General features: G+C 42.4%; 1 protein-coding gene across 3 annotated transcripts; it reads right to left on the bottom strand.

Moving 5' to 3' along the window:
• Positions 1–22,860: 22,860 nt before the first annotated feature.
• On the bottom strand, positions 22,861–70,901 carry LOC148021465 (putative pentatricopeptide repeat-containing protein At3g01580). Of its 3 annotated transcripts, none has more exons than XM_087699358.1 (6): positions 68,254–70,901; positions 68,004–68,148; positions 67,616–67,706; positions 24,061–24,437; positions 23,854–23,973; positions 22,861–23,770 (listed from the first exon to the last, which is right to left on the bottom strand). In XM_087699358.1, exon 1 carries the CDS (start codon positions 70,547–70,549, stop codon positions 68,360–68,362), a length of 2,190 nt encoding a protein of 729 aa, XP_087555484.1. In that variant the 5' UTR covers positions 70,550–70,901; the 3' UTR covers positions 22,861–23,770; positions 23,854–23,973; positions 24,061–24,437; positions 67,616–67,706; positions 68,004–68,148; positions 68,254–68,359. The 3 variants fall into 3 exon arrangements, with proteins under 3 accessions (XP_087555484.1, XP_087555483.1, XP_087555481.1); XM_087699357.1 differs by having other exon boundaries at positions 22,862–23,770; positions 23,877–23,973; positions 24,061–24,434; XM_087699355.1 differs by having other exon boundaries at positions 22,863–23,770; positions 23,877–23,973.
• Positions 70,902–72,089: the final 1,188 nt, after the last annotated feature.

Below are 72,089 nucleotides of genomic sequence, written 5' to 3'. Positions count from 1 at the left end.
AATAAACCTTATGTTTGCTTCTGGGAAAACACCTCAAAAATTACATATTTGAAATCTATAACCTGTGCACCCACTTTCAGTCAATATAGTCAAAATCACAGTATACCCTGAAACTGTTGTACACAATCTTGCTGCTCTAAAATAAGGCTGAAATAGCCTCAGATACCCAAAAAAAACCGCCAAAAAGCCCTAACGAGAAAATCTTTAGAATATACATTACTCTGCTCGCACACCAAATCTCACAATAATCTTAGATTTTCCCTCTATCCTGCTCCTGGTGCCTCCACAAGCACTATCCAAGAGAAAGAGTGGAAGAATGGGAAAGCTTCTTACCCATTGCTTGCTTGCTCAAACCTTACTTCTTTTCCTTCACTTCGGCCTTTAAAATTAGCTTCTCTCAGTGGTGCCACTCTAATACCATGTCAAGAATCGCATGGTGGGGGGACTTGCTTGAGCTATTGCACCAAATACACATTGTATACACAAAAGTAAGCTCACTCAAGAATACAAGAAAAGAGATGGAGGCCAATACGATTTCTTGTTGATATCTATTTCTTCTTCCACACACTATAAAATGTACACAAAGTATAGATAAGATATAACATAAAGAAAAGTGACCTACTAAGTCAAACAGTGCATAACAAACTACATTAATCGACTGATGCCATATCTTTGCCAACTGTAGATAGGTGTCACAAACTAAATATAATAAGTGATAATTCTATGGCCATGTGAGTATCATAATGACCACCAACATGCTAAGTGTAGACATGTAGACCCATCTAGCCATGCAGTCCATCATCAATGTCTGCACGTGTCGAGCTTGCCATCTCAACAAACTCGAAGGTCCCCCTTGGTGCATTTGGTCCTAGGTTGTTGAGGTACTTTGGGATCACTATAAGAGCTCACCTTTGACTCAGAGTTGTGCATGCCATCCTCACTGGAAGAGGCTATCTCCCCTAGTAGTCGCAACTCTAAGGCCAACTCCATTCCAAATAATGGTGTGATGCAAGGTTGCACTAATCCTGATTGTTCATAATCTACCACCTCTAGGCATTCTAGCCAAGCTCAATCACAATCTACCTTAGCAACTCCTTTGTCTACTCTAACCATGTTGACCTATTAGGGTTTAGTTTCTACTCTAATTTACTCAGTCACTCTTCCATCCATGTCATATTCCATGGTCTCTACTTCCTCTTCGCTTTCCTTACTAATGGAACATTAGTCTTTGTACTTATCCTCTTGCAATCCTCATACATGGGCTGTGCATCATCTTTATAAAAGTCAAGAAATGAATGAAGAAGCTCATTCTTGTGTGTGACCAAACATGCTCTCTTCTTGCTTCTTGCTCTTGCTTCCTTCTTGTGCATGGGAGAGTGTGAGAGAGGGAGAGACTGAGGGACCGTGGAGAAGCTCTTCTCCTCCTCTTTTCAACATTGTCTTCTTCTCTTCCCCTTCTTGTGCACATGGCTATGGAGGTCAAAACTCAAATCTTGGAGATGGAGCTTGCTTGAGGGGGCGCATCTTGAATCGTGGAGCTATTAGAGGATTCGGGGAAGGAAGTACTCAATCATATTCAAATGTAAGCTCACTAAATTGATATGTGGAAGAGTGTGCATGGCTATGTGAGGAGTAGCCATAGCTCTTAACTTAAAACACTTGAACTAATAAGCACTCAGTGGGTCTTAATGGTTTGCTCACAAGAGTGACAATATTTTTTTTTATGTTTTGCCAAGACCAATGGATTCAAGCTTTTAGTGCTTGTGTGCTCCAAATTGAGTGACAAAGTAAGAGTTCATCACCAAAATGGCACTTGGTTTTAGCTAAGAAGCAAGGGAGTTGGAGGCCATTTGATCTCTCTTGTGGATTAGTTTAGGTTTAGAAAGCTTTCTGTGCATTGGTTAGAGTTGGAGAAGTGTGTTTTGGTCAGATTTGAGACATTAAGGTTTGGAAAATAAGGAAAAAGGAGAAGATAACTCTATGTATAACCAAGAAACAAGGGAGTAGGGGAAGAAAGGAAAAAGATTTTTTATGTCCACGAAGGAAAAAAGTGTGAGGGGAGAAAGAGAGAATACAAAAAGTGAAAAAGGGGAAGAGAGAGCTCATTTGCACATTGTGAAATTGAGAGAGAGCTATTGAGAGAGACAAGTCCACATGCAAGTCCATAGGTAGCAACACATGCAATCTTTGGCATTGACACATTCAGGCCTTCCAAGTATACTCCAAGTCCTTATTGCCAATTGTTGCATTGCTTTAGAACCTTGGGTGCATTAGAGGTTTCTCACTAAGTCATTAAAGTGAATATGTGTGCCACTCAGTATGTTTTCTTGCGTTGCTTGAATGGCAACCACAAGCCTCAGACAACCAAATCCTAATCAGTGGGCTCAAACATTCGGGCCACTTAAGTCCACTTAAACGTCCAACTCAACTATCCACTCAAAATATTAGACCAAAATTGGGCCTCAAATGACTGAATCTCAAGTGCTTCGGATGGCTCGAATGGGCACCCCTCATCCGAGTCTAAGTCTTGACCACTTGGACAACCACTTACCTCTAGGAGCCCACTCGAACATTTGAATCTAGGACTCAGAAGACTGAGTCTGGGACTCAAATGACCAAGTTTGGGACTCAAACAAGTTGTCCAAAACCTTTTTTTTGACTATTTTTTTGTCTCTTTGAGACTTGTTAGGGCCTACCGCTAGCTATCCACCAACCAGGTTGAAATCTAGACTAGCAGATGAGACCATAGAGCTATTTGCACTCAAAAACCTTGACCTAGAAATCCAGGTTTGATTGAAATAACTAACATCAGTTGTTGCCTTGGATAGAGACCTAAGTTGACCCACTTGACTAAGAACCCCTTAGACCGTTTGTAATAAATCATGAAGGACCCAAAGTCAATTGCTAGGAGTAACCAAAAACCACACGAGAAATCCACAATGGCATGAAACCAATTGGATACATTTGACTTCATCAAAGGTTATACTTTGCATTGTAGACATTTAAGTGCACTTTCAAAATCTAGAAATCTTGATTTTTCACAGCTCACATTGAGTCCTACTACTAACATATACATTTGCAACTTGTTGGATTAACAAGGAACACACCAAGGGGGATTAAGCTAAAAATGAACCCATCAATAGGAATACAACCCCAAGAATCAGATGAGTCAGTTAGACACCAAAAACAAAGACCTAGACAAGACAGAACCAAGATCGTTGAGGGAAGGAAATACTAGTGATACATCTTTAGCTAGCATAGTTGACCTCATAGAAGCACTTGTGGGTCAGGAGACAACCACCATGGTAGGCATCAACTAGAATGAGAATGACCTTGACCTTAACGTGGAAAACTCCCAAGATGACATTCGATGACTTGTCACATAGTACGACTAGCAGACAAGGATAGTATATCATGGAAGACCAGTAGTCCATATCATAGCCGACCTTGAGGAGGAGAGGAGATTGGCAAGGATAGCATCACAACACATTGCGAGTTATAGCTAGGAGCAAAGAGCTCAATGGTTGTGCTAGGAGAGAGAGCTCCATGAAGTTCATAGGATCCTAGACATCTTAGGTAGGAACAGAATGGGAAGCAATGCTGATAGGGAGGGAGCCTTAGAGGCCAACCTTACAGTGAGTGAGCTATTCATAAAAGGATTTCTTGAAAATACTAGCAATGAACAAAGTGGGATAGCCTTAGTCACCCCAAATACCACGAGCCAAAAAAAAAAACTCATAGTTGCAAAGCAACTTGATAAATACCAAGCAAGCAATGGCCCCTACAGCTTCGTCAAGCAATTTGAGCAGGTGTGCAAGGCTAACAACCTCATGGACCTTGTTTAATGAGCATAAGAATTTTTTTCTTTGCTTGGGAGGAAAGGGACAAATTTGGTTTATGAGTCTAAACAATGCCGAATGCAATAACTTCACCCAATTGAAGGATCTCTTCATCAAGAGATTCTCAGAGGTAGGATACTCTAATAACATCATTGTTAAGCTGATGAATGTCAACCAAAAAGACGAGGACATAGGGATTATGTCACACATGTGAGAAGTCTCTACAAGAGGATAATTGCAACAGAGAAACCCAATGAGAGAGAGGTCTCTACTATATTCATTAACGGGATCTGCAACAATGAACTCTATAAGGCCCTAGCAAGAAACTCAAACTTGCAAGGAAATGTGCTTGCAAGAGTTTTTGAGGAGGCCATATGGGTGGATGACTTACTCGGGGAAAGAAGCTCTTAGGCTATGCAACAACAAGGGAGCAACACATCTAGAAATGCCAAGAGGACTGTAGTAATTAGCAAACAAGCAGTCCCTAGTAAACAAGAAAAAGAAAAGAGTATCACATATAAACCCAAGCTGTAGTTGATCTAAAACTAGAGTTGACTAGGCTACAAGAGTCAATACAAAGGCCAATATGACCTCACATGCAGTGTATGCATTGTGGAGGAAACCACATGGCATCTAAATATTTTGATCCTAGATCATAGCCTTGTGCCAACTGTGGAAGATTTAGGCATGACACCATGCACTGCCAATCGCCAAGATGGTTGCCTTACTAGCAACCTTACACTTAGCCATACTATCCAGGAATTAGGCAGCCCTACATCAGAAGGGGAGCCCCTTTGGCTCTACTTGCACGTAACAATTCAAATCCAATGACTTTGAGGATAGACATTGACCCAAGGGAATCCCTAGATTGCCAAGACCTATCACGACCCATCCACCAAGCGAGGCTCCAATGCACTTTGTGGAGGAATCACAGACTCATATGTGAACCCTTACGTGTCTTATGGTGAAGAGGGTAATCCCATATTGATGAACTATAGGCTTGTGTCCATCATGGCCTTAGGCAGAAGGAGAGGTGGAGGCCCAGGAGGATTTTAGAACCATGAGCCCATAGCATATTGGATGTGTGGCCATTGAGGGTATATTGGACGTCAAAAGATGCGGAATCTAGAGCATGGCAAGAGCTATGGTGGATGGAAGATAAAGATTAAGCTCATGATGACATAGACAAAGACTTGACCTATTACACAAGTGAATTAGGTTCCAAGATGGAAGCTTGGACTCATAGACACAATCTTGTGTATAAGATTGACAATGACCAAGACACTAACTAAAATGGGAAAGCATCATGATATTTTATTCATCATATATGAAAGAGTGGTAGTCAAGTACAATGCTTTATAGTTACCGGATGGGTAGCCGTCTCCCTCTCTATGCCTATGGGATAAAGTAGCTTGCATATCCTTAGCCCAGGACTGCCTCATACAAAGAGGCTACAATAGGTGTGATTGAAAATATCTCAACACCCCTCCTCAATCACAAATAGAAGTACAAAGCGTGTAGAGGCTTTAGTGAAAGCAACACCTGCAAAGTGTGGGCACACCATAAACATGGCAAAACACCATAGGCTCTCACAGAAAAGGCTAAGTGTGGGTACCACAAATATGGTGGACATCCAGAGGCTGAAACAAGGGCCTCACAAAGTGTACAGAGGCTGTAGTACAAGGCTACATGAGGAGTTTACAAGCTTATGACAGGAGCATTTTGGGCTAGGCAATACAAGGCTAAAAAAGGTCAATAAAAATTGGGTCAAGGACTAGCAGGCCCTTGCAGTTTTCAGCATTTCTTTTGACATAGATCTTCAATTCATTGCAAGTCTTCTTGTTGATATAATCCAGATTGCTCTTTTTGATCTTGTACTTGTTCTTCACTTTTCTCTTTTGGTCCTCTTCTTCTAGGTCCTCCTGGTCTACTTCTTCATTGACTTTGCTTGCAACACTTGCATCAATCTTCATGTTAATGTCCCCCTCAAGCAAAGGTATCATCTTTGAGGCAATGGAAATGACTTTAATCTCTTGCACTATCTCCAAGGTAGCATGCATGTCTTCAAGCTCTTCAAATGAATACATTGCTTGCTCCTTGGTGTAGGTAGCTTCATGTCCTTCTACAAGTGGATCACAAAAATCTTCTATGTATTGTAGATAAGCAACACAAGTCATGTTACTCTTCATGAAGTGTATCCACATAGAGATCTTCTTGTTTGTCATTGACATCAACATCAAGTAAGTGAGATTAGACTAGCAATGAGTTTATTCTTGAATATGTCAAAGGACACAAGACAGTATTGTGAAGGCACACTGTAGTATCAAGAGATACTAGAGTTGAAGATGATGATTCTTGATGTTGATCTTTTGCTTTACGAAGGTCTTTAAATCTTTGAATCTTCCAAGGTCTCCCCTCCTCACTCACTAATTTGATGGGCAATAAGATATTTGAGTGGCAATAGCCTGGTCTAAGTGGCAGGAATGAGAGAATGAAGTAAACTTGAAGCTTTGGTGCTTGTGGCTATGGAAGTGAGCTATGGATGCTTGATCTTCAAGTCTTCCAAAAAAACACTTCCCCTCCTTGATGATTTGAGTGGTGAATCTTTCTTGAAAACTTCAGAAAATCAATGGATTAGAGTGGCCTTAGCTAGGTAGGAGGAGAGAGAGAATAAAGATGAGGTAAACTAGAGGCTTGAAGTTGAAAAGCTATGGCTTCCCATCTTAGGGTTTACAGCAGGCGATTGGTTTTTAGCTCTATGTGAGCTGTAGGTTGAATCATTTTCAAAAAAAATTATATGGGAATGAAGCTTGGCTAATGGGCTTCCAAAGCCCTATGATCTTGGACAAGATCATGACCTGCACGCAGCGCGCCAATAATACGAACAACAACGGGCGCAATTTTGAATAACGCAACAAATTTTGTCAATGTTGAAGCATACAATGGCCAATGTTGCACTCTGAGATGCCAAGGAGGAGTGACCTGAGTAGATAAGCACGTACACATAAGAAATTGTGAGTTGATATGGTCTGTAGAGTAAGATATAGAAGCTCCAAGTGCTCTAGGTCTTGTCTGGCTATGGCTGCCAAATAATGACTATGGGGTTCAAGTGAGGAATTGGAGTCATACACTCACACTGAGCTAGACTGAGATGAAGAGAAGCTAAGAGGAGTGAAAGGAGAGGTGGGCCATGCTCAACTGAGCTCTGATACCATGTCAAAAGATGTGGGATCTAGAGCATGGCAAGAGCTATGGTGGATGGAAGATAAAGATTAAGCTGATGATGACATAGACAAAGACTTGACCTGTTACACAAGTGAATTAGGTCTCAAGATGGAATCTTGGACTCATAAACACAATATTGTGTATAAGACTAACAATGACCAAGACACTCATTGAAATGGGAAAGCATCATGATATTGCATTCATCGTATATGAAAAAGTGGTAGTCAAGTACAATGCTTTATAGTTGCTGGATGGGTAGCAGTCTCCCTCTCTGTGCCTATGGGATAAAATAGCTTGCATATCCTTAGCCCAAGATTGTCTCATAAAAAGAGACTACAGTAGATGTGATTGCAAATATCTCAACATCCATTGAGGGCATATCTCATCTCGCTACCTTGAAAAGGAGCAAGCAAATAGAGAGAAGACCGACTTGAGGTGTCTTGAATGCGGAGTCACACACCTATTTGCCAATTTTCCTAGGTGGAAATCCTCCACTAGTTTGACAATCATACCATCCATTCCACTTGGACTCTTTTGTGTCGAGTCACCTGACAATGATGCCATACCTATCTCCATAAATGTCATTATACAAGCTCAAACAAAGTAGGCCGGTATCTCATTACTACGACCTAGCAACGTGGATGCATCTTCTATATGGAAGAAGAGTCAAAAAAGGAGGAAAAAGAGGATTGAGGCAAAAATAATGCTCAAGATAGAGAGTGAGACCACATTAACAAAAGGAAAATAGGTCACTAATGCAGAGGAAGAAACATATGCTCCCAATATAAGGAAGAAGGGAAGCTATAAGGTTGGAGAGTACCCTGACCCCAATCAATGGCTAATGGTTGTGTGTGGATAAGGTCAAGGAATTGATGAAAGAAGCACACACTCACTTGTGAGATATTGAACCTATCATTGAGGATAGGATCAATTAACTCTCAACCACAAGCCCACCAACCTCTCCCACATACTTGAGAACAAGAGAGGCAACAATACCACATGAACGACTGCATAGGAGGCAGAATGAGGATGCCACAAATAGGCAAATGGCTCAAGATCATTGGTAGGGAGCCCATGAGGCTAAGGATAAAAAGATGGATGGAAAATTGCTATCCACACTAATATCAACTTCGATGACATTGTCACTGGGAGAATGGCTTAGGCAAAACCCCAGACTATGGCAAGAATTGAAGCGATGGGTAGAACAAAGTAACGAACATAAACTGCAAGACTTCCTAGATCATGATGCCATGGCATACATACCGTAATATTGAATTCAATGTCTAGGTCCTCACCAATGAATGCCTTTTGGAAAGGCACTGAGATGCATGAAGTCTTACATGTCATTACCTTGGGAGATATTGCGTGAAAGGAGATTAGTAAACATAGGAACATGGGTTAGTGTACTTAGCCACATAGTCCTACAAGCCTACCCACCTATAGAAACCACACAATTCAAAGTCACTTTAGTGAATGGAATGAAGGTTAGACCTATTAGTTGTTGTTAAAGAATAAGAAGAACATGGAGCAAAATAAGAAGAAGAAGAAGAAGAAGACCACCAAGACAAGGACAAGCCTCATCAGTCCTTCTATTTTGATAGACTTTTTGGGCCTTATATTGCCTAGCCCTAATGCTTCAGACATAAACTTATAAACTCCTCATATAGCCTTGTACTACAGCCCCTGTGCACTTTGTGAGGCCCCTATTGTTACAGCCTCTAGTGTTTTGCCATGTGTATGGTGTGCCCACACTTTGCAAGTGTTGCTTTCACTAAAGCCTCTATACGCTTTGTACTTCTGGTTGTGATTGAGGAGGGGTGTTGAGATTTTTGCAATCACACCTAATTCAATCCCTTTGTAAGGAGCAGTGAGGGCTCATGACCAAAATCGCATATGCACAGTAAGGAGAAGTGCTACCATTCAATTCCTATAAACCATTGTACTTGCACTCTTTTCAAATGCAATGATAGTACTCTTTTCTTTCTAGTAAAGTGTCCTTGCCACTGTCAACACACAAGATTGTGTTTATGAGTCCAAGTCTCAATCTTGGAACCTAATTCACTTGTGTGACAATTTGACTTGTCATTGTCAATGTCTTCATGAGTTCATTCTTCATATTTCATCCTCCATAACTTTTGTCATAGCCATGTCCTAGATCCATATTTCAACAGTTTATGCAGTTGAGCTTGAGCTTATTACAATGAGATAGCGGGACTCACTATGATATGTACATGCACTCTTGATATTTATTGGATGCAATTTTCCTATCATGGGCTAATTTGAACTCTTGGCATGGATCTGGTACTTATGTCTATCAGGGTGTTGTCAATGGTATTTATATGCTTCTGGATTATGTATTGATCTTTGCTCAGTGGGTTATGCATCTGGCAGTAGTTCTCTTCATTTATCCTTGAGACCTACCATGTGTATGACATCTATGTCTATTGCATGTATGGTTACTCGCACATTATAATTGTGATAGTCTTCAATGCCGGTTGTTCCTCGCTTCTTCCTTCTTAGTCGCTCGCAATTGGTTGTTGGCATATTGCTACAGTTTATTACAACAACATGTCATTTCATTTTTATGCCATCTATTTGAGAACAGTCACCTGGACTTGACAGTCTTTTGCTTATAGTTTGTGGACAGGTCATTACTTTGGTAGTATCTCTTGCTTAACTTAGTTGTGGTTTTGGGGCTAACTTGCAAGGTATTATAGTAGCATGTTTTTCCCTTCTATGTACTTGCCTGGTCTCATTATGGCTACAACTTCTCACGACAATGCTATCTTCAATATTGAGAAACTAGATGAGACCAACTACAACAATTGGAAGTATGGCAAGTTTTATGCAGAAATTGCATGTTAGACCACTCAAAAATGGGAATGCCAAACCAGTTGAGGTTTGGGATGAATTGGATGAGCTATAAAAGTCCACAATCATTTTATCACTCTTTAAGAAAATTCGTTACAATGTTATAGCTAGAAATCAAAGTGTCCTCTTGACACAATAGGTGAATAAAAAGAATATAGATGCTCCCCGTATGTCACATGCATTGATTGAGAGAATACCATAATGGTAATGGCCATGGTAGAGACTTTAAGAGGTCTCAATCTAGTACGTGGACAATCTCATAGTAAGTCCCATGGCCACAAGTCAGGTATTGTCATTATTGTGGAAAAGTTATATTCAGTCCTAGTGCCATAAAATGTGTGAAGACAAGTGCAAGGGAAAGGGAAAGGGCTCCAAAATCCATTGGATTGGCACTTCCATGATGGCCTTGCATTTGCATTCCTTGCCCTGCAAGAAAAGAATGATGATCACAGCATTGTGCTTAACAAGTCAAGAGGAGATCAATGTGGTGCAACTTGATGTATCTGATGATCTTATCTTAGCAACTTCTTCTTTGGATGCTTCATAGAGCTGACTGATACTTTGTGCTAACCGAAAATGGTTGGAAAGAGCTAGCAAAGTACTGCATTGGTTTTCTTTGTGCATTTTTGATGGGATGGCTATGCAGATTACCAATTGCCATTCCCCAAAGGATGCTTTGGATGCACTCATGAAAAATTATGGTAATGTCACACATGCAAGGAAGATACAGCTAAAGCAGCAGTTCAACAACATGTCTAGGAATGGTAGGAGTATTCAAGCATACACGACGGAAATAAAGACCATAGTTGATTAGCTGCCTACTATTGGATCTCTCGTTTCAAGGATGATATGATTGCAGTGGCATTAAATGGGTTAGGCAAGGAGTATAAGGCACTTGATACGTCCATTTTTGTGTGAACAAAACCCCCTAATTGGGATGAGCTCCTTGCACTGCTACTACATGAAGAAGTAAAGCTTGGCTTGTCAAGCACATCTCAGGGTAGAGACACTATCTTTTACTCTAGTCAATGAACTAGAGGTGGTAGAGCCCTTGGAGCTTTTAGAGGTCAAGGAGACACTCGAAACACTCATGGACAGCAACAACATGCTTGGCGTAGCCCAAATATGCAAGGACAGCGAGGATCTGGAGTCTTTAGAGGTAGGGGAGATCACCTAGAGGCGCAGGTGGCTCCTAGCAATCACATGAGTAGTCTAATAGGGATAAATACTGTCATTATTGCAGAAGATATGGGAATTTCACAAAGGATTGCCATAAAAAGAAAGCTGATACGTAGGCAAAAGGCTTGGCAGTGGCCATTTGACATCAAGACATCATATCTGAAGTAAACATCATCAAAGGAGACTGTGCTTGCAGCCCGTTTTTTTGCAGAAGATATATCTTGTTATAAAAATGGTTTCTGGAGAAATGGCCTGCTCAACCTGACCATTTCAATGTGATCTACAACTTTGCATATGAAAGTTTTTTCAAATTCCTCACAGATTTTGAGATATTCACCACAGACCTGTGCAAACTGGTTGTTTACTGCAATAAATAGCAGGGGATTCAAGGCACTAGTGGCTTTCATCCTAACAATGTATATGCCCTTATTATCATGAATTTGAGCATGATATTGGAGTGTTAAATGCTCAGTTTAGGAGCTTATTTGCAGGCTGGAAACAATGAACTAGTTGATGTCCTGAATTTGAAAACAATATGCCTACAGGGTTGAAGTATCCGTTATGCTTATTTACTACTGACAAATGCTTGGATCATACTACTTGAGTGGTAGATGCTTTTTGGGATATTGTGAGTGTTGAAAGTCCAAAGTTTGGACTGATTTGTTGCTTGTTATACCAAGGTATTGACTGGTTATTGTCTGCAGGAAGGATACCTATCATCTTCACTTGACATACATGCAATATATTCTGACCGGTTGGACGTGTATCAACTCTTGCATAGAGTGGCAACTGAATGAGATGTTTTGGGACTATTTTGAGGTTTGAATACTCTTGTTTTAATAGAGAAAATAATGCTGGTTATAGCAGTGGACTGGCTATATTTAGTACTGCTACTTGCATACAGTACAAACATTGATACTTGTATGGACATAGTTTGTTGCTGGGATGTTTTGCCACTACCATAGAATGTTTTGAACTAATTTGAGCTTGGTTTATGCTCAATTGACTGTGTTTTTTCATTGTTAGAATATAGTTTATAGCAAGCAGGTTGTCAGGAAAACTGTCCTGAATTATAGAAAACTATCCTGAATACCAGGAAACTGGTCCTGAACTATAGGAAAAGAAGTCAGATACGTACAAATTGTATACATCACTGAATACCTAAGCTGCAACTATGGCAAATGCTCAAGGCACTAACAATATCACTCAAATTGTGGGAGAAAAGCTAGACAACAAAAAATTTTATTTATGAAAGTTTCGTATGAAGAATTTTTGGTTGGCAGAGGTTATTGGGACTTATGTACAAGTGATGAGGCTGAACGTGAAATGCATGAAAGGAATCCGACAAATGATCGGAAAAGGGCTCATAAGCTATGGACTGAGAGAGCATGCAAGGTGTTACATTGGTTTTACTTATGTATATCAGATGATATGGTTATATAGATTACTAGATGCAATTCTCCAAAGGATGCATGGGACATACTCATGAAGAATTATGAAAATGTAACACATGCAAGAAAGATTCAACTAAAGCAACAGTTCAATAACATGTCTAGGAATGTGGCAGAAGCATTCAAGCCTACACTACAGAGATCAAGAACATAGCAGATTGAATGGACTTGGCAAAGAGTATAAAGCATTTGATACATCTATTTTTATGAGAGCTGAATCCCCTGATTGGGATGAGCTGATTGCTTTACTACTGCATGAGGAAGTTAAGCTTGGGCTGAATACAAGTTCTAGTATGTCTCCAAGCAGAGACACTGTTATTTACTCTAGCCAGCATGGTCGAGATGGCAGAGGCCGTGGCTCTTTTCGAGGTCGAGGAGACACTTGAAATACTTATGGATAGCATCAGTAGAATGCCTGGCATGGCACAAATACATAGGGCCATTGTGGATCTGGCAGCTTTAGAGGTAGGGGGAGATCACCCCATGGTAGAGGTGGTGGATCTCATTCAATGCAGTCAAATGATCAGTCAAACAGAGATAAGGACTGTCATTATTGCGGCAGATATTGACACATTGCAAAGGATTGTTTCAAGAAGCAGGGAGATATGAAGGCAAAGGGCAAACAGCATGGGCACTATGTATCTTCTAGCGGTGCTCATGATGAGCAGGTTGACAGATTTTTTGCCATGCAACATGTGTCTAAGAATGCATCTAGGCAGAACAGAGATGAGAGATGGTACATTGATTCAGGGGCTTCAAATCACATGACACCCCATGGAGAATGGTTTGATGAGATGGTTGCAGGTTCACATGGTTATGTGTGTATTGGGGATGACACCCAACATGACATTTAGCACACAAGAATTGTTCCATTGTTGATGCCTAATGGCAAGAAAACGAACCTGCATGACGTACTACATGTACCTACAATAACCAAGAATCTTTTGTCAGTTGGGACAGATGGCAAAACAGAATCTGCAAGTGAGATTTAATAGAGATGGATGCTTTGTTGAAGAATATGGTAATGGTAGCAAATTGATTGCTAGAGGCCGAAGAGATGGTAGAATGTTTACTCTTGATGCGTCAATTCCAGAATTGAAAGCAGCCATGTTTGCACATGATGATAGTGCTATATGGGATGTCGAGATATGGCATAAGCGGATTGGCCATGTGAATGTATAAAAGCTGAAATCTATGCAACAGAAGGAGATTGTGCTTGGACTACCTAAGTTCAAGTATCATGACTTTGGACATATATGTGATGCATGTCAGTTTGGAAAGCAAGCACAGTTTGCATTTATGAGACATGTACAAAATAGCTCACGACCCTTGCAGTTGGTACATTTATATGTATGGGGCCCATCTCATAATCCTTCGTTTAGTGGTGCTCGTTAGTATGCATCCTTCATTGATGATTTCAACAGCAGGTATACTTGGCTCTACATACTGAAACATAAGGATGATGTGTTTGATGCATCCAAGGACTTCAAGCAGCATGTTGAAAATGAGTTAAGCTGTAAAATTTCATATCTTAGATCAGATGGAGGTGGAGAATATGTCTCTAATTACTTTGACATGTACTTTGCTAAACATGGGATCAAAAAACACTTAACTTGCACCTATACACTGCAGCAAAATGGTGTAGCAGAAAGGAAAAATAGGGTACTGACAGAATCGGCAAGAGCTATGCTAAATGAGAAGAGTTTGCCAAATGGTTATTGGGCTGAAGTAGTAGTGACTACTATCTATGTGATGAATAGAACCCCTACAGCAGGGATTCGTGATGTAACTCCATATGAGAAGTTGTATGGTCATAAGCTTGACATTTCACACTTGAGGGTATTTGGCAGCATTGCATATGTGCATGTTCTTGATGAAAAGTGTTATGTACCGTCTACACATGAGACGTTGATTAACAGAGATGTTTTTTATGAGCTGGCATCGTGGTATGGTAATCATGTTGCAGTGGCTACTAATGGATCATCCAGCACTAGTAATGCTAAACATACACCTATAATGAGTCCATCTATGAGTGGTCCTACAGGTGCTGGGTCACCTCCAGTAAGCCCTTGGTCAAGATGCTTGCGGAGTCATACTCCTATGTCCACTAACACCATGGATATGTTAGTGAGGGGGAGATTGGATAAGGAAAAAGAAATATGCTTGAGGATGTGACAAGTCCACTTGCAACAGATTATGAGTCATCTAACAGTGACAGTTTGGATAGTGAGTTGGGCATTCTGTCTATTATGACGCCTGGAGCAAGGTAGAGTCATTATGTACTGCCTCATGAGAGGAAATCTTAGAGTGAGCCACAGTTACGGAGATCTAAGAGAGTCTAAAAACCAGTTGACAGGTTTACATACAGTGGTTATTCAGCTTGCCATTATGCATATATGGCTAGTGTGATAGGTTACAAAGAACGTACAAAGTTTGATGATGCAATTACATATGATAAATGGTGTGCTGCCATGTATGAGGAGTATGCAGCCCTAGCTGAAAATGAGACATGGGAATTGGTTGAGTTGCTTGAATGAAAATTCCCCATTGGCTGCAAATGGGTGTACAAGGTTAAGTGCAAGTCAGATGGTTCATTAGAATGCTATCATTCCAGGCTGGTTGCAAAAGGGTATGCACAACAATATGGCCTTGACTATGAGGAGACTCTCAGTCCGTTGGCTAAAATGGCAACAATCAGAACTGACATTGCTTTGGCAGCATGCAAAGGCTGGAAACTATGGAAAATGGATGTCAAGAATGCTTTCTTGAATGGTGATTTGGTTAAATAAGTATATATGGAGCAACCTGAAGGCTATGTTCACCCGGACTTTCCTACACATGTATGTAAGATGAAAAAGGCTTTATATGGACTGAAACAAGCACCTAGAGCATGGAATGCTCGGATCAACAGTTATTCACAGCAACATGGATTTAGATTGGGTGATGCAAATCATAGTCTATTCACGAAGAAGACAGATCATGGATATGTGTTTCTAGTGGTTTATGTAGATGATTTTATCATCACTGGAGATGATGAAGAGGGCATTGCTGAAATTAAATCATGTTTACAAGCTGAATTCAAAGTCAAAGGCCTTGGTGAGCTAAAGTATTTTCTTGGAATTGAGGTAGTATCTACGCCTCAAGGTATATGGCTACTATAGAAGCAGTATGCTCATGACATGTTGCAAAAGTATAGTATGGCTGAATGCAAGCCTATGGAGACACCTCTTGATCAGAATGTCAAGCTACAGATTGATGTTGGGAATCACATAGAGAATGTGACCATGTATCAACAGATGGTGGGCAACTTGATATACTTGACTATTACCTGTCCTGACTTATGTTATGCAGTGGGGCTGATTAGTCAGTTCATGCAGAAGTCTCTCAAACCACATTTAGATGCAATCAGTAGGATCATGAGATATGTAAAGGGTACTACAAATTATGGGATGTTTTATGCATATGAAAAATCTCTTGACTTGATAAGGTTTACTGATGCTGATTGGGCTGGTTGTGCTTATGACCGGAGGTCAACCAGTGGTTATGCATTTGGATTGGGTAGCAGTATGATCAGTTGGTAGAGTAAGAAATAGCCTACTATTGCATTGTCTAGTACAGAAGCTGAGTACAGAGGAGCTTAGCGGCTTGTGAAGCAATTTGGTTGATAAAATTGTTGAAAGACTTGGGAATATAGTTGGAAAGCAGGGTGAGATTGCATTGTGATAACCTTAGAAGTGTTATGTTGGCTAGCAATCCTGTCTGCCATGCTAGGTCCAAACATATTGAGGTTCACTACCATTTCATCAGAGAAATGGTTCTTACAGGGTAGATTGACTTGGTTCATGTGAAGATTGAAGTCCAGGTAGCAAACATATTTACCAAGTCTCTTGGTAAAGAAAAGTTCATATACTTTAGACAGCTACTTGGAGTTTATCAGATGTTTTGAGCTTGAGGGGGAGTGTTAGAATATCAAGCTCTAGTTACTCTTCAGTCAGTCTATCTTTATGTGTGTGACCGAAATTAGCTAAATACAGTTATACACATATGTGACATTCAATAAGTCGGTGTAGTCAGTGACTTAACCACAGTTAGTCTTGGTTAGTCATACCTAAGTGTAAGTCTCTTTCAGTTTGTATGATGGAAGAATAATGGAAGAACAACGACAATGAGCTGAGACTCATCTTCCACTCCACTTTGTCTCTCTCCCTCTCTTCCAACATAATGGAACTGCCCAACTTGTAGAAATCTTGCACAAATACATCGGTCATGTTAATGTACAAAAGCTAAAAAATATGCAGTAACAAGATGTACTTGGCTTTTCAAAGTTCAAGTACACTGATCTTGGACATATATGTTCTGCTTGTCAATTTGGGAAACAAGTGAGATTCCCGTTCATGAGACATATCATAAGCACTTCTTGGCCTTTGCAATTGATACATTCAGATGTATGTGGTCCCAAACTGACATGTCTCATGAACAGGAATCTCGCTTGTTTCCCAAACTGACAAGCAGAGCATATAAGTCCAAGGCCGCGAACTGCTTTTGACATTAACATGTCCAAGGCCTTTGTAGTTGATACATTCAAATGTATGTGGTCCTGCCCATAATGTGTCTCTTGGTGGTGCCAGGTATTATATATCCTTCATTGATGATTTCAGTCGCGTCAATACACATGGTTGTACATTCTGAAGCACAAGGATGAGGTGCTCAATGTCTTTAAGGACTTTAAGAAGCATGTTGAAAATAAACTTGGGTGTTACATCTCATGTCTGAGATCTAATGGAGGTGGAGAATATGTATCCAGAGAGTTTGACAGGTACCTTGCTAAATATGGCATAAAAAGGTAGCTCACATGTAGTTACACACCTTAGTAGAACGGTGTGGCAGAGAGAAAAAATTGGGTGCTTATGGAAGTTGCCATGGCAATGCTTAATGAAAAGAATTTGCCAAATGCTTATTGGGTTGAAGCTATGGTTACTGTGGTTTATGTGCTAAATCAAATAACTACAATTGGGGTTCATGACTTGACTCCGTATGGCCCAACATTAGTCACCTAAAAGTATTTGGCTGCATTGGCTATGTACATGTGCCTGATGAAAAGAGAAAGAGCTTAGACCCGAAAGCTGTCAAAAGTGTCTTTCTTGGCTATGCACAGGAGAGAAAGACTTACAAATGCTATGATCCATCCACTCAGGAAACCCTGATCAGTAGGGATGTAGTTTCTGATGAGCTAGCCTCATGGTATGGTAACCCGAATGCAGTAATCTCTGATGGAGAAGCCATCCCTACTTATGCTAAAAATTATCCTTCGGCTAGTCCCAGGGAGTCCACCTATAAGAAATCATTTGTATAACTTGCATTCAAAGGGTATTAAGAAATACCCTTTCTTTAAGTGCTTTAAGGCCTTAAAATGACCCCTTTTACTTTACTAAACTTAAGGATTTTTTTTCAATTGTAATTTAAAAATCTCTTTTGTAAATATAATCCTTTAAATTTTACTAAATATAATACCCTTTCTTTTGAACTCACGTGGTATCTTACATGTTCTATAAGGTGGACTCCCCGGGGGCAGTCAGTATGTCTATGAGTGGACAGACACATGATGGTTCATAGTCCTTGGATAGGACAACTCCGCAGTTGTGCTACTACATCCACTAACACGGATATGTCAGTGAGGGGGAGATTGGATAAAGGCAAAGAAAATATGTTTGAAGATATGATTGGCCCGCTTACAACTAGATATGAGTCACCTGGTAGTGACAATATTGACAGTGAATTGGGCATACCATCAGTTATGACGCCTGGTGCAAGGCAAAGCAAGTATGTTCCGCCTCATGAGAGGCAAACCTAGAGTGCACCGTAGTTGAGGAGGTCTGAAAGGGTCAGAAAACTAGTTGATGAGCTAACATATAGTGGGTATTCACCCAGACATTACGCATATATGACTAAAGTGCCAGGTTACAAAGAGCCTACGAAGTTCAGTGAGGCAGTTACAAATGAGAATTGGTGTGCTGCCATGGATGAGGAATACACAGCATTGGCTGAAAATGAGACATGGGAATTGGTCCGTCTGCCTGAAGGCAAAGTACCCATTGGCTGCAAATGGGTTTATAAAGTGAAATGCAAGTCAGATGGTTGCCCGACTGGTTGCAAAGGGATATGCACAGCAGTAGGGCCTAGATTATGAGGAGACCTTCGGCTCGATTACCAAGATGGCAACGATGAGAGCAATCATTGCATTAGCAGCTTCTAAGGGCTAGAAATTATGGCAGATGGATGCCAAAAATGCATTCTTGAACGGTGACTTACTTGAAGAGGTACATATGGAGCAGCCTGAGGGTTATGTACATCCTGACTATCTGACATATGTATGTAAGCTAAAAAAGGCCTTGTATGGGGTGAAACAGGCACTAAGAGCATGGAATGCTCACATAAGTGCTTATTTGCAATAGCTTGGTTTTCAAATAGGACATGCAGATCATAGCCTGTTTACAAAGAAGACAGAGCATGGTTATGTTTTTATGGTGGTTTATGTCGATGATTTGATCATCATTGGAGATGATGATGATGGGATTGCTAAAATTAAAGCGATGTTACATGCTGAATTCAAAGTCAAGGATCTTGGTGAGCTAAAGTACTTTCTCGAGATTGAGATTGTGTCTACGCCTCAAGGTATATGGCTATTGCAAAAATAGTATACTCATGATATGTTGCTCAAATATGGCAAGATGGAGTGTAAAGCCATGGAAACACCATTGGATCAAAATGTCAAACTTGCAATTGATGTTCGGACTAAGTTTGAGGATGTCACTATGTATAGATAGATGGTAGGCAGCCTGATTTATCTTACTATTACACATCCTGACTTGAGTAATGCAGTGGGGCTGATTAGCCAGTTTATGTAGAAACCTCGTAAACCACACTTAGATGCAATCAGGAGGATTATGCGGTATGTGAAGGGGACTGTTGATTATGGGATGTTTTATGAGCATGGGAAATAATTCGACTTGATAGGTTATACGAATGTTGATTGGGCTAGTTGTGTATATGACAGGAGATCAACCAATGGTTATGCTTTTAGTTTGGGTAATAGTATGATCAGCTGGAGTAGTAAGAAGTAGCCCACCATTGCTTTATCTAGTACAGAGGCAGAATACAAGGGTGCAGCCTTAGCGACATGCGAAGCAGTTTGGCTTGTGAAACTGCTACATGATTTGGGTATCCAGTTGGACAGCAAAGTCGCATTGCATTATGACAAACTCAATAGTGTGATGCTGGCTAGCAACCCCATCTATCATGCTAGATCCAAACACATAGAGATTCATTACCATTTCATCATGGAAATGGTACTTGCAGGATAGATTGATCTACTTCATGTGAAGACAGAAGACCAAGTAGCATATATCTTTACCAAATCACTTGGTAAAGAGAAGTTTGCGCATTTTAGGTAGCTACTTAGAGTACAACAGCTAGTCTGAGCTCAAGGGGAAGTGACCCTCACTCTTCTCAAATCTCATTCCTTGTTTGTTTCCTTGTCATTAATGAAACACTTTTCATTCCACAATAAGAAACAATCACCCTTACTAAAAAAGCAATAAATAAGAACACCCATAGAACAAAGGTACGCATTATTCTATGTAAGCACATGCACTCACATATGTTTTACACTCCAGCCTATACACGATTAGATCTTCAACTGTCAATATTTGATAGGATGTGAAAATCCATCTATCATTGGGTCAATCTCCCAATTTGATAAATGTATCTTGTGCACAAGAAGTCAAGTACACATAGGTATCCATGCCATTGGACTACTGCAAAAATTTTGGCCCCTAGTCCTCCAATGAACCTTCCTTACCTTGCAATCATTCATTTCCTTTTGCAAAAAGATAAGGGAATCCAAGTGCATGATGATGAAGGAAGAGAAGACATGTTCATTAGATCGTGCTAATTCAAACAATGTCATTGGGATCTGAAGTAAAGTGTCCTCATCTAGTGTTGAGAGGTAGTTATTCAATTCTACAAGACCTAGTGACACCCCTTGGGACCGAGTATTGCTATATCTCCACTTAGGGAAGATTTGGGCTACTCATGGCCTTATTCAACATACGGTCTAGAGAGAATCATGCAAGCTATGTTGCAACTATCACCAAAGGAGTTGTCTAATATGAATATCAAGATGATAGAGAGTGTGGTAGCAGCATACCTGCATGAATAAATATGCTAAAGAAACATCTAACTATAATACATCTCCTAAGCACATATGTGATAGTTCTAATAATATTCTATACAAGTATGCAAAAAGATGTGAATAATATATTTAGGTGATAGAGTAACAAGCTTACATAATGGAAATTTATCTCTAAGTTAAGTTTGATAGGCATATTTAGACTATTACAGCCACATCAAAAGCATCAACAATGGGCTTGCCATCGCATGAGACTATTGCAATGCAATCATTTCAATTGTCCACAATGCATGCATGTATGTCAATTTAATAGTACATTTTTCAATGGATCTCTCAAACATATCTATCTTTGGTGTTGCTAATATTGATGGTTCACAAAGTTTTTATGTTGCTTTATCACATTCCATCTCACATGTGTGTACATATTTTCATGTAATCTTTGTTGTGGCATGCCACCCAATGAGACTTATAAGAAGCTTTGTATGCAGGTTATTGAAGGGAATAGAAGTGTTGTACCATATAACATTCAAACAAGCCATGGAATTTCATTTATCTAACATTTTGGATCCAATAGTTCCCCTTTATAAAATGCGAGTGTTTAATTTTGTTCTTAGATTATACATATTGTACTAGATTACATGAAAAAGAACTAAACTTTTTATTGCTATTATTCAAAATTTAAAAAATGATTACTGATGAAAATTCCAAGCCATTTTCTACTAGGTATATGTTCTACAATATATTATTAATGAAGAAAAGATCCATGGGCTTTTTTCCAACGTAGAAAAAGGCAAGATTAGACTTACAAGATATACTTTATCCTTAAAAATTCAACAAAGGTTGTGGTTGGAGTGGACCTCGTGAATGGTATGCATTAATATGGTAATGGTGATCATGGGTTTGATTTGAACATACAAGAAGGGTGCACAATGCCTTGCCATATGCACAATCCATCCTAAGGTCTTGGCTATTCAATTATAGCATATTCCATGCTAATTAAAGTATATCTCTATATGTACTAGTTTTTTAATTGCTTATGACTGTAGTAGCTGAGGATATTGATTCATGCTTCATTTTAAACCAAATTGAATTGATACATGGAGAGAAATGGCTTTGGTTATGTGACTTCCTTAGATCTATGATAAATAAGGATAAAACCAACTAGATAGATGGAAAATGCCCCACAAACACACAAAGGGTACAAAATCACACATGCATGCATGTGCATGCATATAAACGTACACATGCAAGGACATGCATATATCAGGTTAAACATTGATTATGCATTTTACATAAGAAAGTACATCTTAGTTGTGGACTTATAAGGCCTATGATTATGTACTACAATGACACCATTGTTATATTAAAAACTTTTAATTCTTGATATGCATTCACATATCAAGAATTTTCTCTCTTATGTGATAAGTCATTTTCACATTAAACCTCTCCATAAGTAACAAACTATATAATCCTCCCACAAAACAATTCAATAATCTTTTCCATTATTTTTGGATTTTCTTGTTCCCTAGAATTGTTTATACCAATTTAATTTTTAAATAAATTAAAAATTTTAGCATTTGCAAGTAGTCAATATTACTTAATCTAAGTACTTTATATGACAACATTATTCACATTATCTTTAAATCTCTTCATTTAAGTACTCTTACAAATTTGATAAAGAAAGTATTTAAAAAGAACATTTTCTTGCAAACTTTTGGATGAGTCTAGAGAACATTCAGTAGGCTACTAATACATGAGTTTGGCAATTGGAATATGGCCTACTATGGTGGAGACACCATCACTTGCACTAGATGTGAAAAGATGAGACAAAGGTAATATATGGAAGTATGTAGATGTGGAAAGATGAGACATAGGCAATATGTATAAAAGTATGTAGGGATTCATAAGGTTTGGTATTTCATGGTATTGCAAAATTTGGCTATTACACGGGGGATGGTGACTTGGGTCATGAATGATTCCGACTCATGCATCTTGTCTAGAGATGATAGCTCATGAGCAAGATTATCATGTTAAATTTCTCCGAAGTAGTGTAGACCCAAGGACTAATGGGATCTCATAGCTAACATCATTACTTGGTACATATAAATAACTAGATGTGGCCATGCTATTGACTTTTTGGGCATATCCACTATAGAGACTCTCAAAGATTTGGGCAAAAATTGTACACTCTTCATGAGAGATGGGATACAAGGAAATCCACAACTATGAGAAGAGGAGAGGCTTTTCTCAAGACTCGATTCTAGAACTTTCCACACTTTTCACATCCACATGGTCTAGCATTATAAGCCTCCTCAATGGTTGTTCATTCAAGACTCATAATAAACTTATCTTTGTTATATTTTTCAATAGGGATAACCTTTATATGGCTGCTTTTGTACTCTATATTTTGGGATGTTTTACTCCTAGGGGTCTTTTCCTTTTTAATGCTTGAAAAAGTTTTCTTTGAAAAAAAAAAGGGTATGTTGCTGACATAATGTCTAGTGCACTTGAAAATTTTTACCATTCCGAGACCTATTTTCTCTCAATGGACCTAATGGTTACCCCGAAAAAGGGTGTTGAACCATATAAATAAGGCATCTTCTAGCTTAGCATTGTGGGACAATTTATTATTAAACTTGAAGACTAACCAACAAACATATTTATACCCGGTCAAAATCCTTACCTAAAAGTGAGGGTATTGCGCTTGTATACAGTGGATTGTGGTAAGTAGCCTCTTGTGCTTTCTTTGTGTGATGTTCTTAATCATGTATACCTAATCCTTCATCTAGTGTTTCTTATTGTCCCTTTGTGTCTCTCCAACCAATCCCAAATATTCCAGCAACTGGTATCAAAGCATTGTACTATCAAGAACAAGATGGAAAATGCTTCACAAATTGCCAGTTCCACTATCGGCAGTATCTATTTCTCTTTAAGTATCCATGTAGAATACCCCTTTCAAGTATGCATTCGAAACCCTTGTAAGAATATTCCCATTCTTTAATGACAATGCAGAAAGCCTGAAATACAAAACATTTAAGTCAGTACTAGAGCAATACAATGAAGAATAATAATAACAAACTAGATTAAGTCTGAAACATACAATGTCTCCATACAGTGGCTCACCATGAAATAGGCACTTTTCCATTGTGCTTCCATCTTTTTCTATAAAAAATATTGGCGCTTTCGTCTTTTCCATAAGATATGGATGCCTCTGGTATACCTGTATGATGCATGTCAGACCATAAGTGGAGACCATAAGCCCACTAAATCTTTCATCATCCTACAAGGAAAAGGTTGATATTTTTACCTATCACTGAAGATCAACCTCAGCATCAGAACTGAGAATAGTAACACTCTCTTCCATAGACCCCATAACTTTCAAAGCTTGATCCCTTTCCTGCAGTGTGAGCTCCAACCTATAGTCATCTAGCATACTTGACCCTGTGGCAACATTTTGCAATCTACAATGCTGCTCTTCTAGCAGTTCATCCCTCTTAAACTCAGCCTGCCCTTGAAATATACTGCTCATATCTGCTTCCAGCTAGAAATAACCAGACTTCTCTACTGCCTTCATAATCAAAGACAAATTCTGGTTAAAATGGCCCTGACTTCTTTTTGCATCATGACCATCTTCGATTGATGCTTCTTCGATTGGAGTATCAAATAAGATTGGAACTGGTTCTGCTGCAAGTGCATATGCAGTCAGTTTACTCAAATGAATCAAACAATTGCACTCGGTCCAACCTTACAACTGCAATTAGCAGAATATATTGTGTGTCCCATCCAAGGAAAAATGAAAACACTTGACGAAACTTGCAATAACTCTGTGCATGCAAATTCAGTAAGGTTAATTAACTTACACTTCACATATGCACTACTTAATTATGCCAAAATAAAGCAATACAATACACATCCCATGACAAGAGCTCTTGCTTCTATTTTCTCCTTCTTTATAGCCATAGCTTGAGAGAGAGTGAAAGAGGGAGAATGTGTGTGTGTGTGTGTGTGTGTGTGTGGGTTTTGGGGGGGGGGGGGGGGGGGAGGGGGGCACCATGTAAACTTGAGAAACTTAAGAAAGGCTTCACTCTCCGCTTCTTGCTTCCATTCTCATCCTCTCCGCTATTTGCTCGTTGAGTTAACAACTACTGGATTGAGGAAGAGGCAGCATGGTGCATTCAAGGAGTTTGCACAAGGATTCTGAAGCTCATCAGAGCTACCCTCAAGGATTAGATTACAACAAAAGTGGTGTGCATAATGAGTTTAATATAAATGGGCAGAATAGGCGATTGTGATTGCCTGAAGGGGATCAATGATCCATCAATCTCCCTTCACAGCCACTCCAACACACACACCCATAGCTAAAATAGTACAAGAGTAGGAAGGGGGAAAGAGTAGAGATCAGAGAAGAGTCAAAGTACATTAGATTCATTTGTGTTCTTTTTTTCTTTGAGAAAACTGGAAAAAACCAAACAAAGGAAAGAAGGGTGAACCACAATCTATTGTAGAGCACTAAGATGGTATCAGCCTTAGTTCTCCGAAAGGATGGTTCACTGATTACAGCAAGTAATAAATTCGCATAATAGATGTTACCGATTAATCTTGGACAATAGACTCCATATTGGCCCCACAAATTGGTGCCCCTTGCAATATTTCTTCAACTTGTATTGCAAGTGGAAGAAGTCCTTGTGACACTCTTATCTCATGGGCAGCCACTCTCATGTTAAAACAAGTAATATTTACTTGCTTAACCCTTAATTTTCTATGTATTTTCTAATGACTATATGAAACACTCAATTTTATCCAACATTGTTTTTGTGTACATTCGGTTCCAAACTAAGTCCACGGACTAAATTACAAATCACACCTGACTATCCGGATTAGAAGGTATGTTACTTGTTAGAAGGTGAGAAAGCATAGCATGCAAAGCAGCCTGAGGCCATTTGGGGCTAGCTGAGACAGAGAGGGGAACGTTTTGAACAGGGCAACTGTTGTGTGTGCATTCTCTAGGCTATCAGATCAGGTTGGAGATCGTCAATAGCAAAACATGCATGTGTGACAAGACAAGGCCAACATTTTTCCTTCTTTACCTTGTGAGAGGCAGTAGTAGATGGGGAGGACTCACCAACCACGTTGATGTTTTATCCCCCATTTGACACTGTTGACATTATCAGAATCACCATCTGAAAGGTTCTCTCTCCAGCTCTTGTTTTTTTCTGTGTTAAATTCTCAACAGTAGTCAGCAAATTGGAGGTGGACAGCAATGCATTTGCTGTCAACATTGCAAAAATTTGGGTTTCACAACCCCTCTTTAGAAGCATGCCTATGAAGCGGAAGCCTAGCGATCAAAGCAACTGTTGCAATCAGAGAAAATATGGCAGATCTGAAGGGGATTGCAGATTCATGTTTGATTTTACTCTAATCCAAGTGTTATCGATCCTTTTAGGCCCAAATTGCAACCAAACCAAGGGGCGAATTGGATCCTAATGCTGCTAGTATTGGAATTTTTAGAGAAATCAACCTATATCTCACTATATTTGTCACGGGAAGGTATTATTTTATGCTTAGTTTTGGCATTATTAAGTTGTGCACATGTGAGGGGCATATGTGAAGTGTAAGCCAATTAAGTCATAATGACAACCTAAGTACCCTAACTATGCAATGGGTGACATTGGTAAAAGTTATGCTAGACAAGGACTTGTGGATGCCTATTGTCAATTTGAGCCTAGGGCATTGAATGGCCCTTTAAAATGTCATGTGGTGACATTAGCACTAAGCATTAATTAATTAGTTAATGCTAGTCTAAGGTCAATTAAATTTGAAACCAACTAAGTCCCAAAGCGGTTAGAGTTAAAAATTTGGTCATCCCCTAGATGGGCACAGGCAGAGTACAATCATTCTAGGGTAGATTTATGCATTTCCGAATCAAGTCAAACAACTTTGTGCAGTCACCAGCTGATCGCAGCATTTCTAGGGCAGTCCGAGCAGTGCGGGCAATATGCCACACAGCAAGTAGCATCTTTGGTGCCGCACTTTTATTATTATTTTATTGTTTGCTGCAGTCAGCCAGCAATTTACTGGCTGACCTGCATTAGTTTATTTGTTTCTTTCAGCCTATCTATTGGCTGGCCAACCCGGGCATTCAATTTTGGTGTGTGCAGGGGAGAGAACTCATTTTATAGATCTGTTCCCTTTATTCAACGTTCATTCACTGCATATTTCTGCATTCAACTCTCTCTCTCTCTCTCTCTCTCTCTCTCTCTCTCTCTCTCTCCATGTTCATTTTGAATTTTCTCTCAGTCTGGTCATATGCTTCCACACTAGCTGCACTCTAACATGGTATCAAAGCAACATTGAAGGCCTAATTGATCGTGGGCAAACCTAAAGAGAAGATTTTAGCACGACAAAAGGCTACATTTTCAACATTCAAGGGCAAGCAGGAGGGTTGCCACCAACACAAGGCTGAGATAAGGAGAGAAGCACAAGAAAGGAGCAAAGTTGCTAAATTGTTTCAGATTTTTTTTGTGAAGGAGAAAAGGCGTTTTCAGCCTTTTGTTGCAGATTTCGAGTTTGCATTGCCTATAGCGGTTGAAACATATTTGGGACGAGCGGAGGAAGCCCTAGCAAGCTAGTTTCTGAAGTCAAAGGGAGCTACCCTTGTTTTCGTGCACGTTATTTAGGTGACAATGTATTCCGAGCTCAACGTAAAGTTTCAAGCTATTATAGACCATAAGGTCCTCGTGTTACCAACACTTCCTCAAGTTTAGAAACTCAATGGGGAGAGTTATCGCATACGACGGCAAGTAATGATACTTGCCATCTTGGAGTCCTATGATTTGGCAGAGCTTGTGACCAAGGCCACAGACCATCCTACAGCTCATGATTTATCCAAGCTTTCTTTTGCAAGAAAGTTGAGTTGACGAAGGTACACGCACATTGGGACAAGTTGAATGCCTTCATACAATCGTTTCTATTTCGCTCATGCACACTGACTATCATTGTAAGCAACCTTCCTCCTCGGATAGGGTGGTAAATATCCTGATTAAGCACTATTTACAAAAATTAACAAATTCACAAAACTGAAATGCACACTTTACCATATAATCTTGGACATTGGACACCCTGTTGGCCCCAAAACTAGCGCCCCTTTCAGTATTTATTTAACTAAATTGAAGAAGAAGTTGATGTCAATGGGATTCTCCCAATCCCTTTCGGTATTCCAACTCCCCTTGCTGTCCAAAATAACCAGCAAGTCTTCAATCTGATTTGCCCCTTGATTCGGGCAATCAATTGGCCTTTACACACTTTGATGGAGATGGAAAATGGCCCAAATTCAATTATTTTCTGGTCCCTCCACTTCAATAGGCTAAAAACACCTTCAGCCCTATTGAATCCAAGTCTTGGAGCTTCCAATATCTAGCATGCTTCCCCAGGCTGCTGCTAAAACCTAATTTCTGCTACGAATTAGGGTTTACAGCAAAGAAATCTGAAATTTCTCGACCTCTGGTGATCTCAATACTACAACCTTTGAAGCAAGGCTGCAGAAAGGTTGAGAGATCAGAGAGAATGCTGAGAAGAGAAAATTCAGACTTTCTTCGCTAAGAACTAAAGAAAATCTGTCATTTACTACTGCTGCCCTGTCTCAACAGCTTGTAGATGCAAAGAACTGAAGAAAATCAGTCATTTACTGTTGTTGCCCTGTCTCAACAGCCTGTAGATGCTCCCACCTACTGTTGATTGGTCTTCTCCTCCCCTTGGCTGTCTCAGAATGTCCTCCAATGGCTGCAAATCAGACCAACATCTCCTCCCTCCCTCTTCCAGGCAGAATGCACTAAAAATGCCTCTCTCCAACCTCTAAAGACGGTTTTCAGTCTTGCATGGGCATTTTTGACAAGTGGCAACCTTCCCAAATGGTTTTTCTAACATTATCCATAATTAAATATTAATTTTCAGTATTTAAATACTGAAAATTAATCTAATAAATATTTTGGTGCCCTGAAAATTAATCAGACTGGCCAATAATTAAATTGGCTAGGCAACTTTCATACCCAATCTCTACACAATCTTTAACCATCAAATTGGTGTTAGGTATCATTAAAAGCCACTTTTCTAATGACACCAACTGACATTTATGGCCAAATGAATGACCTAGGCCAACAACTGGCACCAAATACCATCAAGTACCTGTGCAGCATAACTTATAGCAACTTTTGCCTTTGATATCCTGTGATTTCCTCAGGTCCGAAGCTCGTAAATTTACTCTAGCCCTAGGTTCATTTCACATGTGCAACATTTACTTAACCCATGTGATTAAAAATTAATCCACATGTTAAGTGAGGTTTCGAAAATACATGTCCTCATGACAGGCCTCCCCCTTAAAATCCTTGCAATTGTCCATGATTACACTGCCAAATGCATCAAAAGCAAAATAGTGGATTGGAATTTCCATAAGGCATCATAGTTAACACAACATTGTGCACTGTTGCTCAACCATTCCAATGCCCAACACATGCTGAAAATTACTAGCCAATCATAACATACCATAAGACTCACAAAGAATCTTATTAAAAAAAACATTGTCAGATTATCATGTGACATGTCTATTTCTCATGAGCTCAACTCATTTAGCAAAACCAAACCATAGCATAACATAACCAAGCATAAACCATGGCTAAAACATCAATGGCATCATCACATATGTTGTTGTCCATGGAACTAGATGTAAACCATTGAAAACTGGGCAAAAACTGATCATAAACTGATCACTTGGTATTGATCTAAGAACTAATCACAAATTGTTGCAAATGTGACCCCAAACTGATCACAAACTCATTGCAAAAATTGACCAGCAATCAATGCAAAAATGGATGCAAAACTGATTCAAAAAGTGACCATAAACTCTCAAGCTGTTGATCAAAAACTGAGCTAAGACTTATCAGAATTTGTGTCTCAAAATTGAGGCAAAATTCATGTCAAATTGATCATAAGCTAATACAAAAGTATAGTTTCAATGCCCAGGTGAAACTCACACTCATCTACATACATCTCATACTGACTAATACACTAAGCAGTGACCTCATGGCAAATATACTGTCAGCGCAGTACCTTGGATGCATACTAAATACATCCGAGATCCACTACATACGAGAGTTGTCCATAACTCCAGGAGTGAAAATGCTACCTCCCCCTTGAGCATCAAGTAATACTCTGAACCCTTGCTCTGTTGAACCTGACGGAGCCCGAATTAAAGTCGGCTTTAACTAAAAGGCATCTAGATAAAGCTGCAACAATTGAGGATGGTCTACCAAGTCATCCTTTTCCATCCATTTGGCATCCATTGGTGAATAATTCTGAATTTTCACCAAGTATCTCTTGGACACTTTACCTTTAACATTTCTTTCCTTATGTACCAAAATCTGCTCAGATACCAAAATCTCATCAAACTCCTCAACCTCAGGCTAGATTTCAGCAAACATATCCTCTAGCACATCACCATGAAAAGACCTCAATAAATTGACATGAAAGGCATTGTGTATATGCCAATGTGGAGATAATTTCAACCGATATGCCACATCGCTGATCTTATCCAACACTTGAAAGGACCCATAGTATCGCATACTCAACTTCGAAGACAATCTTTCTCTTCCTTTCATCTTTTTCAGCCTTCCCTTTTCCAAACACAGCAATATGTAATCACCCTTTGCAAACTGCAAAGCATGTCTATGGCGATCAACTGCCCTCTTTTGCTTTTCTTGCGATCTCTGAAGTGCTTATTTTATCTTTGCATAGGCTACATCCAAGTTTTCCACATAACGATCAGCCTTAAAGATCTTATCCTTAGTTTGCAAAATAGGTAGTACCTGTCAAAAGATGACGTACTAGCGAGACAGCAAGGTTGGCGGGAAGGAACACGGAGTGAACTCGGCAAACATGGAGAAGAGAAGAGAAGAGAAGAGAAGAGAGAAGAAACTCTTATGAATGGAATGATGAAGTTTCGAATCATGGAGTGAATGTGATACAAGGGACCAAGGATGACATAATACAAGAAAGATGATGAAAACAGCCACGAACCACGAACCACAATGTCCTCCTGAAGGGGTGTAAGGGTAGTGGAGAGGCTGGAGAGAAGAGGTCACGGACTGAATGAATCAGCTGTGAGGAATGAATGAGAGAGTGGCCTATAAATAGGCACAATCAGTCTAGAATGGCGCCCCTTTTTGGGGCTGCAAACCCTAAAAGCAAAACACAAAAATGCAAACTACAGGTGAAGGATAAAGGGTTTCTCAGCACCCCCTCTCAGGCCCAAAAAGGGAAACAAGAGAAGAGTGAGGTGAAGATGCAATGCTACATGCTGAAGAATGCTCATGCTGCAAGTGCCACTTGATAAATGTCCCTCATGGGGAAATTGTTCACTTGCCTAAGCACCCTAGCACAAAGATGATGAAAACATGCAATGCATAGGAGGAATGTCGGACTTTGTGTGGTACCGAGAACCATAAGGATATGCCCGTACTCGATCTCGGGAGTTGGCTTCATGCTAACCAAGTGACCAAGGCAAGAAGAAGAGGAGGAAGAAGATCTAGAGGATCCCTAAGATCCAAGATTCCACCGGAAAGGAAACCTGTAGTAAAAAACAATAGACGGAGTGAACTAGAGAACCCGAAACACAACCTCGGGAGAGAAGCCACTAGCTCCTTGTATCTGTTGGGATGTAAAGGTCCTTTATTCACCTCCGTGTATTTTACACGTGTATTGTTATGTTGTACATGTGAATGCACCCTTACGGGCCCTAAGTATAAATACATTTTAATCTTTGTGTACCAACACATTGTTGGTACACCCAAATCTGTTCGTCACTCTTACTCTCACTCTCACTCACATGTTCACTTCCTCTGCTGCAAATCTTCACGCTTCCGCTACCCGCGCGCTCCAACAACTGGTATCAGAGCTGAGGTTAAGGTGCTCGCGCTCCTCGAAGTCCGTGTGAAACAACACCAGCTCTTCGCTCGCGAGAAATCAATAAGTCGTCACTCATACAGGTCAGGTCGTCACTGTTTCCAGGCACGTGTATGTGCTGGACAATCAGGTGACAGTGTTGCAGGTCACGTTTTGTGCAAGCGACAGCCTGATAGACAGGCGACAGATCGTTTTTGACCTAGCAGACAGGACAGGTCGTTTTTGACCTGGCAGGCAGGGACAGGTCGTTTTTGACCTGGCAGGCGGGACAGGTCGTTTTTTGATCAAGCGACAATCAAACAGGTCATGAGCAGCCAGGACAGGTCGTTTTTTGATCAGGTGACAGTCAAACAGGTCACGAGCAGCCAAGACAGGTCGTTTTTTTATCAGGCGCAGGCTGGACAGACTGCGTGGCATCAAGCACAGGTCAACGACTGCAGGCAACAGCTCACGCAAGCTGAGTGGCATCTGACGGGCAGTGCGATAGTCAACGGCTGGTGACGGGGTGATTCGACACATTATTTCTTCCAAAAAAAAATTAAATTTCTCAAAATTTTATTGCAAGCAACCCTTTTGCCACTAACAGGAGTTCGCGCGCGCAAGCACAGTTCTCACATTTGGTCAAATTTGAACCTGGAAATTTGGGGCTTTTCCCAGATTTGATGCTGTTTATGCTTGACAGTGACATCTGTGTCAGAAATTGCAGACATTGTGCGCATTGACCTCAACAAATTTGGGGATTTTTAAAAATTTGTTGGAATTTTGCTCATCCGAGTAAAATTTCTTGGCATTGGACCAAGGAAAATTGGCGCTTTTCATGTATTGATGCAATTTTGCTCAGCTGAGTCAGTTTGGGTAACATTTGCGCACATTTGGACCTGGAAATTTGGGATTTTGTGCAGAATTTGATAAATTTCTGCATTATTTGCCTGTGCAGTGGCTGGTTTATGTCAAAACAGCAGAGGATTATTGCTGGTTATGCAAGAACAGCAGTGTATTTACTGATTTAGCTTGTGCTCTTGCAGTTCAGTGTTTTTTACACTTGTACTTGTGAAAAATGGCTGCAACTTCTTTCAGTTCTCACATTAAAAGTTTGATGGAAATCAAGCGATTTGATGGTCAGGGCTTTGATCTTTGGAAAGATCGTATGCAAGGCATACTGTTCTTAAAGGATTGTGAGGATGCCTTGCAAATGGATAAATCCGCACAAATGTCTGAGGCGGATTGGGCCAAAGTCAATAAAAGGGCTGTGGCTTATATAAAGATGGGTGTCACTGATGACATTTTGACAGACATTAAGGGTTTAGACACTGGTCATGCAATATGGGAGAAGTTGAAGACTACCTATGAGATCACCACACCTATTAATCAGGTGCATTTAATGCGCAAGTTGGTGAATATGCGGCTGGATGAGTCCAAGCCTACAGCTGAGCACTTGAGTGCATTTACTGGCATTTTAAATCAGCTCAAGGATGCAAGTTTGGATTTTGATGATAAGTTGAGGGCGATCTTTTTTATCATGACATTGCCTGACTCTTGGGAGACTTTGGTTGTTTCTCTCAGCAATAACCCCAATCTCACATATGATGGTGTGAGGGGTTCCATCTTGAATGAAGAAATTAGACATAAGTCTAGTGGAGAAGGTAGCAACTCAGCTTATAATGTTAGAGGCAGGGCTGAAAAGAAAAATGCAAATGCTGGACAGAGAAGCAGGAGCAAGAGCAAAGGAAAAGAAAAGAGTGATGTTACATGCTATCAGTGTGGTCGGAAGGGCCACAAGAAGCCTGATTGCAAGTATTACAAGAAGGAACAAGAGAGAAAGAAGAATGCAGGAGACAAAAAGAAGAAAGAGGAAAAGACAGATGCATCTGAGGCAGGTAAAGGCAAGGAAAAGGCTAATGTGGCCTCCAAGAGGCTGATGTATTATGTGCAGTGGATTATGATGCCCTTGTATGTCACATGCAGGATATGCAGATCACCAAGGCTGATGTGATTGATGCACTCTTGTCAGTTGATGATTGTGTCACTCAGACTTGGATTGTAGACTCTGGTGCCTCTTTCCATGTGACTCCATGCTTGGAGTGTTTGCTACTTTTGATGCAGGCTGTTATGGCAAGGTTTACCTTGGAAATAATCATACTTGCAGCATTGATGGGATTGGCACCATACACTTGTCTTTAGATAATGGGCAAAAACTTGTGTTGAAAGATGTCAGATATGTGCCTGGCATCAAGAAGAGTTTACTATCTGTTGGACAGCTTGACTTGCATGGTTACACCACACTGTTTGGTGGTGGTTTGTGGAAATTAAAAAGGGGTTCCATGCTGATTGCTAAAGGAACCAAGAAGGGCACTCTGTATTGTCTGCACTATAAAGCTTTGAATGGCAAGTTTCTTGCAGTTGCTGAAATTGGCTGTCATTTGGAGTTATGGCATAAGAGATTAGGCCATATGAGCCAGAAAGGTCTTGATGTCCTTACCTCTTTGAAGAGGGTTGATGGAAAAGGCTCTAAACTTAATTTTTGTAATGACTGTCAGTTTGGAAAGCAAATGAAAAATTCCTTTTACTCTGGTGTCTCCCGTAAGTCAAATGTATTGGACTTGGTGCATTCTGATGTATGTAGCATGCCTTTGAAATCATTGGGTGGTGCTGCATACTTTGCCTCTTTTATTGATGATTGTTCCAGGAAGATTTGGGTTTATTTGTTGAAAAAGAAAAGTGAAGTGTTTGCTGTTTTTAAAACTTTTCATGCATTTGTGACCACTCAGACAGGTAGAAAGTTGAAATGCTTGAGAACTGATAATGGGGGTGAGTTCACGTCTAATGAATTTAAGTCCTTTTGTGACTTGCATGGGATCAAGAGGGAGCTTACAGCCCCTTACAGCCCTTCTTCAAATGGTGTGGCTGAAAGATACAATAGGACTCTATGTGAGAGAGTGCGGTGCATGCTGTCCACTGCTAATCTCCCTCATGAATTTTGGGGAGAGGCACTTAAAACCGCGGTTCACATTTGCAACCGCTCTCCAAACAGGTCCCTAAATAATGGCATTCCTGAGGAGGTTTGGTCTGGCAAACCGGCCTCATATGACCATTTACGAATATTTGGCTGTGATACTTTTGTGCATGTTAGAAATGAACTGAGGAATAAACTTGACCCGAAATCCACCAAAGGCATTTTCATGGGCTATGGTGATTAGGGTGAATTTGGCTATAAAGTGTGGCTACCTCAGTCCAAGAAAATTGTTCGCAGCCGTAATGTTGTGTTTAATGAGGCAAAGTTGCTGAAAGGTACTTTAGCCTCTGATGAAGACATGAAAAATGTCAAATTTCAGAATTTGCAGCCACCTATTACTTCAAATGATGAGCCTCATGGTGTTGTACCACAGGCTGAAACTGATGATCAGCCGGTTATCTTTGAGCCAGATGATGATGGACAGCAAATAGAAGCACAGGGAGGTCATGGACAGCAAGATAGACTTGCTGATTATGAAAATGCAGGTGCTGGAAATGAAAATGAAGGTGCTGTACAGCATGAACAGCATGCTGAAAATGGCTTACAGCAGCCAATAAATGCTGAAAATAACATGCCTCCAGATGTAGATCCGATTCCTGAGAATGTAGATCATTGGGTACGCATGTCTACACGCCTAAGAAGGCAGCCACATAGGTATGACCCCCTTTTTGCATTATGTGATGCTTACTGATGAGGGTGAGCCTCTGACATATAAAGAGGCTAAGTCATGCAAATTCAGCAATAAGTGGGAGCTAGCTATGCAGGAAGAGATTAAATCTCTGTATGCTAATGATACTTGGGATCTTGTGTCGTTGCCCAAAGGAAGAAAGCCTCTTCCAAACAAATGGGTTTACAAAGTAAAGACAGTTGATGGGAAACCCAAGTACAAGGCAAGATTGGTTGCCAAAGGGTATGCACAGAAGGAAGGGATTGACTTCCAGGAGGTCTTCTCACCTGTCGTGAAGATGACCACACTACGTGTGCTTTTTGCTCTCACTGCTGTATTGGATTTAGAGCTGTACCAAATGGATGTGAAAACAACTTTTCTGCATGGTGACATTGATGAGGAGATCTACATGAAACAGCCCGAGGGTTTTGTAGTTCCTGGAAAAGAGCAGTTGGTGTGTTGGTGTGTAAACTAAAACGCAGCTTATATGGGCTGAAACAAGCACCACGACAGTGGTACAAAACGTTTGACACTTTTATGCTCTCTCATGGGTTTACGCGCAGCCATGCAGATCATTGTTTGTATATGAAAAAGGATACAGATGGCAGATATGTTGTTAGCTGGGAAGATAAAGACTAGCTTGGATGCTCTCAAAGATCAGCTGAAATCAGCTTTTTCCATGAAAGATTTGGGGAATACAGAGCATATATTGGGCATGAGGATTCGTAGGGATAGAACGCAGAAATTGCTGTTCTTATCTCAAGAAAAGTACATTGAAAAGGTACTGGACAGATTTAACATGGCTGAAGCTAAGCCTCTCGGAGTACCCTTACCTCCATACCTTAAGCTTAGTAAAGCCAACAGCCCAAAAGATGACATGGAAGCCAATGCTATGAAGGGAGTCCCTTATGCATCAGCTTGTGGCTCTCTTATGTATGCTATGGTTGCTACTCGTCCAGACATTGCTCATGCAGTGGGAGTTGTTAGCAGGTTTATGTCAAATCCTGGCAAACCACATTGGGAGGCTGTCAAGAGTATTCTTAGATTTCTGAAGGGTACACAAAGAAAGTGTATTTGCTATGGGCAGGGTGCACTTAATTTGCAGGGTTATTGTGATGCAGACATGGCAGGTGACTTAGACACTCGCAGGTCCACTAGCGGGTATGCCTTTACAGTTGCTGGAGGGGCCGTCTCTTGGTGCTCCAGGTTGCAGAACATCATCTCACTGAGTACTACTGAAGCTGAATACATATCAGCTATTGAAGCTTCTAAGGAAGCTATATGGTTGAGCAGACTCGCAGAGGATCTCGACATGTCTATGAGTACTCCAGTGTTGGGATGTAATAGCCAGAGTGCTGTGTATCTGGCTAAAAATGCCATGTATCATTCACACACAAAGCATATTGATGTGCGATATCACTTTATTAGACAGATTCTGGAGGATGGTCTAATCACATTGACCAAGATCAAAACACACGACAACCCTACAGATGTTCTCACTAAAAGTCTAGGCAAGGCTCAGCATGAGCATTGCATAGGACTAGTGGGAGTTGGTTAAAGGTTCACTCCGAACCTTTAAGTGGGAGGTTGTTGGGATATAAAGGTACTTTATTCACCTCTGTGTATTTTACACGTGTATTGTTATGTTGTACATGTGAATGCACCCTTACAGGCCCTAAGTATAAATACATTTTATTCTTTGTGTACCAACACATTGTTGGTACACCCAAATCTGTTCGTCACTCTTACTCTCACTCTCACTCACCTGTTCACTTCCTCTGCTGCAAATCTTCACGCTTCCGCTACCCGCGCGCTCCAACAGTATCCATGTTGGAAGGAATACAAAGGCCTCATCACCAAGTCACGGCTGAACCTCCGAGATCCCAATCTAGGTGGTACCTAAAAATCCTGGGTATCAATAGAAGAGATGATTGGTCGAAGACAGCCACCCCAAGAAAGTAGAGGATGGGTGAAGAACTTCATGTGGAGTAGGTTCCCCCTCTAAGGTGGGAGGTGGAGGGGCCCCCCGCTGAAGACGAAGAAGAAATAAATGCCCCCTCTAAGGGCAAAGAAATAACATTCCCCTCTGAAGTAGATAGGGAATCTAAAAACTCATGGATCACCGACTCTGAAATGTTTGATGACAAAGGAAGTGCCGCCGGTCATGTCGAAGAAGGTATTTGGGGTGCCGAAGAGCTCCCAAAGGTGGCTCTCGAACCTGAGTAGTCGAGGGTGGGAAAGGGTGGGGCTCAGAATGAGCAAGAGGTGGACAACAGTCATTGTCTCTCAATGGAGCAGACTGGGTAGCTGAAGAAGAGGAAGGAGTCGAGTAGACACTGTCTCTCAAAGGAGCAAACTGACGAGGAGACGATATCAAACAATCATTGTCTCTCGATGGAGCGGACTGCAGATCCGTAGGTCGTGGAAGCCATTGTACCTAAAAATAAGTGGAAGAAGACTGCCACTAGCATTGCCACGATCTCCAAGAGGTCATAGCGCCAATCGATCCTCCATGTGCTCGAAAGGACTTAGTGCGCATTGGATGCGTCTTATTGCCTTGAGCATAGTACTCTAATAGCAAATGTAGAACGATCTCTGTGGCCCAGAAAGGAGAGGTGGCACAAGGAGTGCCTAGTGAAAGACGCATATACTCCGAGGGGTGGGAAGCAAAGATCGAAGTCGGCAAGCATCGGTTGTGTTTTCGGTGATGCCACAGTAGGAGCACCCAGTAGTCTGGACATCTGTTGGTAAAGAAGCCATGGATACCAATGTGTCTTGCTGTAGAAGGAAAAGATCAACCACCATGAACCACGAACCGCAATGTCCGCCTCAAGGGGTGTGAGGGCAATGTGAAGCACAAACCGCAATGTCTGCCTCAAGGGGTGGGAAGGCAGTGAAAGGGTTGGAAGTGAGCTGCTACTGGGAGGAGGATGCGACCAACAGTAAGAGATTGCAACCAGTAGAAAAACGCAGGTGAGGAGAGAGAAAGACTAAAAACGCACGCAGCATAGCCTGCAGGAGAGAAAAAGACTATAAACATAGGCAACAGGTAAGAGAAATACTAAAAACGCAAGCAGGACAGCCTGCAGAAGAGAGAAATACTAAAAATGCAGCCAGCAGGACTGATGACGTGGCAAGCTGTACGGCAGCAGGTATGCACAGGAACAGTGGTCGCCTAGCTGAAATCAACTCCAAACTGCGTGAAAAGGGCTAGAAATCAGGCGCCAACTGATGGAGACAGCAATGGACAGCTTCAGCTTAGATGTCCTCCGTGACAGGGTGTGGGCAACAAGCTGAAACACCTGAAATCTGCAAAAACGAGATTTTGATGCAGCGGAAGAAGAAGAGAAGTGGATGTTGAACCTGCCATTGGTCTTTGTCTTCACTGGAGTGGAGGATCTTTGCCGCTCTTTGAGCAGATCCAGCTCCGATACCATGTCAAAAGATGACGTACCAGCGAGACAGTAGGGTTGGCGGGGAGGAACACGGAGTGAACTCGGCAAACATGGAGAAGAGAAGACAAGAGAGAAAAAACTTTGATGAATGGAATGATGAAGTTCCGAATCATGGAGTGAATGTGATACAAGGAACCAAGGGTGCCATAGTACAAGGAAGATGATGAAGACAGCCACGAACCACGAACCGCAATGTTCTCTTGAAGAGGTGTGAGAGTAGTGGAGAGAAGAGGTAACGGACTGAATGAATCAACCATGAGGAATGAATGAGAGAGTGGCCTATAAATAGGCACAATCAGTCTAGGATGGCGCCCCTTTTTGGGGCTGCAAACCCTAAACGCAAAACGCAAAAACGCAAAAACGCAAAAACGCAAACTGCAGGCGAATGGTGAAGGATCTCTCAACAGTACCTTCTTGCCACCCTCAACAACCTCAAATGGAGCTTTGCCCGTAGAACTATGCACTGTGTTGTTGTAAGCAAACTCAACCAAGGGCAAATACTGCTCTGCTGTGTCTTGTGGTCTAAAACATAGCACCTCGAAAGACCTAACACTGTGAAATTTGCTTCCTCAGACTGACCATCTATCTGCAAATGGAAGGATAATGAGAATTTCAACATGATACCCATATTATCAAAGAAGCCCTTTTAAAATAAACTCGTCATCCGGGGGTCTCAATCACTAATGATCCACTCTAGCATACCATGATACTTATAGATGTACTACAAAAACAATCGTGCCATATGATCAGCCTTTATTTTCTTCCTCACCAGAATGAAATGGCCTTGTTTGCTAAACTTGTAAATGATAGTCCATATCCCATCATTTCCTGTAGGTGTCTTAGGAAGCTCAAAAATAAAGTCCATTGCAATGCTCTGCCAAGGCCTATCTGGAATAGGCAAGGGCTGCAACAAACCCGGCATCTTTTGCCTATCATGTTGGAGCGCGCGGGTAGCGGAAGCGTGAAGATTTGCAGCAGAGGAAGTGAACAGGTGAGTGAGAGTGAGAGTAAGAGTGACGAAATGATTTTGGGTGTACCAACAATGTGTTGGTACACAAAGAATAAAATGTATTTATACTTAGGGCCCGTAAGGGTGCATTCACATGTACAACATAACAATACACGTGTAAAATACACAGAGGTGAATAAAGGACCTTTACATCCCAACAACCTCCCACTTAAAGGTCCGGAGTGAACCTTTAACCAACTCCCACTAGTCGTATGCAATGCTCATGCTGAGCCTTGCCTAGACTTTTAGTGAGAACATCTGCAGGGTTGTCCTGTGTTTTGATCTTGGTCAATGTGATTAGACCATCCTCCAGAATCTGTCTGATAAAGTGATATCGCACATCAATATGCTTTGTGCGTGAATGATACATGGCATTTTTAGCCAGATACACAGCACTCTGGCTATCACATCCCAACACTGGAGTACTCATAGACATGTCGAGATCCTCTGCGAGTCTGCTCAACCATATAGCTTCCTTAGAAGCTTCAGTAGTAGCTGATATGTATTCAGCTTCAGTAGTACTAAGTGCGACGATGTTCTGCAACCTGGAGCACCAAGAGACGGCCCCTCCAGCAACTGTAAAGACATACCCGCTAGTGGACCTGCGAGTGTCTAAGTCACCTGCCATGTCTGCATCACAATAACCCTGCAGATTAAGTGCACCCTGCCCATAGCAAATACACTTTCTTTGTGTACCCTTCAGAAATCTAAGAATACTCTTGACAGCCTCCCAATGTGGTTTGCCAGGATTTGACATAAACCTGCTAACAACTCCCACTGCATGAGCAATGTCTAGACGAGTAGCCACCATAGCATACATAAGAGAGCCACAAGCTGATGCATAAGGGACTCCCTTCATAGCATTGGCTTCCATGTCATCTTTTGGGCTGTTGGCTTTACTAAGCTTAAGGTATGGAGGTAAGGGTACTCCGAGAGGCTTAGCTTCAGCCATGTTAAATCTATCCAGTACCTTTTCAATGTACTTTTCTTGAGATAAGAACAACAATTTCTGCGTTCTATCACTAGGAATCCTCATGCCCAATATATGCTCTGCATTCCCCAAATCTTTCATGGAAAAGGCTGATTTCAGCTGATCTTTGAGAGCATCCACGCTAGTCTTTCTCTTCCCAGCTAACAACATATCATCCACATACAAAACAAGTATGATAGGGCTGCCATCTGTATCCTTTTTCATATACAAACAATGATCTGCATGGCTACGCGTAAACCCATGAGAGAGCATAAAAGTGTCAAACTTTTTGTACCACTGCCGTGGTGCTTCTTTCAGACCATATAAGTTGCGTTTTAGTTTACACACCAACTGCTCTTTTCCAGGAACTATAAAACCCTCGGGCTGTTTCATGTAGATCTCCTCATCAATGTCACCATGCAGAAAAGCTGTTTTCACATCCATTTGGTACAGCTCTAAATCCAATACAGCAGTGAGAGCAAAAAGCACACGTAGTGTGGTCATCTTCACGACAGGTGAGAAGACCTCCTGGAAGTCAATCCCTTCCTTCTGTGCATACCCTTTGGCAACCAATCTTGCCTTGTACTTGGGTTTCCCATCAACTATCTTTACTTTGTAAACCCATTTGTTTGGAAGAGGCTTTCTTCCTTTGGGCAACGACACAAGATCCCAAGTATCATTAGCATACAGAGATTTAATCTCTTCCTGCATAGCTAGCTCCCACTTATTGCTGAATTTGCATGACTTAGCCTCTTTATATGTCAGAGGCTCACCCTCATCAGTAAGCATCACATAATCCAAAGAGGGGTCATACCTATGTGGCTGCCTTCTTGGGCGTGTAGACCTGCGTACCCAATGATCTACATTCTCAGGAATCGGATCTACATCTGGAGGCATGTTATTTTCAGCATTTATTGGCTGCTGTAAGCCATTTTCAGCGTACTGTTCATGCTGTACAGCACCTTCATTTTCATTTCTAGCACCTGCATTTTCATAATCAGCAAGTCTATCTTGCTGTCCATGACCTCCCTGTGCTTCTATTTGCTGTCCATCATCATCTGGCTCAAAGATAACCGGCTGATCATCAGTTTCAGCCTGTGGTACAGCACCATGAAGCTCATCATTTGAAGTAATAGGTGGCTGCAAATTCTGAAATTTGACCTTTTTCATGTCTTCATCAGAGGCTAAAGTACTTTTCAGCAACTTTGCCTCATTAAACACAACATTACGGCTGCGAACAATTTTCTTGGACTGAGGTAGCCACACTCTATAGCCAAATTCACCCTAATCACCATAGCCCATGAAAATGCCTTTGGTGGATTTCGGGTCAAGTTTATTCCTCAGCTCATTTCTAACATGCACAAAAGTATCACAGCCAAATATTCGTAAATGGTCATATGAGGCCGGTTTGCTAGACCAAACCTCCTCAGGAATGCCATTATTTAGGGACCTGTTTGGAGAGCGGTTGCAAATGTGAACCGCGGTTTTAAGTGCCTCTCCCCAAAATTCATGAGGGAGATTAGCAGTGGACAGCATGCACCGCACTTTCTCACATAGAGTCCTATTGTATCTTTCAGCCACACCATTTGAAGAAGGGCTGTAAGGGGCTGTAAGCTCCCTCTTGTGTGAGAGTGCGCAGCGAAAGAAGAACACGAACACAGAGGAGAGGAGAGAGGAAGCAGAGAATGAAGGAAGGAAGTCTGCACTGACTGAAATGAATGCTGAATACACTGGAATGGACAGAACAGTCCCTGCACGCAACCCGGAGCGTCAGTGAGGGAACCAGGACAGACTGGAAGCAGAGGCAGCACCAATGCCGGAGACGGAGACGGAGGGAGCAGTGCTGTACCTGCAGAGCATGAATGCTGGACTGACTGGGGGGGCAGCTATAAATAGCCCCCAGCCAGCAAACTGGCCGACCAGCCAAACTGGCTGACCTGGCCAGATTTGGCCGACCAGCCAGATTTGGCCGACTATGGCCAGATCTGGTCCGACTGCCCAAAATAATGGGCAGTCAGCCCAGAAACAGCCCAGATTGGGCTGTAAAATGCCCAAGGCTGCATGCTGACTAAAGCAGCCTAAAAACACACTGACAGAGCTCCTCTGTCTCCTGTCAGACTCTGACAAGAGCTCACAACCAGGAGATGACAGACTGAGACTGAATAAGAGCAGGCTAACACCCCCTCTGAACTCCTGGGAGAGTCTGAAGACCCAAGAACCGCATGTGATGAAGCAAAGAAGCCTGAGGCAACGGCTTCGTAAAGAGATCAGCTGCATTGGCCGCCGTAGGACAATAGACCACCACTAGCTCCGAATCCACGATCCGCTCTCGAACATAGTGATACTGAACCTCAATGTGCTTCGTACGAGCATGAAACACCGGGTTCTTGGCCAGAGCAAGAGCACTCTGGTTATCCACGCGCAGCTCCGTAGGTCCGGTCTGGGAAAAGCCAATCTCCGCGAGTAAGCGACGGAGCCAAATTGCCTCCATAGCGGTCGAACATAGGGCCCGATACTCAGCCTCTGTAGAAGAAAGTGCCACAGTAGGCTGCTTCTTGCTGCTCCAAGAGACAGCACCAGATCCAAGGGTGAAAGCATAACCTGTAGTGGATCGTCGCGAATCCACATCACCTGCCCAATCAGAGTCACTCCATCCAGAAAGGGTAATCCCATCTCCATACATGATCCCAAAGGATCGAGTCCCCTGCAAATAGCGAAGAACCCGCAAGGCCGCCTGCCAGTGATCCTGGGTAGGAGTCTGCATAAAGGAAGACAATAAAGCCACCACAAAGGAGATATCCGGCCGAGTGTGAAGCAGCCAGATAAGAGAGCCGACAAGGCACCTGTAACGGGTGGGATCGGTAAGAGGAACTCCAGCTGTCAAAAGCTTGGACTCAGGGTCCATAGGGCATGAGATAGGCCGACACTCAGCCATATCAAACTCCAAAAGAAGCTCGGAGATGTACCTGTGCTGCGAGATAAAAATGCCCTGTGCCATCTGATAGATCTCCAGACCTAGAAAGAAGTGAAGGATCCCTAGATCCGTCATGTCAAACTCCTGCTGTAGAATGGACCGTGTATGCTCCACCTGCTGAGTGTCGCTCCCTGTAATGATAAGATCATCCACATACAAGATGAAAAACACCGAAAGAGAATCCACAACCCGTAAGTAGAGGTTGGGATCATAAGCGGAGCGCGCAAAGCCACTCTGTAGAAAGAAGCGGTCAATCCGCTGGTACCAAGCACGAGGAGCCTGCTTTAGGCCATAAAGAGCCTTCCGCAGCCTGTAGACATGATCCTCCTTCCCTTGCACAAGAAAACCAGGAGGCTGTGAAACATAAATCTCCTCCTCAAGAACGCCATTCAGAAAAGCAGACTTGACGTCCATCTGATAGACAGGCCAACGGTGGTGAGCAGCAAGAGCCAAAAGTACTCGGATGGTGGACATCCTAGCTGTAGGAGCAAAAGTCTCAAAGTAATCCAACCCTGCACGCTGGGCAAAACCCTTGGCAACAAGCCTAGCTTTGTGCTTGTCCAAGGAGCCATCTGCAAGATATTTGGTCTTAAAGACCCATTTCACACCAATCACCTTCCGTTTCGCGGGACGCGGTACAAGCTCCCACGTATGGTTTCGCTCGATGGAGTCAAGCTCGGCCTGCATAGCCTGTCTCCAAATATCCTGTGCAAGAGCCTCCTCCACAGTGGAAGGCTCGAAATCCTGAAGAATCTGTGACATAAGAGCATAGTTCATACAGAGTGAACTGTCCCACTGGGCCTGTAAACATGCTGATCGACGAGGACCTGTAGAAGAAGCAGGAAAGTGAGTAACACCTGAATCCTGCATGAGCCGGCGATACCATAAAGGAATCCTGAGAGACTCCTTTTGTGAGGGAGACCGGGGGGTCTCCGGAACCTGTAAAGCACCCAAATCGGAGAGGGACTCCCCCTCACCGAGTGAAGGTAAATCCTCCGCATCTGAAGAAGGCTGTATATCTCGTGAAGATCCCGAAGTGGCGGTAGAAGAGCTCGTAGAAGACGAAGGCACATCCACCAAAGGGGAAAGGGAAGCCGAAGGAGAAGGAATAGGGGGGGTGCTAAGGGTGATCCTGGAAGGAAGTGAAGGGAGAGAGGTGGGAGGGGGTCCGTCGATGATGAAGAAACATCTGTAATAGAACCATCAATCGGATCCTCAGAGGCCGAAGCCTCATCAAAGATCACATCCCTGCTCACCTCAACCTGCCGCGTCGTCGGATCGTAGAGCCGATATCCCTTCGTGGTTGTACTATTACCAACGAAGATAAGCTTTCTCGACTTAGAGTCGAACTTCATCTTCCTCTTCTTCTTGTCCACATGGACAAAAGCATCGCACCCAAAGATGCGAAAATGGGACACGGAAGGCTTCTTTCCAAAGAAAGCCTCATATGGAGTCATGTCCTATAACGCCGAAGTCGGAGAGCGGTTGCGTATATGCACCGCTATAGCAACCGCCTCACCCCAAAGGAAATAAGGAAGACTCCTATGCTCTAGCATAGATCGGGCCATCTCAATCATGGTCCGATTCGCACGCTCCACCACACCATTCTCTGATGGTGTGTTCGGATGGGAATACTCCACCCGAATACCATGATCCCTGCAAAACTGAGAGAAAAGGTGAGAAGTGAACTCTCCACCGTGATCAGCTCGAACACCACGGACCTTGGAAGTTGTTTGGGTCTCCACAAACACCTACCACTCACAGAAACGGGAGTACGCCTCGCTCTTGTACTCCAAGAAATAAGGCCACACATAACGACTAAAGTCGTCCACAATCAGCATCAAATACTTGGCCTTCCCAAGGGAGGCCGTGCCCATAGGTCCGCAAAGGTCGGTATGAACCAACTCAAGCAGAGAAGTAGCCCTCCTAGAAGCAACCTGCAGGTGAGGCTGCCGGTGCTGCTTGCCCCTCAAGCAGCTAGGGCACAAAGTGTGAAGAGGAGGGAAATCAGGAAGTCCCTCCACCATCTTCCTCCTAGAAGCCCGGCGAAGAGAATCAAGGTTCAAATGACCATACCGAGCATGCCAGAGCAGCCCAAGCTCATGGGAAGTCCGCGCAGCCAAGGCTGTGAGCGTATAAAGCCCACCCTCCTGTGTACCTGTCCAAAGAGCATCACCTGTAGAAGCATCCTCCACTGTGACTGCATCCTGAGTAAAAATGACTCGGGTACCTAACTGAGTAAGACCATGCACAGATAATAGGTTAAAACCCAAATCAGGCACATAGAGAACTTTAGCGGAGGAAGACTGCCTGTCAGAAAACATAGGTAAAGTCCCCACTCCATGAACAGGAACTGTAGAATTGTCACCAATGGTGACTGTACCCCCTCTGGAACGAAGATCCTGAAGCCAATCCTGACGGAAGGTCATATGTGAAGATGCTCCACTGTCGACGAGCCAAGGCTTCTCCTGTGTGGTAGAAGCTAGGGCAGTGTCTTCCTCAACAAAGAGATGCACAAACGCAGATTCTGTTGTGGCTGGGGCCGCCTTCGAGTCCTTCTCCTTAGGTTTCAAATGGGGATATTTCTGCCAACACTTCTCCTCGGGATGAGTGCCCTTCCCACAATGGGGACACTTGGGCTTCTTCTCCTTCGCATCCTTCTTGTCTTCCTCCTTCTTGTCCTTGGACTTCTCCTTCTTTTGTTTCTTCTTCTTGCCACCACCTGTGGCAGCCGTAAATGCCTTGGTGGAGCCACTGGCTCCCACCTCTTTGAGTCGCTCGTCATGCTCCAAGACAAGAAGGGAAAGCTCCTCCCATAGGAGAGTCTCACGGGTTCTCGTAGTGATGAGGCTGGTGTAGAAGACATCATAACGGGGTGATGGCAGCTGAGTCAACAGAATCATCGCCATATCCTCATACGATATCAGACGACCAAGAGAGGCTAGCTCGCCTCGCATATCCTCCATCTTCGTGATGTGCTCCTTCATGGAAGAAGAACCATCAAGACTGAGCATCCGCAACTTCTTCTCCAGGAAAATCTTGTGGGCAAATGTCTTGTGCTGATACAAAGACGCAAGCTTTGTCCATACTTCCGCCGCGGTCTTTAACCTGTGAACATGTACAAGAACAGAATCATGGAGACTCATAAAAAGAAAGGAACGGGCTCGAGAGTTGAGCCTATCCCATAAGGCTGCACGGTCCATAGAGGTGCCATCGGACGAATCCACGGGGGGTCGGTCGATGGGCGAAGAAACAAGCTCCCACAGATCAAAGGTATCAAGGATGCAAGCCACCTTGCATGACCATAGGGAATAGTTGGAACCATCCAACTTGTCTTCCTTCGGAAAGGAAGGGAGAATCGGCACCTGGATAGAGGGAATCAAGGAAGGCATCCGCACAGTTGATGCAGTCTTCACTGAAGAAACCTTCGCAGTAGATGGAACCCTCTGAGATGCATGGACTGAAGAAGGACGAGTGCGAGGAGGGTCTTCCCGGTGTCGAACTTCACGATAGTCCCGCCTCCGCTCAGAGAAATGATGAGAAAGAAGCTCATCCTCTGAGTCTTCAAAGCCTGAAAACTGGTAAGACATCTTCCAATCTGCAAAATACCAAAGAAAGTTGTGCCGTTGACGAAATAGGACCAGCAATGTGGTCACCAACCACCAAGACGCAGGCAGAGAGTGCCTACAAACACCTGGATCTGCAAAACGCAAATAGATCTGATGTCGAACACCAGAATCAAGACCACCAGCACCGGGAACTAGCCCAGACAGAGGTCGCTTGCAGGATAGGATCAGCCGGGGTAGAAGCGACCTGCAAAACAGCAAAACGCAGGCTGTAGGAAGGTCGCCCTGCAGCAGAAGAGGTCGCCTGGCAGCAAACGCAGGGTTGCTGCGTCACTGGATGACGTGGCAGCCCCTGTGTACAGCAAACGCAGGCTGTACAGCCTTCTGATGCAGTCGCCTGGCTGGGATGGACCTGTTGGCAGCCGCCTGAAGCAATCGCCTGGCTGTTGTGGAACTGTGGGCAGCAGCAGTAAGGTATTTCTCTCGTCCTCCGTGCTCTCAATCAGGCGATGATACCATGTGAGAGTGCTCAGCGAAAGAAGAACACGAACACAGAGGAGAGGAGAGAGGAAGCAGAGAATGAAGGAAGAAAGTCTGCACTGACTGAAATGAATGCTGAATACACTGGAATGGACAGAACAGTCCCTGCACGCAGCCCGGAGCGTCAGTGAGGGAACCAGGACAGACTGGAAGCAGAGGCAGCACCAATGCCGGAGACGGAGACGGAGGGAGCAGTGCTGTACCTGCAGAGCATGAATGCTGGACTGACTGGGGGGGCAGCTATAAATAGCCCCCAGCCAGCAAACTGGCCGACCAGCCAAACTGGCCGACCTGGCCAGATTTGGCCGACCAGCCAGATCTGGCCGACTATGGCCAGATCTGGTCCGACTGCCCAAAATAATGGGCAGTCAGCCCAGAAACAGCCCAGATTGGGCTGTAAAATGCCCAAGGCTGCATGCTGACTAAAGCAGCCTAAAAACACACTGACAGAGCTCCTCTGTCTCCTGTCAGACTCTGACAGGAGCTCACAACCAGGAGATGACAGACTGAGACTGAATAAGAGCAGGCTAACATCTTGATCCCATGCAAGTCACAAAAGGACTTAAATTCATTAGACGTGAACTCACCCCCATTATCAGTTCTCAAGCATTTCAACTTTCTACCTGTCTGAGTGGTCACGAATGCATGAAAAGTTTTAAAAACAGCAAACACTTCACTTTTCTTTTTCAACAAATAAACCCAAATCTTCCTGGAACAATCATCAATAAAAGAGGCAAAGTATGCAGCACCACCCAACGATTTCAAAGGCATGCTACATACATCAGAATGCACTAAGTCCAATACATTTGACTTACGGAAGACACCAGAGTAAAAGGAATTTTTCATTTGCTTTCCAAACTGACAGTCATTACAAAAATCAAGTTTAGAGCATTTTCCATCAACCCTCTTCAAAGAGGTAAGGACATCAAGACCTTTCTGGCTCATATGGCCTAATCTCTTATGCCATAACTCCAAATGACAGCCAATTTCAGCAACTGCAAGAAACTTGCCATTCAAAGCTTTACAGTGCAGACAATACAGAGTGCCCTTCTTGGTTCCTTTAGCAATCAGCATGGAACCCCTTTTTAATTTCCACAAACCACCACCAAACAGTGTGGTGTAACCATGCAAGTCAAGCTGTCCAACAGATAGTAAACTCTTCTTGATGCCAGGCACATATCTGACATCTTTCAACACAAGTTCTTGCCCATTATCCAAAGACAAGTGTATGGTGCCAATCCCATCAATGCTGCAAGCATGATTATTTCCAAGGTAAACCTTGCCATAACAGCCTGCATCAAAAGTAGCAAACACTCCAAGCATGGAGTCACATGGAAAGAGGCACCAGAGTCTACAATCCAAGTCTGAGTGACACAATCATCAACTGACAAAAGTGCATCAATCACATCAGCCTTGGTGATCTGCATATCCTGCATGTGACATACAAGGGCATCATAATCCACTGCACATAATACATCAGCCTCTGCATCTGAGAGCTCCTCTATGACAACACTAGAGGCTACATTGGCCTTTTCCTTGCCTTTACCTGCCTCAGATGCATTTGTCTTTTCCTCTTTCTTCTTTTTGTCTCCTGCATTCTTCTTTCTCTCTTGTTCCTTCTTGTAATACCTGAAATCAGGCTTCTTGTGGCCCTTCCGACCACACTGATAGCATGTAACATCACTCTTTTCTTTTCCTTTGCTCTTGCTCCTGCTTCTCTGTCCAGCATTTGCATTTTTCTTTTCAGCCCTGCCTCTAACATTATAAGCTGAGTTGCTGCCTTCTCCACTAGACTTACGTCTAATTTCTTCATTCAAGATCGAACCCCTCACACCATCATATGTGAGATTGGGGAATGTCATGATCAAAAAGATCGCCCTCAACTTATCATCAAAATCCAAACTTGCATCCTTGAGGCAATTTAAAATGCCAGTAAATGCACTCAAGTGCTCAGCTGCAGGCTTGGACTCATCCAGCCGCATATTCACCAACTTACGCATTAAATGCACCTGATTAACAAGTGTGGTGATCTCATAGGTAGTCTTCAACTTCTCCCATATTGCATGACCAGTGTCTAAACCCTTAACGTCTGTCAAAATGTCATCAGTGACACCCATCTTTATATAAGCCACAGCCCTTTTATTGACTTTGGCCCAATCCGCCTCAAACATTTGTGCGGGTTTATCCATTTGCAAAGCATCCTCACAATCCTTTAGGAATAGTATGCCCTGCATACGATCTTTCCAAATATCAAAGCCCTGACCATCAAATCGCTTGATTTCCATCAAACTTTTAATGTCAGAACTGGAAGAAGTTGCAGCCATTTTTTCACAAGTACAAGTGTAAAAGCACTGAACTGCAAGAGCACAAGCTAAATCAGCAAATACACTACTGTTCTTGCATAACCAGCAATAATCCTCTGCTGTTTTGACATAAACCAGCCACTGCACAGGCAAATAATGCAGAAATTTATCAAATTCTGCACAAAATTCCAAATTTTCAGGTCCAAATGTGCGCAAATGTCAGCCAAACTGACTCAGCTGAGCAAAATTACATCAATACATGAAAAGCCCCAATTTTTCTTGGTCCAATGCCAAGAAATTTTACTCGGATGAGCAAAATTCCAACAAATTTGAAAAATCCCCAAATTAATTGAGGTCAATGCGCACAATGTCTGCAATTTCTGACACAGATGTCACTGTCAAGCATAAACAGCATCAAATCTGGGAAAAGCCCCAAATTTCGAGGTTTAAATTTGCCCAAATCTGAGAATTGTGCTTGCGCGCGTGAACTCCCGTCAGTGGCAAAGGGGTTGCTTGCAGTAAACCTTAGAAAATTTTAAAAATTTTCTGGAAGAAAAATGTGTCGAATCTGCAGCCGTTGACCTGCGCTGCCTGTCAGATGGGTGCATTCACATGTACAACATAACAATACACGTGTAAAAAACACGGAGGTGAATAAAGGACCTTTACATCCCAATATCATGCTTTACCTTCTAGCATACGATGCATGTCTTAACAAACTATTCTACATCATGCCTCAAAGCTGGCCGATAAAAGAAATGTCCCACTACCTTGACCGTGGCATCAATACCTTTGTGTCTTACATACAAAGGAGCATGACTTTCAGTGATAACTCTAGGCCTTAACTGCTTTGTGACACACAGTCCTCCATGCATCATCAGAAATCCATGTCTTAGCACAAAGTGTCCATGCATTTGGCCATTGCAAAGCTGTTCATAAACATTAGCAAAGTCTGAATCAGTAACATATTGCTCTTTTATGGCATCCAACTCAGTGTAATAAACCATGCTAACGGCTGAAATTTGTGGCTTAACGTGATAGTGCATCAACCACAACATTCTTTTTACCATCAATATGTACAATCTGAAAATGAAACATAGAGAGAAAAATTGCCCATCTCATATGCTTCTCTAACAACTTTGTTTGCATCAAAAAGTATCTCAAAGTTTGATGGTCCGTCTGTACTGTAAAATCAGCCTCCAACAAATAATGTTTCCACATAGACAGTGCATGAATTACAGCCCAAAGCACTTTCTCATAGATCTGCAAATTCTTTTCTGCACCATGGAGAATTCGGCTCTTATAAGCCACAATTGGGCCGTCCTGCATAAGAACAGCCCCAATGTTGTTACCACATGTGTCACATTGAACTGTGAATGACTTCCTTAGATCAAGCAACACAAGTACAAGATCTGAAGTCATCTTTTCCTTCAACTTTTCAAATGCTGAAATTTCCAATGCTGTCCATCTAAATGGCGCATCCTTCTTCTGCAAGACATGCAATCGACATGCGATTTCAGCAAACCCACGTACATACCTCCTGTAGTAAGAACATAAACCCAAGAAGCTACGCATCTCATGACCATTCCTCAAAGGTGGCCATGATCGTATTGCCTCAACCTTTGCAAGGTCCATGCGAATACCATCAGCCAATACAATGTGCCCCAAAAAGTGGAGTTCATACAAGAAGAATTCACTTTTCTTGTCATTGATAACCAACCTATGCTCACGCAGTTCATTGAACACAATGTCCAAGTGTTTTCTATGCTCTACCTCGTTCTTTAAATAGGCAATCATATTCATAAGTCCAAAAGGCATAACAAGAAACTCATACAATCCAAAAGATATCCTAAAAGCTGTCTTAGGTACATCTTCCGATCTAATGCGTATCTGATGATACCCACTTTTCAAATCTATACGGCTAAATATGACTACCCCTTGCAATCTATCCATAACATCATCGATCCAAGGAATCGAAAGGTGATTCTTTATTGTGATCTTATTTAGAGCACGATAATCAATGCACATACGCTATGAACCATCCTTTTTCTACACCAAGGCACTGGAGAATAAAAAGGAGATGATCTAGGCTGAATCAACCCTTTTTCCAACAGCTCATTCACCTGACTTATAATATCCTCCTATTGGCTTGCACTGACTCTGTAGGGTGGCTTATTAGGTGGGCTACTTCCAGGAATAAGATCTATCCCATAATCTTCTGGCCTTTCCGGCAGTAGCTATCCTGGAAGTGACTGAGAGAAGCAATCAGCATACGTTTTCAGAAATGACATGCGATCCTTCTCTAGCTTAGACATCTTCCCAACATTCTCATTATCATCTTTATCCTTAGTAAAAACCAAGAATGCCGAAAGATGATTTTTCATTACTTTAGAAATGGTAGCTGCAGATACAACAAGGACAAATTCACCTTTCAACTTTACATCAAGTGTGAGTACCTTTCCCTTATACTGAATAGTGATCTTTTTTGCACGAGAATCGATCACTACATACATACGGTGATACCATGGCATACCAAGTAATACATCACAACCCTTAAGTGGAGCAATGAAGAACTCTTCGTTGTCCACATATCCTTGTATATGCAATCAAAGCTTTCTAATGAGCGGTGTGACGGGCTCTGCATGCCCTTTACATGCCATTCCAACTTCCCCTATAAGTCCCATCTCATTCTTTCTGATGCCTAGATGGGCGGCCATGTCAACAGAGACGAAGTTGGCTCGTGGACCATTATTAAAGAAAATCAATGCATGCTAATCCCTAATTTTGCCCCATGCTCTACACAACTCAGTAGTATTATCATTGGGTTGATCACTAACTACATCACGCACCAATCCCACTAATGTTTTGGGCTTCTTTCCTTTAGAATCTCCTTGATTTTTTGATTTTCCAACTTGCTACTTATTGGGACAGTCCCTCGCAATGTGACCCCCCTATTCACAAATAAAACATTTATTTGCAACCATCAATTCCCTACGTTATGCCAATGTTTTCGAGCCCTTTCTTTGTTGTTTTTGTCTCTTTTCAAGCTAATTTTCAGATCTGCCCCTTTTCTCGGTCTTTTTCTTCATCTCTTTTTGGGTCTGAGAGAGGGTATTAAAAGACCACTTCTTCAGTTTCTTCACTTCAATTAGGGTTTTGCACTAACAGCCCCAGAAAAAGCCGGTGTCTACATTCTAGTCATTTTGTCAACAAGCCCCCACACAGTGGTGCACCATCCTAAACACTCGCTTCATTCATTTTTCACTCCCTCGGTCATCCCATCCGTTTTCTTTCATCACTCCAACACTTCCCTCTTCACACCACTCCAACTCATACCCCTACTGGAGGACATTACAATTCGTGGCCACCCCTCTCTTCTCTTCTTGAGGTGCCTTGTTTCCTTCACCCTTAAAGTTATGTTTGGAGGCTGCATCCCAGATCTCATCATCATCAAACAACTGGTGACGTTCTCTCCCACCTAGTGGCCATTACATTGCTTGTGTTTGGGTCCTCTCCACTTGGGGTCGCTCCTACAAGCTGTTAGCATCATCTCTAATGTTGTCTACATTTGCATTTTCAGCCTAGATCCTCTCACTCCTACTTGCAACAGCTCCCACATTACAATAACCAGCTTTCAGAGCTTCTTACATTTGCATTTGTAGCTCATCACTCCCAAGCATCTACATTTGCAGCTTCCAAGCTTCAATATCATCTTTCATCTGACATTTTGCTGCTTGGATATTTCCCGGCATCTAAGGACTGCACTTCCCTCCCTTGATAGCAAGTGATCATCTCCTTCTTCCCTAACGGCATTTCAAGACTCCGGTTTGCTCCCTCAACAATTGCCCTTCACCTTCTAGTGATTACTTCAATAGCCCATTACCCCCGGAGGACTGCATTTCGCTCCCTTCACTATGCAGATTCTGCACAAGTGAGCTACCTGAATCAAATAGGGAAGAGGTGAGTGCGCAATGGAGTGCAAGATCAAGCAAGGCATTGGCTGAAGAGCTGAGCTGAGCTAAGAGTTAGAGAAAGTCAACGCAGAGATAGGTGTACCGTTTGTGATGGTACACAAAGAATAAAAGAATGTATTTATATGTTAGGGTACATTAAGGGTGTATTCACACCCGTAAGTCTATTTACACGGAGACGACGGGACTTTACACCCAATAACCTTCCACTTAAAGGCCCGAAGTGGTACCTTTAAGCTAACCAACTCCCACTAGACGAATGCAATGCACACGCTAAGCCTTTGCAAGACACTTAGTGAGAACATCTACAGAGTTATCTTGGGTTTTGACCTTAGTTAGTGTGACAAGACCATCATCCAAGACCTGTCGAATAAAGTAATACCGAACATCTATGTGTTTGGTACGTGCATGGAACATGGCATTCTTAGCCAGACATACTGCACTTTGGCTATCACAACCAAGCACTGGAGTACGTGAAGAAAGACCAAAATCCTTGACCACACGACCAAGCCAAATAGCTTTCTTAGAAGCTTCTGTGGCTGAAATATATTCAGCCTTTGTAGTACTCAGTGCCACAATTTTCTGCAATCTTGAACACCAAAAGATAGCCCCACCAGCCAAAGTAAAAACATACCCACTAGTAGATTTCCTAGTGTCAAGATCTTCTGCCATGTTTGAATCACAAAATCCCTGCAACTCTAGTGTACCCTTTCCATAGCATATACACTTTTTTTGTGTACCTTTCAAGTATCAGAAGATACATTTCACTACTTCCCAATGTGGCTTGCCAGGGTTAGACATGAATCTACTAACTCCCACTGCATGAGCAATGTCAGGGCGAGTTGCAACCATGGCATACATCAAAGATCCACAAGCTTATGCATAAGTTATACCCTTCATGGTACTAGCAGATGCATCATCCTTAGGGCAATCAGATTTGCTAAGCTTTATATGCGCACACCAAGAGGCTTAGCATCAACCATATTAAACCTATCAAGTACTTTGCTGATGTACTTCTCCTGTGAGAGAAACAACAAACGCTACCCTCTGTCTCTTTTAATGCACATGCCCAAAATGTGTTCAGCTGCCCCCAAAACTTTCATAGAGAAGGCTGAACTCAGCTGCCTTTTAAGAGCATTCAAAGTATTGTTATGTTGTCCTACAATCAGCATGTCATCCACATAAAAAACCAGCACAATAAGGCTGCCATCATCAGCCGTTTTAGTGTATAAGCAGTGATCTACATGACTACGTTTAAATCCATGGCTGAGCATAAAGATATCAAATTTTTTTGTACCATTGTCTAGGGGCTTGTTTCAGCCCATATAAGCTGCGTTTCAGCTTACAAACCAAATGCTCTTTTCCTGGAATAGCAAATCCTTCTGGCTGCTTCATGTACAGCTCTTAATCCAAGTCACCATGAAGAAACGCAATCTTCACATCCATTTGACCCAACTCTAAATCCAAGGATGCAATGAAAGCAAACACGGATTGTAGTCATCTTCACCATTGGTGAAAAGACCTCCTGGAAGTCTATGCCTTCTTTCTATGTATAGCCCTTAGCAACCAGTCATGCCTTGTACTTGGGCTTCCCATCAATACATTTCACTTTGTAAACCCATTTATTAGGGATAGCTTTCCTATCCTTGGGCAAACGTACAAGCTCCCATGTCTTATTTGCATATAGAGACTTCATCTCTTCCTGCATAGCAAGCTCCCACTTTCTCTTGTTTTCACATGACTGTGCCTCTTTAAATGTCAAAGGCTCACCCTCATCGGTCAACAAAATGCAATCCAAAGATGGCCGAAACCTCTGAGCCTGCCTTCTGACAGGTGTAGACCTTCTTACCCAATGATCTGTATTATCAGGCAGTGGGCCTACATCCTGAGGAATGTGCACACCATCACCAAGTGGCTGATTTTCAGCATTTTCTTGCTGCTGTAATCTATTTTCAGCATGTTCTTCTTACTGTCCTATTTCATTCAGTGCATCTATTTGCTGTCCATGATCTTCTGGCTCTAGCACGATAGGTGGTTGTTCATTTTCAACATCAAAAGGGACAAAATTTTCAGCTAATGGCTGCTGATTGGCTGGCTGTTCATGCTGAAATTTGACCTTATTTTGTCAAGATCACCATGTGTAGCATTTTTCAGCAACTTTGCCTCATTAAATACTATGTCTCGGCTGCGTACTATCATCTTGCCTTGAGGAAGCCAAACTCTATAACCCATCTCTCCCTCATCTCCATATCCCATGAAGATGCCCTTCACGGATTTCATGTCTAGTTTGGTCCTCTGTCCTACATGTACATGCACAAAGGCATCACAGCTAAAGACACGCAAATGGTCATATGAAGCAGGTTTGCCAAATCAAACCTCTTCAAGAATACCATTTTCCAATGCATGATTGGGAGAGCGATTGCATACATGAACTGCAGTTTTAAGAGCCTCTCCCCAAAACCTGCGGAAGATTAGCTGTGGACAACATGCATTTGACTCTCTCACAAAGCATGCGGTTAAATCTTTCAACCACGCTATTTGATGCAAGATTATAAGGGGCTGTCAACTCCCTCTTAATGCCATGCATCTCACAAAACTTGTTAAATTTTTTTGAGACATACTCACCCCCATTATCTGTTCTAATGGCTTTCAACTTAAGCCCTTTTTGCGTGGTAACAAAAGCATGAAACTTTTTAAAAGAATCCAACACTTCCTTTTTGCTCTTAAGTACATACACCCATGACTTTCTACTGAAATCATCAATGAAAGTAACAAAGTACCGTGCGTCCCCATACGAATTAACAAGCATAGTGCACACATCAGAGTGTACTAAGTCAAGAGCATTAGACTTCTTAACGACACCAGAGTAATAAGGAGACTTCACTTGTTTTCCATATAAGCAATCATTACAAAATTCAAGACCAGAGCCTTTTACATCAAATCTCCCTAAAGAGGAGTGAACCTGAAGGTCTTTCTGGCTCATATGACCAAGTCTTTTGTGCCAAAGCTCCATCTGTGAATGGACTTCAGCCACAGCCAAGAACTTGCCAGGTAATGCTTTACAATGCAAGTAATATAAAGTCCCCCTTTTACTGCCTTTAACAATCAGCATAGAGCCCTTATGGACCTTCCAAGATCCACCAGCAAAGGTAGTAAAATACCCTTTAGCATCAAGCTACCCAACTGATAGTAGACTTTTCTTTATGCAAGGTATAAATCTGACATCCGGCAAAATCAGCTCTTGGCCATTTTCAAGAGCCAAGTGAATGATGCCAACACCCTCTATCTCATATGCATAGTTATTACCCAAGTAAACCTTGCCTAGGTAATCTGCAATGTACTCAGAAAATGACTCCAAAGAGGGAGTAACATGAAAAGAGGCACCGCTATCCACTATCCATGATTGAAACAGCCCATCATGAGCTGAAAGTAAGGCATCAATTACCTCCTTTCTAGTGATGTGCATATCACCTGTTGCTGCCATAATATCTGCATCATTACATGAGGCTACAACAAGTATCTCTTCAGTGTCAGGAAGCTCTTCAATGACCACACTAGATGCAACATTTGCCTTTGCAACTTCTTTTGAGGAAGAGTTGTCATCATCTTTCTTATCATCCTTCTTTTTCTTACCCTGTTGTTTCTTTCTTTCTTGCTCTTTCTTGAAGTACCAGCAATCGGGCTTTTTATGCCCTTTACGCCCACACTGATAGTATGTGATATCCTATTGTTTGCCCTTGCTTTTGCTTCTGCTTTTACCTTTACTGGCTGCATTACCCCTCTTTTTAGACCTGCCTCTCACATGGTAAGCTAAGCCACTGCTTTCACCACTAGACTTTCTTCTGATTTCTTCATTAAGGATTGAACCTCTTACACCATCAAAAGTCAAAGCAGGATTGTTACTAAGTGACACAACCAAAGATTCCCAGCTATCAGGCAAAGTCATCAATAAGAAAATAGCTTTCAGTTTATCATCGAAAGCCACCAAACCAAAGTCCTGCAATTGACTCAAAACCCTATGAAAGCACTCAAATGCTCATATACTAGCTTAGACTCATCCAACTCCATGTTCACAAGCTTACGCATAAGATGCACTTGATTCACAGGAGTTGTATTTTCATAAGTATCCTTAAGCTTTTTCCATATAGCATAACCTGTATCAAGACACTTTATGTCTGTAAGTATATCATCAAACACTGCCATCTTAATGTATCCAATGGCCTTCTTATTAAGTCTAGCCCAATCCACATCTGTCATAATTGTAAGCTTAGTCTCCAAGAGAGCATCTTCGCAGTACTTGAGAAACAAAATGCCTTGCATCCTATCCTTCCACAAGTCAAAGCCAGTGCCATCCAACCTCTTGATTTCAAAGAGGGATTTAGCGTCATTGCTACTAGAAGCATTTGCAGCCATTTTCAACAATAAAACAGAAATTTAATGCTGCAATTTATGACAGCAAAAATGAGCTGAATATTCAGCTGATTTCAGCCCAATTTTTCAACAAATAATAGCAAGATTCAGTCCAAGTACATGTACAGCAGTAGAACGAACGACTTTCAGCAGTATGACTGCAATTTCAGCATACATTAAATGCATACATCACTGCCAGGTAACTCCCACTTCAGCAAGATCACCAAAAATACATCTGCACCAATCCCAAATTTGCAAATGATCACTAAGACTGCTGCAACATGAATAATCAGCAATACATCAACTCAATGGGAGCTGTCCAACATGTGTACTGCATACGTATGTGCTCGTATCATCTTTTGATACCCAAAACACCAAGAAATCTCTGAAATTTCTCCAAAATAGCACAAGCGGGAGATAAAAATGCTCAAATCACTCTGCTTATAACCACGAAATTTCTTAAGCAATATTCCCAAAGTGCAATTCACGCATTAACTTTGCCAAAAGCCCCAAGATTTCACGGACCGAACTACACTAATTACATTAATACATGTTCCCGAAAGCATAAAACGGGCAAATTTAGTAAAATTTCACAAAATTTTGCAAAAGCCCCAAATTTCTCGGGTCCAATTGTGCACCAATGTCAGCCAATCTGACTTAGCTAAACAAAATTTCACCAATACAGCAAAAGCCCCAAATTTTATGGATCCGATGTTGAGAAATTTCACTCAAATGAGCAAAATTTCAATACATTTGGCAAAATCCCCAATTCAAACGCACACAATGTCTGCAATTTCTGACACAGATGCCTCAATTTTGCATGAGCAACACTCAACCTGGAAAAGCCCCAATTTTTTGGGCATAAATATGCACAAATTTGTGCACTGTGCTTGCGCAACACCTAGAAGAGAGGAGAGAAAATAACCCAAAAGTTTCTGATTTTTAAAAAAAAGAAGGGTCTGTTGACCCGTTGTTCATGTCCATGACTTGTCAGACGTCACGTCATCTGCCCGATCGCCACCCATGATGGTCACGCTGTCGTGTCACATCTGGTAGTGCGCGCCTTCTAGTGCCTGGTCGCTGTCACCAGGCTATAGCACTGGACACGAAGTCCATTGCTGCTGCTGCTACTGCCCGCTTGCTGCTGCCCGCTGGTCCACGCTGGACCTGCTGCCTAGTCCTGCCCGACTGTCGTTTTGGTCCACGCTAGTCTTACCGTGATCCTGCCCGACTGTCGTTGTCGCCTGTGACCGTTTCCCCTCGCCTGCGATTGCTTCCTCTCTCCTATAGCTGTTTGCTTACACTTGTCTCTTCTGCGAGCTTGGACCGTCGCAATCTAATACTAGTTTGCAGGGGTGAGTGCGCAATGGAGTGCGAGATTAAGGTGTTGGCTGAAGAGTTGAGTTAAGCTAAGAGTTAGAGGAAGTGAACGCAGAGATAGATGTACCGTTTGTGATGGTACACAAAGAATAAAAGAATGTGTTTATATGTTAGGATACATTAAGGGTGTGTTCATACCCGTAAGTCTATTTACACGGAGATGAAGGGACTTTACACCCAACAATAGGACAGTGCAATCATCTTTTGAGCTTCGGCTCCGCTATATCAACTTTTCATAGCATGATTCAGCGCTTCATCATCTTGTTCTCTTGTGTTTCTAAGTTTCTCTTCTCCCTCAATGTTTGTCATACACACTGTGTTTCTCCCCGCAAACCCTATTGTCTCTTTGTATTGTCGCATATCTTGATGTGGTATAAGAGCATACCTATTATCTTGACAAACAGTGTGGCTGAAAGAAAGAATCGCACTTGGAAATGGCATATTGTATACTTACACACAATAAGGTGCCCCATAGTTTTGGCTTAATGCTATTATGTGTGCAGCGTCCATAGCCCCACTAAAGCATTGGCTGAATGTGCACCTTATAAGGCTTGGAATGGCCAAAAACTAGTGGTCACACATTCATGTCTTTGGTTGTTTGGCATATGCTTTGGTACCATAGCCACAAAGACATAAATTGCAAGACAAGGCTATCAAATGTATTTTCATTGGTTATAGCACAAAAAGTAAAGGATACCACTTGTACCAGCCCTTTAGGGACAAGATTTTGGTTAGTAGAGATGTGGTATTCACTGAACATGCTGGTTAGCCCTTCGTGGACTGCAAAAATCAGCCAAATGTAGGGCCTATGGATATGTTTGACAACTTGTTGCCATTGTTTCAACAGAGTGCATCTGATTTTGGTCAATTTCAGCAACCTGTTAAGGGTTTACTATGGCAGCAAACACATGCTGAGCAGCAGCCTGATTTTCAGCCCATTGATCAAGGCATTACTGATGATGAAGTGGTCAATGAGAAGGCTGCTATTCGAGAAGCTTAAACAATCCCTAGATGGCTGTTAGATACATTATTAGGGACAACAAATAGTTCGTTCCACTTCCCAATAGAACTAGAGCAGCCACTCACCATGCACAGGTTTCTTGGTTGTGCACGTACTTGTAGCAACTGCATACAATGAGGAACCTATTTCTTTACAGCAAATGAGCATTGGATGGCAACTATACAATTAGAAATGGACTCTATTCATAAAAAAGGCACATGGGAGCTATGTGACTTGCCTTATGTTAAGCATGCTATAGGCACAATGTGGGTTTACAAATTAAAATGCAGATTTGTTGGTAGCATTGATTACTGCAAGGCACATCTTGTTGCCAAAGAGTATACCCAATAGCATGGGATTGGCTCTGATGAGAAGTTTGCACCCACTTAACGTATGACCACCATTTACAGTGTTATTTCCTTGGCTGCCCATTTTGATAGGCATGTGCATCAGTTGGATGTGAAGACTACTTTTCTAGATGGTGATCTTCATAAGGAGGTTTACATCACACAACCTCTTGGCTTTGTTCGGAAAGACTCACGAGAGCAAAGTGTACCAATTGCATGAGACCCTCTATGGTTTGAAGCAAGAACATCAAACATGGTATAAAAACATACATGCATATTTGATTGCTCTTGGCTTCAGTAATTCACACACTCAAAGGACACTTTATATCTACAAAGATGAGGATAACCTCTTGATTTTCATTCTTTATGTGGATGATATGTTGTTGATTGGACCTCATGAAACACAGATTGCAGCCTTACAGGCTGAATTGCAGCATGCTTTTGAGGTGATAGATCTTAGCCACTTGCACTACTATCTTGGAATACAATTTAGTGCAATTGAGGTGGGCATTATTTGCACCTGTCTAAGTACATTAAGCAGCTCCTTCAGCGTTTTTAGATGCAAGATTGCAAAGCCTATCTCTACTCCTGTTGAGACAGGCCATAGGTATACACTTGAGGATCCAAGAGATCCATTTGATGCTTCTGTTTATCAGCAGGCTGTTGGTTGTCTGTTGTATTTATGCAATACAAGGCTAGATATTCAATTTGGGGTTTCTTAGTTGGCATGCTTTATCCACAACCCTAGTACAGGCAAGCAATTAAACGTGTCTTTCATTATCTTAAAGGCACTCAGACATTGGGCTTTTTCTATCCTAAAGCACTTCTCTTTGCTTGCATGCATTCATAAATAATGATTGAGCTGGTTGTTTTGACACACGGGTGTCCACTAGTGGTAATTGTTTCATGCTTGATGACTCATGTATTTGTACTTCTTGGCAAAGCAAAAAGCAATCTACAGTGGCCACATCTAGCTGTGAAGCTCAATACAATGCAGTATTTGCAACTACCTTGGAATGTGTATGGTTCAAACACCTTTTGGTTGCGACCTTAGAGTGGGACAACAATCGCCCACTCTTATCTATACTTACAGTTAGAGTGCCATGGCAATTGCAAGCAATCTTGTTTTTCATGCTCGCACTAAGCACATTGAGGTTCATTATCATTGTGTCGAAGAGAAGCTCCATGCAAGGAAGATTGACTTGGTTTATGTTCCTACACATGACAACTTTGCAAATATATTTACAAAAGCTCTCTCTATAGAGAACTTTAAAGCCTTTCACAAGGCTCTAGGGTTGATACGATTAGGGAATTGATCTGTCTATTCTCTGTACATGTTCACATCATTCATTCAAGGGGGGTTTAACACACTCAATGTGTTTCTCCATAGTTCCGATGTAAACGTTCCCTTATCCACTGGCACTTTTTACCTTCTAGCTAGAGAAGGGTTTTTTAACCCATGTGAACACCCATCAATGGGTGTGGTACTCAGTACCTTAGGGATTGTATCTTCATTATCATTCTCACATAGCGGATGTGACATTCTAGCACTCTCCTCTTGCTATTCACTTGTTTACTGTGAGAGAGAGAGAGAGAGAGAGAGAGAGAGTGTGTGTGTGTGTGTGTGTACGCGTGTGCGCGTGCATATGCGCACACATGTTGTTGAATCCTAACCTAACAGCTTCCATACCACTTGAGTTGGTGCATACTGACTTCTATGGACCTATGAGAATGGCCTTCTTAGAAAAGACCAAATACCTAATGCTTCTTGTGTTAGCAGTCATGTTTGTCGTGCCTTGTCATCTCTTACCTGTGAGCTTCAGTTTGAGTCAGACGAGGACTATAGGAGCTTTGACCTATCTATCACTTATTTTGACGGAGGAGATAGCTCATTCTAGAGCACTCAGTTTACTACATTTTAGCGCATTTTCTCCTCCAGTCGGGATTTTATGTGCATTTCCCAAGGCAATTTCTGCATTCTTCAGCCTGCCTCACCTATCAAACATTGTCCACCAATTTCGGGATGTTTTGAGCATTTCTGGCATTTTTACCAGCATTAAATGGGGTCAGACATATTTTTTGCCCCAAATTTCAGGTCAATCAGTTTTTGGGATTTTTGGCTATTTATAGCCATTTCCCACTTGGCAGTCAGTCAGATTATCATCTTTCCTCCTTCCTTGGCAAGTGCACACTTTGACTCCATCATCTTCCTCCGTCTTTGGTGCTGCCATCATCATCAGCCTAATCTGGTGCCCTCACAGACATTGTGGGCTGCGTACAGGGACTGATTAGCCGTCTTCTGTATTCAACATTTGTTCCTTGTTCAGTGCAGGTTTCTTTTCTTCTTCTCTTGTAGATTATCTTTCTCTTCCTTTGTGTTCAAGTTCCTTCTTTTGTTGCGCACTATCACATAGCATCAGAGCATGGTATCTAAGAGCAACACAGAGTTCGTGAAGCCATCCACATCTGCATTTGCTGAAAATGCAAGCTCCTAGTAGCTAGCGACTGCATCTGGTGCTCAGGTGTCATCATCTGGAGCTTACTGAGTGGAGGCGACTATCTGTTGGCCAAGCGACTACCTTCTACAGTCAAACACAACCTTTCAAGAGCAAGCAACATCATTCCCATCAACGTTTTGGTGCTTCTATATCCTTCGTGAGCAATCAACAATATTTTCTCCCTCAAGCAAACCTTCTACATCGAGATCTCTGTATCTTGTAGCTGATTCCTCCTATCTTGGGGTTGTCCATAGACACGCAACTTTTTGTGGGTGTTTTGCAGATATATATGAAGATGTCTTACCACCAGTTCTTTGTTGACTCATGGGATGAGGCCTTTGTTCCTTCCTCCAAGAGATGGAGAGATTTTCGTGCTAGTTCACGCGACAACTGGAGGTCGCCTAGTCTGTTTGTACGAGATCCCTCTCCTCCCCGTTCTCTCCATGTTTCACAGAAGGCTCGTTCTGCTAACCTTCATATGCCTTCCATGGCACCCTCTATACAGGTGCCTGTACTCCCTTCTTTGCCCAAAGAAGACCGGCCCGATGGTTCCAACTACTCACTTTAGTCATGTAAGGTGGAGTGTATCCTTGATACATTCGATCTTTGGGAGTTTGTTATCCACCCTATTCCCCGTCCAATGGAGGACCCCACCATTGGATCATTGATGAATCATGCAGCTTTAAATATCGGCTCAACTCAAGATCTTTCCTCTTTGTGAGCTTACAAGATTATGTCCTAGTTCATGTGCACAAGTTGTGAAAAGCAATGGAAGTGTGGACAAAGCTTGCTTCTTTGAACCATTAAAAGACACTTGCCCATCGGATTACTCTCAAGAAGAAATTAGAAATGCTCGCTGTTGACGATTCTTCTTCCATGAAGGATCGTATCAACAGGTTGAAGGACATGAGGGATAAGCTTGCGTCCCTTGGCAGGCTCATCTCTTCAAAGGATATGGCCATGATTCTTTTGACTCAGCTGCCATCTCCCCGGTTTGATGTCTTTTACACCACCCTTCTTACATCAAGGACCCGTGAGAAGCTTCTATGGGAGGATCTTGCCCCGCTTATTTCAGAGCATGACGAGCACGCCAAAGAGGTAGCTAGTGGATCCACCTCCACCAAAGCTTTTGTTGCAAGTTTGGGAGGGGACACACAGAAGAAAGGAAAGTCACAAGCTAAAAGACAAGAGAGTTCTGCGGGTTTTGACTCCGACTCAGAGAAGCCTAAATGCCCGTATTGTGGGAAGGGGACATATCTAGAGGAGAAATGTTGAAAGAAGTACCCTCACCTTCGTCCAAGAGCGAAGGATGGAGCTAAAACATCCGAGCCTTCTACCTCTACTCCAGTGGTTACCCACGAGTCAGTTTCCTTTATATTGTTGACTTGGAGGAGCCTTCTTCCATGGTGTTGTGCTAAGAAATGCACTTAGCCACTTAAACAGCCCCAAAACATGCTTATTTTAGGCTTATTTTAGCCAAAATCCTAAAACAGGGAGCAGATCGAGAAAGTTAAGTGGGAGAGGATCTAGAACCCTAGTTTTCTATAGATTGGCAGCCAACCCTCCACTCTTTTATAATCTCGTTTTTGCAGGTTTCAGGTGTTACCAGCTTGCTACCCACACCCCGGTCACGGAAGACATCTCAGCCCTTACTGTCCATCACTGTTCCCTACAGTCTGGCGCATGTTTCCAATCCTCCACACGCTGATTGCTGTTGTTTCTGCCAGGCAACTGATTGTTGTTCATCTGCACTATTGTCGTACAGCCTGCCACGCCAACAAGCTGCTGCATTTGCAGGCACCAGCTGCCGCCTTGACAGTTTTCTCTCTCCTGTCTGCAGTCGCTGCAGTCTTTCTCTCTCCTACAAGCTGTCCTACCTGCGTTTTCAGTCTCTCTCCTGCAGGCTCCATTTTTAGTCTTTCTCTCTCTTGCAGGCTCCATTTTTAGTCTTTCTCTCTCCTCACTGCTGTCTGGAGAGGAGAAGCGAAGTCGTCAGGCAGCAAATCGCCTAAACGAGCGCCAGCAACAAACAATTTTTTTTTAAATTAATTTCCAGTGCTCGAGTGGCCGTTCCAAACAGGGAACGACCCTGGAACGGACAGGGAACGGCCTGGAACGGGACCTAGAATGGGCTGAAATGTTCCGTCGGTGTTTCCTGGCCTCGGACCTCCCAGAACGCGTTAATCCGTTCCTATGCACAGGAACGGCCGTTCCCTGTTTCTATGGACGGACTAAATGAATCAACCGTGAGGAATGAGTGAGAGAGTGGCCTATAAATAGGCACAGTCAGTCTAGGATGGCACCTCTTTTTGGGGCTGCAAACCCTAAACGCAAACCCTAAATGCAAAACGCAGAAATGCAAAAACGCAAACTGCAAGTGAAGGGTGAAGGGTTTCTCAACACTCCGTATCATGCATTCTTTGGCAAGAAGCCATTTGTCTCCCATGTTCGCATCTTTGGATGTGATGCCTAAATTCATGTCACAGGAAACACAAGGGCAAACTTGATGCAAAATCCAAGAAGCGCATCTTTGTTGATTATAGTCAAGTAATCAAAGGCTACAAACTTTATGATCCTCAAACCCGTAAGATTGTGGTGACCCCGAATGTTGTGTTTGATGCAGCTATGGCCTCTTCATCCCCCTCCAATGCTACTTCTTCATCAAGTGGATCTTCATGGACTTCACCTCCTCCTCCATTGTCGATGCTACCATTATCTTCCAACATTCTGTGTGGCAACTCGACTTCATATTGGACTTCTCTCCCTCTTCCTTCTTTGCCTTCCCCATATTTGCCACCGCCTCCTTCTTCTACAAGTATTTCTACTCCATCCCCATCCCCATCCCCATCCCCTCACATTTCTTTAGGGGGATATTGAGCCATCAAGGAGAGACCCTTTTTTCTCCGATGAAGGGGAGCCTTCTTTACCTAGTGAGGGAGAGATTCCCTTTCTTATACCAGTGTATCACAGGTTCCGGATGCCCCTAGGCCTCCCTCATAGCGATAGCAACCCATTGTTACTCCACGCTCGTTCAAGCAACTTATGCAAGAGTCATGAGTTACTTCTTTTCCCAAGACATAAGCTCACCTACAACAATCAACTAGGAGTGGGCACAATTGGATAGAGAGCCTACTACCATTGAGAAGGCTCTAGCACATCATGTTTGGCATCGTTTTATGCAAGAGGAGCTCAATTCCATCAAGGGAAATGAGACATGGGAGTTGGTTCCACATCCAAACAAGTGGAGAGTGATTAGTGTGAAATGGGTTTGTAAGACCAAATACCCGGCTGATGGCACCTTGGACAAGCATAAAGCTAGGCTTGTTGCCAAGGGTTTTGCTCAAAGGGCAAGGGATCTTGGCTCTCACAACCCACCATCATTGGCCCATGTACCAAATGGGCATGAAGCCCATCTTCTTGAATGGCATCTTAAAGGAGGGGATTTATGTCTCTAGGCTTCCATGTGCCTAGAAAGGAGGACCTTGTCTATCGCTTGCATAAGGCTCTTGGAGTCTTACAGCTTGAAGCAAGTCCCCCAAGACTTGGTACCAACATATTGATCAATTATTTCTTCAAAGTGGCTTTAGACGATCAAATCATGACCCTAACCTTTACTATCAGTGTCAGAGTCAGTAATGTCTGTATGTTGGTCATCCTTTATGCGGATGATTTGATCATTCCAGGTAGCCACACACAAGAGTCTTATAAAGATAACACAAACCAGGAAGAAGTAATTAGTAAGAAAACAATGGATTCAAGCATGTAGCAGCAATCAAATAAAAGGAAGCAACAAGAAGGTACCATACATTAGTAGTGTAACAGCCCCAAGATCACAAGCAATTGCCATAGTTGCAGTTTTTAGTGGTCAGCCTTAACAGCAGCAATGGTAAGATAGACCTGAGAAACCATTTGAAGATTGACAGAAGGGTATCAGATCGCTTATTATGAAAAGATATGGTTTTAACAGCTCAAATCAGAAAATTACTAATAAATTGCGGTCCATTTTATAAGTACTAGGATAATTGTGGTCCCTTCACAAGTACTGGTTAGCAGACATAGTCATTTCATCATCATAAGTTTTAAGTATTTTTATAGCTACGGATAAAATTCTGACCCTTCCTTCTATACAGGTCTTCTATGCATGCAAATTATGCTTTATTTGAAGATAACACAGCAGCAGGAAGCAATCCATACCTGGTATGAGGAAGAAGACAACATGATAATTCCACTGCTAATAGACAAGTAATATGACCGGAAGCAGCAGCCTTGTAATAACAATAAAAGTGTACACGTCTGGTGACCGAGATTGTCACTGAAATTCCTCCATGAATCATGCACACTGCTTGCCAGAAGGATTAAATCCAGGTTAAATTTTCTGAATATCAAGGTTAGATATCAAGTTGCGTTCCTTGCTAAAGATGAACAGTATACAGTATCAGCATACCTGTGACCATCAAGTCAAATGTAATGTCTGATTTTCTTTTTGTGTGATCAAAATAGAGCATTGACATTATTAAACAGCCTCAACACTCCTAGCCACAATGTTGCCCTTATCTCCCTTGAAAATTGAAATCTGAATATGTTCCATCAAACACTGTTTCTTCATTCTCAGTAACACATGAATGGCTTGAGACGAAATCTAAACTTGGCACATAACCTTCATCCTTCAAGTAGGGAGCAAAAATTTGTAACCTCTCTATTATGTCATTACTTTGACTACCACCCACAGCAAATTCATGCAACTTCTTGTTTATCTCAAGTAAGGCACCACCACGCTTTTTCTTTGCCCCTGCATATTTCCGTATTTCCTCTACTCTGTTTGCATCATTCCACTTGGCAGTACTCGAATAGATATCGGCCATCAGCAAGTATGCAGAAGCATCTTCTAGATTTAGCTCCACAAGGTGCTGAAAGCACCTCTCTCCGAATTGGACTTCACCATAAATTTTGCAGGCACTAAGCAGAGCCATTAGAATTGTTCTAGATGGAGGAAATTGCATACCTGCAATAAGTCTTTGCGCCTCATCAACATGTCCAGATCTTGCCAAAAGATCAATCATGCAGGCATAGTGATCCAATGTCAATTGAACTTTGTATTGTTCTTTCATCATTTTGAAATACTCCTCGCCCTTGAGAACCATGCTTGCTTGACTGCATGCAGCAAGAAGACACATGAATGTGATAGAATCTGGCTTCACACCCTCCTCTAGCATTTGCTCAAAACACTGTACAGCTTTGTTACCCTCTTGATTCTCACCATATGCCTTTATCATGGAAGTCCATGATACAACATCTCGTACAGGCAGCTTATCAAACACTTCTTGTCCTTCTGAAACAGAGCCACATTGCCCGTACATATCAATGAGTACACTGCTCACAGAAACCACTGTTTCTAGCCCTGCTTTCCTGATTTCATCATGTATTGCTCGCCCTAACTCTAAGGCCCCTAAAGCACTACAAGCTTTCAAGCAAAGAACAAGTGTGGCAACATCTGCAGACACTCCCTGCTGCTGCATATTTATAAAACAGTTCAGCACTTCCTCTTCAAGTCCGTGACCTGCATAGCCTGCAATTAGTGTGGCCCATGTTACTACATCTCGAGCAGGAAGCCGCTTAAACACCCAGCTTGCTTCTGCAAGCAAGCTGCATTTGGTGTACATATCCACCAATGTGCCACCAACATAAAGGAAGCTTTCCAATCCCTGTTTGATGGCTTGGCCATGGACTTGCTGGCCCATTTTTGAATCCTGCATGGTTCCACAAGCCTTCAAGATGCACACAAAAGTTACAGAGTCAGGTAACAAGTTATCCAGCTGCATTTGTTGAAAATGGTTCATCGCTTCCTGGCCACATCCAAGTTCAGCATATCCAGAAATCAGTGCATTCCAGGTAACTGCATCTCGGACTGGCTGCATGTCAAACACTCCTTGTGCTTCAGTATTTGCACCACATTTCATGTACATATCCACCAACAAATTACCAACACAAATGTCTCTATCCAAACCCCTTTTTGCTATCTGGGCATGAATATTTCTACCCATTTCTATAGATCCTGTGGCTCGACAAGCTTTCAAGCTACAAAGAAAAGTGATCACAGTAGGGCTTATCCCGTGATGCTGCATAGCTGTGAAACAGAATGCTGCTTCAGGACTAATTCCCTGTTCAGCATATCCTGCAATTAGTGCATTCCAGGATACTGCATTGTAAGCTGGCAGAATATCAAACACTTTCCGAGCTTCCACAAGCAAGCCGCATTTGCCATACATATCCACCAAGGTGTTCCCAACCACAGCACTTCCACTGAAAAGATACCTGTCCAGTCCCTTCTTCATAACTTCAGCATGAACCTCTCGACCTCGCTCCGCATCTTTGACCTGAGCACAGGCATTGAGCAGTGAAAGATAAGTGCACAGGTTGGGTTGTGTCATGTATTGATCTTGCATTTTACCATAAAGGCGAAAGGCATGCTGCGAATCCCCGATTTCCACATAGGCGGAGATGAGGCAAGTCCAGGAATGAACATTGCAGCAGGAGAGCGATCCGTCAAATGTCCACTGGGCATCGATTAGGCTGCCACATTGGACAAGTGCGGGAATCAGGTGATTGCAGAGCACATGGTCTGATTCGAGCCCATGCTCACACATGTAGGCATACAAGAGCTTGGTGTTCAAAAGATTCTTGTGCCGTCGGCAGCCACGAAGCAGGCTGATCAAGGTCTCGGAATCTACAGGCGAGGGCATTTACGTCTTCTCTTGCAGACCCTGAGGAGAGACCCATGCAGAGCATGAGCTTTGCTTCAAACCGTTCCACCAGCGCCCTGTGGATGATACCTCTCTCTGAGTTGTGCCCACACGCATGCCGCCGGCTCTATTCTTCCGAGGTTGAATGGACCTCTCTCTCTCTCTCTCTCTCTCTCTCTCTCTCTCGCTTTTTGCACAGTTCCATGAGTCTAAACATGGCTTACCCCACCATCGTTGCAGGTGAGATTGTCAATATCCCACCCCTATTCGGACTCTGATATACATTCTTTTGCCACGGGTGTGGAGTCGATATCCCACCCTAATCGGACTCTCTGATATATTCTTTTGCAGTCTGTACTATAAGGGAGCATCCTCTTGCTTCCTTACAAAACGGTGTTGAGACGATAATAGGCTGCGTGGTGCGCCATCTTCGAATTACCCGTTCCTTTGTAAATCCTTCTCAATCTAATACATCCTCTCACTTTCATTCTCAAAACTCTCTCACTCTCTTTTCTTGCAATCGTGTTATGTCGTGATGTGCCGTGTCGTGCCGTGCCGTGCCGTGTCGTGACGCGCTGTGACGCGTCGTGTCGTGCTGTGACGTGACGTGTTGTGTTGTGCCAAAACCAACTTGGGGATATTTACCTTACGCACTCTTAGTGTGTAACACTTGGTATCAGAGCCTCTCCTCACGCGAAGGCAAGTCCTTCAACGGGCGTGGGAGTGATCATAGTGAAAGCTATTTGTGTCATCAAAAATGGGTGGACGCAACAAAAGCAAAAGTGCGGCTAGAGAGGAACGAGATGAAATCTCGGTAGCTCTTGGAATTGGGGCCAGTAAACCTCAAATGGAGGTCGGGGATGAGTACCCGACGGATCATGAGGATGATTTGGATGCAGCAGTGAAGGAAAGGGTGGCGCTTCGTAGGGAGCCCAACTCTATTGAGGCCATGCGGGGTATGATGCAAGATCTTTTGGCTACAATGTTACCCAAAGCTATGGGAAAAATTCAGGCTGAAACAGATAATGAAGTGGAACCACATAGAAGACGCAGAAAGAAAGACAGAAGGGATCGGGATGATTCGTCTTCAGACGAAATGGGAAAATTTAAACCACAACCTCCGAACAAGTACAGAGGAGAAAGAGACTCTGTCAGCTTAAATAGATGGATCCGTGAGGTGGATGGGTACCTCAAATTGATGAAAATTTCAAGCCGTCGCAAAGGTCTCGCAGCAGCTCAACTACTGGATGGAGAAGCGGCTAAGTGGCTCATGTTTGAAGAAGAACAGCACGGAGGCAAGCTTTCTTGGGAAGATCTACAGAAAGCAATGATCGACTATTTTGTTCCCAAGAATGAACCCTTCAAAGTCAGAGATGAATGGCGGTTTCTCAGGCAATACAATGGAAAAATGAGGGAATACATTCAAAAATACCGATCTCTTATGCTTCAGCTACACGACATGGACCCGACGACAAAACTACATGGTTTTTTATATGGTCTGCAAAGATGGGCTCGTCAAGAAATAGAAAAACAGGAGCTG

Source organism: Lygodium microphyllum, chromosome 18 (genome assembly GCF_053477565.2).
Source record: "Lygodium microphyllum isolate KBCC chromosome 18, Lygodium_microphyllum_v1.1.10, whole genome shotgun sequence".
Classification (NCBI taxonomy): Eukaryota; Viridiplantae; Streptophyta; class Polypodiopsida; order Schizaeales; family Lygodiaceae; genus Lygodium; species Lygodium microphyllum.
Note: the sequence above shows the minus strand (reverse complement) of the source record. Positions and strands in the feature narration are given on the sequence as shown.

Coding starts and splice junctions, on each gene's coding strand:
- LOC148021465 (XM_087699358.1), bottom strand. CDS start 70,549: ATGCCCTCGCCTGTAGATTCCGAGACCTTGATCAGCCTGCTTCGTGGC.